This window comes from Pyrus communis, chromosome 15 (genome assembly GCF_963583255.1).
Source record: "Pyrus communis chromosome 15, drPyrComm1.1, whole genome shotgun sequence".
In the NCBI taxonomy this organism is placed as follows: domain Eukaryota; kingdom Viridiplantae; phylum Streptophyta; class Magnoliopsida; order Rosales; family Rosaceae; genus Pyrus; species Pyrus communis.
In genome coordinates this window covers 1,393,356-1,456,831 of record NC_084817.1, presented here as the reverse complement: position 1 = coordinate 1,456,831, position 63,476 = coordinate 1,393,356, and the positions used below count along the sequence as shown (strand labels likewise).

The following is a 63,476-nucleotide window of genomic DNA, read 5'->3' as shown; positions in this document are numbered from 1 at the left end:
TCTAGACTTATAAACGGATCATATTATTATCGGATCAATATCAATCTATTTATAATCGGATTATTGGATTTGGATTTTATTCGGATAATTGGATTGGAAGTCGGGATCCATATCATATTAATTGTATTGTATTCAAATCGGATATGGTTCAAAATCTAATATATTAACAAGTCTAATGCCGTCTCTTAGTACTACGATATAATAATATTGTTTTTCACTTGTAATTCGAATCCGGTAGATTATGAGTTCGATACTAAATTATTTTAATTACTATTATATGCCTTAATCTAATTCTGTTTTATAATATAAATTCAAATTATGCCAAAAGTAAATAATAATGAAAGTAAATAGGGTCATAAACAGAAGTGAAGGGAGTGGCTTGATTAGGTCGACAATAAATTTAACAATGGTGGAATATCTAAAAGAGGAAACGAAAAAAACAAAAAAGGATGATGAAATCATTTGTCACGCCTTTCCAATTTCTAAGTGTTATTTTTCAAATAGAATGTTGTAGAACATTGTAATTAATTAAAGTTTAAACAATGGATTAGGAAGATGATGAAAGCATTTAAAAGCCACGAGTGAGTTCAGAAAATGGAGACTGTCATTTTCCCCATCATATTAGACGACTTTTGGTGTAGTGGGAAGCCAGTAATTTGTATAAATTAATGGCTGATTGAAGGTAATAAATATTTGATTAATCAAATGGAACGAGAAGCATTAGCAATCAAGAATATAATTTCATGAGTACAAATGCAACAAAATCTACGTGCAAGAAAGGGTTTTTAATCGTTGTTTATATTTTATAAAAAATGGTAAATTACAAAAAGAAACAAGTTAAGGCAGAGGATAAACCTGCGGTTGTTATGACATGCATGCAAATTAGAATATTAGGGCCTGTTTGGTATTGTAATAAAAAAAAATAGAATTTTCAAAATAAATCTTAAGAACTTCTTTAATTTTTTTTTTAAGATTAAAAAACTTGTTTGGTATGAGATTCAAAATTTAAATTTTAATAGTTAAAAAGAAAATAATAAAAAATACCCTGCACCAACTCCGCGTAAATTTGAAAATTATTACTAAATTCAATTGGACAGACAAAGAAATCCAAAAAGAGGATCAGAGATGAGAGAGAAAGAGGAGAGGGATATTCGGAAGGGAGGAGAGAGAAAGAAAGGATAGAGCAGATAAAAAGAGGAGAGAAAGATATGGTTGAGATAGAGAGTTAGCAAAAAAAGATCGAAAGTGAGAAGAAAGGAGAGATAAAGTAGTATTTGGAGTTAAAAAAAAAAAAAAAAAAAAAAAAAAAACTCCATTTTTGTGTTTGTTAGAAGTAGGCTATTTTTAAGTTAGTTTTGTGTTTAGTTTTTTTAAAAAAAATCCAACCAAACAAATATTCAAAGTGTAAAACTAAAAAATTGTTTTGGAGTCCAAAAAGTAAAATTCAAATAAAATGCTAAACAGGCTCTAAAACATCCCACATTTCCTCTAAGAACAAAAAAACCTTTAGTAGGATATGACGTATATAAGGAGTTGTTATTAACACTCGAAAAAAAAAATCAACCTTTAGTTCCTTGAATTGAGAGAAGTTAAATTGTAAAAATAAATGACTAAACTTATCATATTTCATAAATGAAAACGCGCTGTTCACGCAATAAGATGATAATAAATGTAAAAGAAAAGGCATGTGCACGACCATTCCACCTTAGAATTAATGCTCTAAGATTTATCTAGTGTAATGTAACCAATATTCAAATCAATTACTAATTTACTAGTGTGTCTATTTTAATTTGAATTTATACAAGTTAGGTTTTACATTACGTGATATAAAATCCAACCATACATTTCCATCCTACCACTTAGGAACTCGCATTCGATTTTTTTAGCCCATTAAACTAATTTCATGAAAATGACGTAGTGGCCACCTCATCCGACGTAAGATTTGGTTTTATTGGGTTTTTCCAATTTGTCTGCTTTTTTTTTTCAAGAGGTATTTACCGTATTTGTCGATTTTTTTTTTATTTTCCAAATTTATAAGGAATTGTTAATTTTCTCTTTAAATTTTAATTTTAACTGATAGCCTCATGAGCTTTAATAATTAGTCAAAATTTCTCCTTTAGATCTTGGAATTTTCAATACAATTTTCAATCTATTTTGATCATATGACAAATGTTTTAGGGCAATAAAGTAACTTTATCCACAATGTGGACAACAATTTTTTTTTCATTTCTTATTCTTCTTTTCCCCTAGCTGATTTTGTAAACTTTATGTTTGAATTAGCCATGAGAGTACAATTAGAAGTTGCAAAGTCTTGGCTTTGTGCTCAATTTATGAAAACAAACTTATCGTTTTGCCCTCATACAGTTACCATGTATTGTTCACGTGATCAAGATGGATGGAAATTGGATAAAAAATTTCAAAATCTAATGCTAGGACAAAAATTATCAGCTCTATACAAGTTCGTATGACAAATCGATAAATAAGTCTTTTTCAAATGGATTGCAACGTTGCAAGCATGAAGGGCAACACAAAAACACTGTGTGTGGTGTGAGACTAAAAATGACATGCCCAACTAATTGGATAAAATATTAAAAATCAGAGCACAAACATTTTATGTTTAATATTATAATTATAATTTTATAATATTTATATTTTATCTTTAGGGACAATGTTAATCTAACCAAAATTTTTATTAGGTTAATGCTTACATCATTGAAGTCATCGACACTGTTCTATCACTTCTATTACAATATGTAATGTTTTCTTTTCTAGAAACGTCATCTTACATCATCACATATATTAATGGTTTTATAATCTACACGATATTGGTTTTTCTAGGAATTGGATTCCATCGTAATTTACTTTGTGAGGATCTTAAAGATCTTTATACCTTAAGCATTTATCGTGTATAGTGGGTTAAAAAATCATTTGATTTTTTTTTATTATTTAAAATTAAACACAAATAGTATCTGATAAAAACTGATTGCACGATGCATGATAAACAATTAAAATGTGAGAATCCCTAGGATCCTCACAAAGTAAATCCGAAAAGGATCCTCTTCCTTGGGTATAGGCAACAATGGACACCTCATCATCCATTTGCAAGCCCTAACCATGAGAAGAAATTTCACGCACATAATTAAGATCTTCTCGTAGTATTTACTGAGGCTGTAGATCGAGTTGGATTTGAATGCCATAGGTAAGTAAAGGCTAGCTAAGACATCAACTCAACTCCAGCCCAACACAAAATGAAATTAAGGTGGGGTTGGGTTCGAGCAGGTTTTAAGTTAATTCTGACTCTCCCATCAAGTTTAAAAATCTAGTTGAGTATAAGGGATTCAGGTTGTCCCGACCCTAGTTGCACCTAGGTGCAAATAAGTTTCTTTGCCTCAACCAAACCACGTAGGTATGAAATTTACAATGAGGCCCGCTCTTTATGTTTTTGGCCGCAGGTAGAGATGTGCAAAATATTTGCAGGTACGGACCCGTCCATTTAAAATTGATAATTATGGCTATGAATAACTGTTTTAAAAAATGCACAGTTATAGATATAACCGTTTATATCGAGCTAACAAGGCTTACAAACCAATCCAATGCCTGTAGACTCCATAACCACAAATGTAGATCTCCACAATCACACGAGACACCATCGTGAGACGAGTTAATCGAATAAAGGTGTCACTTTGTGTATGTTCCAATGACACTGCTTTGTGCTTCACATGAAGCTTAGCTTTTGCTGCAAAAACAGCTAATTTATAATAATACACTATTATGAGCAAATCTCGAAACGAAGCCAAAACAAAATTTTCTTAAATTTTAGCATCACAAGGTCGTTTCAATAGTCAACACACTCACTCACTAATCACTACAGCACAAAATACACACAACATATATCATGTAACATGCTTCATATAAACCAATATCATTCATGTCTTAAAACTAAGAAATTTAGAGTAAAAAATGAAAAACTAAATGAACTACAAGGAAACACAATTGCCGATGTGTGAGACTATATTCTCCAAAACACCCACTCATGAGTGGCACCACACAGTGTCTCATGGAAAACCAATTCCCGCATTGGCAATGGTCAAGTGCTTGATGTCAACTTAGTACTACGGTCTAGTAGTACTCATCTTCACTTGTAAGTAAGAGGTGTTAGGCTCGGCTCTCGCCAAAAGTGAATTTGAACCATATTATTATAGCTAGCTCATTATGAGGTTTAGCCCACTTCCCCACCTCTTTAGTGTAAAATATCGTTTGTTCAGAAAATGGTATAAAATCATTACAAAATTTCAATAATCATCCATTCAAATGAACAAGATTTTGGTGATTGGAATCGGCCTTTTTGTCAGCTGTTTGCTGCTCCAATGCGAACAAGTTGATGGAAAAGAATATACAGTGGGCGATGAGAAAGGATGGAGCCCTGATGCTAACTTAACCCAGTGGACCGAGGGCAAGAAGTTCAAGGCTGGAGATGTTTTGGGTAAAATTACCTACTCTTTGGTTTTCTTTTCAATTTGTGTTCATGCATCCGACTCCTCAAGTTTATATATTACCATATTTGATTGATTAGATGGTTTGTTCACTAATTAATTCAATGTATTTTGATAACAGTTTTCAAATATAAAGAGCCCCTTCGCATTGTAGCTGCTCCACGGGAAAAGTACTTTTTCGACAAGTGTGAGATGTATTCACGCGGCCTCATAAATATATACAATTCAGGAAACGATCATGTAATTTTAAAGAAAGGCACAATCTACTTCGCACCTTTTCCGTCTATCTATTGTGAAAATGGAATGAAACTTACTGTTCATGTGGACAAACTATATAGTTATAAACATGCATGCATGATGCAGTATGTTTACCAAGCTCCACTGTTAATTATATATGTCATACATGAGAGATGCTTATATATAATGAAGAAATAATTGGAGCTGTATTGGTTTTTTTTTTTTTTTTTTTTCTTTCTCTTTTCTAATCTTGGGTAACCCTTTTGCTCTCACACATAGATGCATGAGAATTCTTTGATAAAAAAAAAAAATAATAATAAAGATGCATGATAATTCCTTAAATTGCATGTTTTTAAAACTCCAATATACTTTACACAATACACATAGGTTCTATACAAATGTAAAACATGTTTTGATACATTTTTAATAATACATATAAAATTTATGTATTCTATGACGTGTTTTTTAAATATATTAAAAAAATAATTTAAAAATATATTATAAAAATAAAAAAGAGCCTTTTTTGTCAAGACATTTTCACAATTTTATTAGATAATACACATACGTATTTTTCAGTTATTATACTCATTTTGTAGTTTATTATTTGCACACGTTTATTGTTGAAATGGTCAATTTTCTGAATTTTATAAATATGACGTCAATAATTGATCACTAGCATCGCCAATATATAATAAATATGTCAACCATTTCATTATTTCAACAATAAGAATTTGTTGCAAGTGACCCTTTACCATAATGGTGAAAATGTGTTTAACTCTCGCATTAAGGCATGGGTTCGAACTCTGTCATTGACTAATCTAACATCTAATTTAATAAAATTTATCGTTTGACCAAAAAAAAAAAACACACACACACACAAACACAATCATAATTTGTTCCACATCCCAACCATTGCCCAAGAAAAAATAAAAGTCAGTTTCTAATATTAGAAAGTCAGAAGTGTATTTGGGGTCATAAGGCTTCACCAAAATATTTGGACATAAAATCCCTTGAAACAAAAAAAAAAATCCAAAACCAGCCGAAAAGAATACATAAAAACGTAGGGGTAATTTTGTCAAAAAAAAAAAGAATTTTAAAATTTGTTTCATTAAAAAATATAAAAACCGAGCGGTTGAGCAGGAGTAGAGTTTTAGTCTGTTTAGCTGCTAATGGCATTTTCATAGTTCACCCCTCATCTGTACCCTAAACCCAATATTCAAACCGCGTTGGGATTTTGCCCAGTGTAAGATATAGTAAGGAAACTGCGTACGTATGCCTAAAATGGGATGGTATTTTAAGCCTTAAGTGTTTTTAATTTCTCTCGTGATAGTGCGTGATTGATTTGAGATATTATTATTGTAGCGTCCCAGTGCATGATAGTTATCCTAAAAAAGAGTATCAAAATCATTTTCAATAGAGTTGTTTGACTTAGGTGTTGCTAATGTACCATTCCAGCGCAGGATAGTTATCCTTCGTAAGAAAGTATCGAAAAGATTTTCAGTAGGGTTATCTAACTTAGATAACTCTCATACCGCATGAAAAAAATGTGACGTTGGGTGGAATCAAAATTCAACGAACATATGTTTTTGTAAGAGATGCTTACGAATGACGTGGTGCAGCACCCCTACCCAAACTTTTACCCTCTTTAAGGCAACATTACACATTGATTGATTAAAATGATGCAAACTCTATAGCCAAAAGTGGAGAAAAATAAAATGGCAGAGAAATATTATTCCCTGGGGCAGGTGACACCAGAGATAACAAGTTCGACAATGTGAACAGCTCTATATCCACAGTAGTAGGTGGCAGTGGTTCCATTTCTTCCATTAGTTCACCTCTATAAATTAACTCGTCACCATGCAGTGAGAGTAAACCATACACTCAGAGCCTTGGACTTGAATTATCAATAATGGCAGTCTTCAAAGCAACTTTCTTAGGTCTTGTAGTTGTGACATTGGTCTCAGCCACGCTTTCCGGCGCTCACCTGGAGGATTTCAACTTTGGGTCCGGTGGGTCTCACGGTCTTTTGCCACAATTCTATCAATCGTCGTGCCCTCAGGTTAATGACATTGTCATCTCCGTGCTACAGCGTGCCGTTGAGATGGATCCCCGGGTAGCGGCCTCTTTGCTTAGGCTTCACTTCCATGACTGTTTTGCTCTGGTTTGTTTCTTTGAAATATTGCTACTTGCATATTCATATTCATATAATTATTATATTTACATTCATGGTGAAGTCTAAATATATGATACGATTGAACGACAGGGTTGTGACGCCTCGGTGCTACTAGACAACAATACGACGATACAGAGCGAAAAGGGGGCATCAACAAACGTGAATTCTCTCAGAGGGTTTGAAGTGATTGATGATATCAAGACCAAGCTAGAAGAAGCATATCCCCTGACTGTATCATGCGCTGACATTGTCGCCCTTGCTGCTAGGGGATCCATTGTACTGGTAAGCAAACTAATTACATACTCAAAAGTCGGTTTATAAATAAAACGAACGTCTGCTACATAGCCCTAACTATTACTTGATTATGACTTATATTTTGATTTACTAATAAGTGATTCACTTGGTTGGTATATGTGGTGCAATGGAACAGAGCGGTGGACCTGATTGGGTGTTGCCACTAGGAAGAAGGGACTCTAAAACTGCAAGTGTGAATAGTTCGGAAAGCAACATTCCAGCACCAATACCCGATCTCTCAGCCCTAATAGCCGCCTTCGAACGTCAAGGTCTTGATGAAACTGACCTAGTTGCCCTCTCAATTTTCTCCTTTTGTAATCATATTATTTATATGGGATCCCTTAATTGGTACAATTGTTCTGATTTTTCTTTTAAGTTTCAAGTTAGTTTTAAACTTTCTAATATTTTTGAACGTGCCTCTGTGTCCCATGTTATCAAATGTGTAAAAAAAAATTCGTCAAATTTAGGGTTATTTATGTCCTTTCAAGTGGGCAAGAAATAATAGAAAATTTGATGAATTTGACACTTAGGCACAAATTCAAGACTAAAGAGGGTAGAAAACAAACTGAAAGTTGAGGGTCAAATTGAAAGATGGCTATGAGAAAGTGAAACATTTTGGCTTTTTATTAGGATGTGACACTATTACAAGTAAGGTAAAACTAACTTGTTTCACGAATAACGACCGTCTAAAAGCAACACAAATTCAAGCTGAACATTTATGGGTTTTTATTATATAAACAATATCAATGCAGGAGGGCATAAAATTGGGTTCGCGAAGTGTTCGTTCGTCAGGCAGACTCGGAAATTAGTTTGCCCCAGAAGAGGTGGCGACAACACACCTGCTCCCTTGGACTTTGTTTCCCCTACAAGGTTCGACAACACCTACTTCAAGCTTATAGTTGGGGGACATGGACTTCTCCCTTCAGACCAAGTGCTTCTGACCGGGAATGGAAGGCAGGCAGCTGAGCTGGTGAAAACCTATGCAACTAATGAGAGCTTATTCTTTCAGCAGTTTGCCGAGTCCATGGTTAAGATGGGGAACATTAATCCTCTCACTGGATTAAAGGGACAAGTCCGGAAGAATTGTCGCCACGTTAATTAAGTTATTTACTAGCTAATTCAGTTTATGTATTTTCTTGAACTTTAAACTAGATAAGAGACCTTTTGGTTTTAGCTTTTTAAATGTTTCTGGAAATAAAACATGAACGAATTAAGAACTTTCTTAATTGCCCTTTTTAATTTCCTATGGGATTAACTTTTGGATTTAATGCTGCAAAGGTTCCTGATAAACGTAAAGTAAAACACTTATCTTAATCATTTGTACTTTTCTTTCTTCATGGTTGATTGATGCCTTTCCCAGGAACATATACATGTTCTTGCTTTAGATTTTGGTACTTGCAACTCAATATTTCTAGATAAAACCCATCTATCTTTAAATATCCACTATAAGCCTAAATTTAAAATCTGCAATCACATCGAAATATTATTGACCTATTAATATAATTTATTTACCCTCATACTTTATGGTCCGTTTACCAAATTCCTAAATTTATGCCAAATTAAAAGTACTAGAAAAAGTGAAATAAAAAAATATATATATAAACTGTTTGCATTAATTGTATCCATGTCATACCAGAAACTTACGTTTTTTTGTGATATATTTTGTAGTAATTGCATCCATATTAATTGGTAGGTAAATTAGTTTGTTCCAATTATTAAAAAAAAAAATTAAAACAAAAAATACCACCCCTATATTATATATTTTGAATCAAATAACACTCCTCTAACTCGTACGTAAATTATTTTGTTCCAATTATTAAAAAAAGTTCAAAAAAATACTACACACCTATATTATATATTTACGAAAATGCGTTTTGGGTAAAATTGCTGAAATTTTGGTTTTCTTTGAAGTCATCGACACTGTTCTCTGTTGTATGTAGTGTTTTCTTATCTAGAAACATCGAGTAGGCTAGAACATCGTCTTACATCATCGTATAAATGATTTTTTAATCTCATACTAATATCGTGGACGATGTTTTTTTGCTTGCATTTTTGTTGACCGCTCTCAGGTAATAGTAATGCTCATCACTTTACTTATTACAATTGGATGAGTTTAAATTTTGATATTTGTATCTATCCACTATACAGATCTCGAAATTTAAACTCGTTTAACATTGATAAATAGGGTGGTGAGCATCACAATCACTTGAGGGTGATGAGCAAAACATATTCCCTTTGTTTTTCTGTTGGGGAGAGGCAACAATGGACATGTCATCATCCATTTACAAGCCCTAATAATGAGAAGAAATTTCATGCACACGGGATGTTACGGTGGCATTAACTCAGGCTGTAAATCGAGTAGGCAAATAGTAGCTAAGACATCAACCCAACTCCAACCCAATGCAAAATGAAATTAAAGTCGGATTTAGTTCAAGCGGGTTTTAAGTTAATTCTAACTCCCCTGATTAGGTTTAAAAATCTAGTTGAGTATAGACAAATTCGGGTTGTCCCGACCCAAGTTGTAACCCATACCATTGCATCCGAAGTGCAAATGTTTCTCTGCCTCAACCAACCGCTTGGGATGAAATTTACAATAAGGCCCACTCTTTATGTTTTCTGTCGCAAGAGGTCCATTCGAATAATATCAGAATGCCTATCAGCCCAAACCCAAACCCTCCCCACAGCAAAGAAAATGAACAAAACACATTAATTCTGATCAACAATGAAATAAGCAAACAAGAACAGAAAGAGAATTCTGCTACAGCACAAACCCTGCTGATTAAATTAAAACATTTACACAAATGTCGATTTTCGAAAAACTACTTCGGCTAACAAGTTTTCATGTCGTACAACAAAATCCAAACAATGCGAGGATAACATTCTTTATGAGTTTCTCTCGTGCTTTCGTTCACTCTATTAGTCGTATGGAATTTGAATATATGCAGCATCGCAGACGAAGGGGATATCAGCGTACATGCCAGCAAGAGCACAACGTATGGCCTCCAACACAGTAAAAAGGTAAGCAAATGCAATGGCAGTCCAGAAGTGCATCCCAACCTTACCCCAGTAGACCGCAAGGGGCATCCAACGGCTCACGGTCCCTATCACCTGCAAGGCAATCTCCAGCAACATGCCCATCACCACATGAAATCTGAAGAAATGAGGCCATTCTTTTCTCCTCACAACTCCCAGATATGCAACGAAAAAGTATGCCATCAAGAACCAGCTGGGCAACCTCCCAATGGCTCCAAGGAACGGGTATGTTAAGAATTCAAAGTCCTCCAAGAACGGGTGTAGATGATACGCTGTCTCAGCATACATCCATGTCTCATGTAGAGGCATCAAATAGGGCAGACAGGCTAACGTCCTCCACCACCACTTTGGTTTCTTAGTCATTGGAGGGAACCGAAAGCTGTATGGAACATCCTTAGATGCTTGTGGGGCCATACGAGATTTGCATCTACTTTTCAATGCAGGGATTGTGCGTAACAAGCTACTGTGATCCCCGCTGAAAAATGGGCTCGATGCAGCACAGGGTTTCAAAAGTGGCATGACTACGACAAAAGTAATGTTGAATCAAAACTCGCACTCAAATTAACATATCGGTTGGCAAATAATACATCAAATTCTATTTGAGCGAATATGTATTTTCGTGCGAGTAAATGATAGCCGGTGAAGTGTGTGTCAAGCACATTAACAGATAGGATTGAGAACTACACAGTGACATACTTTTCATACCGGAATTAAACAACCAGGACATTCACAATGAAACATACAACCCATACTTACCTTCCTGCTGAGCTCTAAATGAACTCAAGCATGGAAACCCAGCCGCCTTAGCTCGAAAACGGGAAGCACAAGACAAGACAGGGCCACCAGAAACCGATGGCTTGCACACTCCGAAATTCACAGAACTGCACCCGGCGGGCATGGCGCAGCCATTCGGAATCATAGCCAGGTACCTGAGGAAAATTAATGAAAAATACTTGAAAATTTTGATGTGATTTTTCGTTAACAGTACCGGAAGCATTTCGTTAAACTTCCCTTAAAAACCCAATTTCACAAGTCGAAAACATAATCCAGATAAAGGATTATGATTTTTCTCCAATTTCTCCTCCTACTAATTTACAATGCAGCACAGTAAATGCAAAACATGCACAAATCCCTCAGCTTGAACAAGGAAAAAGATAAATTCCAAAACCCTAAATTTAATTCCAGAAAAAAAACAATTAAATCCCATAAATTAAATATCCTTTTGCCCAAAAGCCCTAATTTCATATGATAAATTACCTAGAACAGAGAAGCTGGGGAACCAGAGCCGCAGCACCCGCTTAAGATTGCGCCACTTCAATCGAATTTTTTAGGGTTTTCCGATTAGTTTCTTGTTGGTAGAGAAGAGATGAGACACCGTATCTTGTTCCGAAGAGAGCTGACTGAATGGAAGCAACGAGCCATATAGAGAGACAAAAGGCTGATGCTTTAATGAAAAGCTCATGTTCATTTTAATAAAATATTATATTTTTACATTGAAAAATTAATTTAAGTACTATTTACTTTAGGCTGATGCTTTAATGAAAAGCTCATGTTCATTTTAATAAAATATTATATTTTTACATTGAAAAATTAATTTAAGTACTATTTACTTTACTTTTTATTTTACTTTTTTATCGTTAGAAATTTAAATTTTCAAATTATTTTTATTAGTTTTCTTTGTTTGAGCTAACCCGGCTGTTTCCTAGATGGTTTGGGTTATCCATAAGCCTTATGTCCACTTGGGCCAGTTAGACTCAGTGTAGCCCAATAACTTCAGCCCAAGTCAGTTCTGCAAGGGGTAATTCTCAGACTTTAAAAAACATAATCATGAAACACGCTTCTTCATGTGTGACGACTTTTGCATGTAACGGCTAAAACGAGCAATGTGAGAGAGCAAATGAGCCGTTTGGCCACCACAAACGACAATGTATGCACATATGTTTTGTTAAGAATTAATCGTGTTTGGATTTAAAGATCTAGCATTTATCAGCAGATTGTCAACAGAAAAAAGGTTGTACGGAAATCATTTTTTCATCTAAAAATGTTTAAAACAAGAGGAAATACAGTTCGATGAATGGAGAGTTCCGCTTCCGCTACTCATGAATTCAATTTGCCATGTTGAAAAGGGCTATCCATTTGATCAATAGTACTCTGCAATCCCGACCTGTAACTTGGATGCAGCAGCCTCACTCCTAGTTCCTCCTTCATACGAGCATTCGAAACTCTCTTCTCTCCCCGTAAACCTCTCTTCTTAACGATAAGTTTCGAAGGCTCTTTTTTCTCTGAAGGCTGTTTAATCCAGCCAGGCCACTTTTTCTCAACCAAGTCTCTTGCATACTCGAATACTTCTTCCCTTGGGGCTGGATCATCGTCAACAATATTGTAAACTCGCCTGCGATTTCAAACCCTATCATTTCAGTCTGCATAAACTATATTTCACACCTTTAGAATAAATGGTTTTGAAAAGGAGCCGAACAAAGTTAAGAAAAAAATGAAACTCAGAGCCAACCTGGATGACGGTGTACATATACTGGCCATAATTGCTTGACAAATATCATCAACAGAAACTCTTGATGTGAATTGCCTATGCCCTCTCATTCTCTGACTCTCCGATAACGCTCCCTGCTTGACTATTGTATCGACAGCACTGCAGAAAATAGTTTGCAAGAAACCCAACTTTTAGCTTGAGAAAGAAGCGAAAAATTTATCAATTAGAGCAGAGAGCTGACACTGCATTGTTATGAAGAAATGTTTTTTCAATTTTGAAACTTCGGAAATGGGGGAGGCTTCCTATTAATTATAGAGTGAAGAGAAAAGACAGGATTTAAACATAATGATTTTGAATTTATCACAACCTTCTACCAGGACCATAGATGCCTCCGAGCCGAAATACTTGTGTTGAGATGCCAAGACTCTGGCCGAAATTGAACCATCCTTCCTCAGCAGCTAACCTTAACCTGCCCAACTCACTTGTGGGGTTGGGGATATTACTGCCAAATTATAGTCAAAGTTTCTGAGACAATTTCTTATATTGAGTAGTAGTTTGCATATCAAAGTCGTTAACTTAGATGCACTCACTTACTCCTCATCTACCCATGCACCGCCAGTGTCTCCGTATACACCTAGCAGAAGCAATTCCATGTTAAAAAACTAACATTGGCAAGCATTTGAGAAAACAAACAATACACAACTATTTTTAAGAAACGGAGAGTGCAACATTGTCACTTGACTCACTTCCCATGAAAGGGGGCAACAAGTGAGATGCATAACAAGACTAGTTCGAGTAAAATCGCAATGTTAGAATTTCACTTTCTGATTAAGCGTAAGATATGAACGCTTGTCGACCATATTTTATCTATATCAGAACGAAAACATACATACTAGTTGATGACAGATAACCAAGCCATTGAAGATTTCCACCCACAAGTTCTCTCCTTAGAATTTGTTCATAATGCAGCATCTACAAAAGCAAGGCCAACATTAGTTGCCCCTAAAGACGGAAACTGTCATATACATTCTAAAAACGTCATTCTGCACTCCTTCACGCACAATCATCTCGTAGTTTTTTTAAGAGAGGTGTGCAAGATTATGTTTTTGGATTGCCAATAACAGCTCCCTATAGAAATTGTCACTAAACTCGATAAAAAGTTCTGATTATCTCATAACCTAACCGGGCAAGAATTTATCATACCGGATCACCGATGCCCGGAACAGGAGGAATGGAGACAACCGTGTGCGTATGGTTCTTTATAGCATCAAGGATGATCACACTGAACAATATCCAGATATTGGTTTCCCAAATTAAGCATATCACCAAAGAAAATTCACAAAAATTATATTAAATTCAAAAAATTGACAATTACTCTGGCTCATTTGCATCAAAAAGGTAAATCTCAAAGCTCCTTTCTTCCTCAAGTTTCTTCTTCTTGTTAATGCTAGTGCAAGTACCAGAGACATCCCTAATGGAAGCAAGATTTAAGCTTAAATTAGAAACCCTAAAATTGAAATTCAGTTCATGAAATGTGAAATTAAGCACCAGAAGTGATTAAGATTTAATTACCATCCTTGGTTCTTGAGCTCGCGCCCCAGGTGCTGGCCGACGAAACCCATTCCGGCGATGAACATCCGGTTCTGTGGTTTGAACTCCGTGCCGGTCATACGGAAGACGGAACGTTTCGGGAGATGGCCGAATTGGAAGGCCGCGGAACCCGATATTTTACACAACTCCATCACGAAATATCGGAGCTCAATACAGAGAAACACTGAACCGGAATCGGATTTCTGCAGATGATGACGTGGACAAAAAGTGATTGGACTCACCTAATAAGGGCTACTAGCCCAGTCAAGGCCCACAACCAATTGATGAACTTTATGAATAACGGGCCCCAACCAACCCAAATCAGAATTTCGATCATTTTATTATAACATTTATTTTATTTTTATTTTGTTTTGGGAGTCAAACATATGATGACGTGCACGTAATTGTGATTGAAAATTATCACATTATTCACTTTACCTTTAATTTTATCTTTATTGTTAAAACTCAAAATTTTCAAATTTTTTTTTATTAATTTTTCTTATATTTTAATCCTAAAAAATCAATCAATTTTAAATGTCACATACAAATGTATATATGTCGAACGCTTAATGCTTCATTAAAATTTTGAAATGTTCCATTAAATTGATTGATTTTTTTAGTACTTTAATTGGGAAAGAATAGTTCCTAGGGTTTCGGTTTTCCAAACCACCCCTGTGAACAATAGAGTGTACCTCCTTGTTTGGAAAACCGAATCCTAGGAACTATTCTTTCCCAATTAAAGTACTAAAAAAATCATTCGTAATATATGTGTTTAATACAATCATTCAAATGTATTCATGTGAATATATATATATATATATATATATTTAACAATCATCATCTGATCATTGATACGGTGATGGTGTAAAATACATCTAAGTATTGAGTATGGGCTTGGATTTTCTGCCCTCCCCATCCCAATCCCTCCTATTTTTGTGATCACGGTTAAACCACGTTAACATTTTATATTCCCATTGTTTTTTGTGACATCCCACATCGTCCAGGGGAGTAATCCTTATATGTATATTCTCATCCCTACCTAGCACGAGGCCTTTTGGGAGCTCACTGGCTTCGGGTTCCGTAGGAACTCCGAAGTTAAGCGAGAAGGGGGCTAGAGCAATCCCATGATGGGTGACCCACTGGGAAGTTGCTCGTGAGTTCCCAAAAACAAAACCGTGAGGGAATGGTAAGCTTAAAGCGGACAATATCGTGCTACGGTGGTGGAGCGGGGCCGGGAAGTGATCTGTCCCGGGCCGGGATGTGACAATTTGGTATCAGAGCCTAACCCTGGCCGTGGTGTGCCGACGAGGACGTCGAGCCCCTAAGGGGGGTGGATTGTGACATCCCGCATCGCCTAGGGGAGTGATCCTTATATGTATATTCTCATCCCTACCTAGCACGATGCCTTTTGGGAGCTCACTGGCTTTGGGTTCCGTAGGAACTCCGAAGTTAAGCGAGAAGGGGGCTAGAGCAATCCCATGATGGGTGACCCACTAGGAAGTTGCTCGTGAGTTCCCAAAAACAAAACTGTGAATGAATGGTAAGCCCAAAGCGGACAATATCGTGCTACGGTGGTGGAGCGGGCCCGGGAAGTGATCGGTCCCTGGCGGGGATGTGACATTTTTGTCTTATTATTTCTATAAAAAAAATTAATATAAAATGTTGACGTGGGTTAACCGTGACCACATAAAATAAAAGAAAATGGGAAGGGTATGGGATGAGAGGGCAAACAATCCAGGTTCATTGAGTATATGTATTTAATACAATCACAATCTAACCGTTTTGATGGTGATTGTATTAAATATATATAAGTATTATACCAAATCTTTTATGTTATAACACTTGATGCATTAATTGTTTATATGAGAAAATTATTCGACCATTGCATCCAACTGTTATTACACTATATTTTATTACTTGTAAGGGGCTTGAAACTCATTTACACTATGTGTTGGATGAAGAAATTTAAAATCATTAAAGAATTTTAATAACGGAAATTGAAATGAAGGGATTTTATTTTTTAGAATTTTCTTGTTTGGTTAATCTAAAAGAACAATGGAATTGGATACAGAATTTGTTATTTTTAAACTCTCAATCATAGAAATTGGGAAATGACACCTATTTATATGGAATTTAAACTTGGAAATTGGAGGTCCCGAATTTTAAGCTTATTTTCAACACGGAAATTCTAAATTTTTATGTTTATGAATCTAAACAAGAGAATTAGTGCATGTCAATTTACAAATTTTAACTTTTATCCAAGTTCCAAATTTATTTTCCTCATCCAAATATAATGTTAGTTCAAGGATTTGTAGTCGAAGTTATGAGTTCGATTCACCTACTAGGTAAAACTTGTATCAAAATAAAATATTTTTTCACTCATTTTATAATTATAGTTAACAAAGTGACTAAACTAAATTAAGCTTTAATTAAGTAGGTAAGTGTGTTCTGTCTATTCCATGTACGTAGAACAATGACTACAAACAATAATATTAAGCAACAAAATTTTCAGTGAACACATTCTATTATATTAAATGTCATAATACAATTGGTTGATATTTTTTTTTACAAATTTCCAACCAATTATATTATAATACTTGATGTATCATGCTGTGTTTTCAACACATTAAAAAATCTCTTAACCACGAGGTAGAGGTACATATATGCAGTGCATGCAATACAATGGATATTCTGAAACAAGAATCATCCAGCTAATAACTCACGATTATTTTACACTAATGATTTTGATCAACTACCAATTAATTAAGAATCAGTCATTTTATAATGTCAGCAAATTTGCATGATTCAAAACGAAAGAACGAACGAACGGAAGCCATAAATAAATTAAATTGTATTCACTTATTTTGTTGTCTTCATATCATATTTAATTTTAATTTAAAGTTTGGTACAAGCGACCTACTTTCCTCCCTTAACCTTCAAATCCAACTACTAAAATAAATGAAGTTCCGACAAATAACAAATTCATAAATTAAATTAAAGGCTTTCCAGAATCAACTTGGTGAACAAGGACGTACACTCTGTTCACAGGGGTGGTTTGGAAAACAGAGGCAGATTGATTGTCCGCCCTTCTCATACGATGCCCTTTTCATGTTTTTCTATTTTGTGCTATCACGGTTAAGTTACGTCAACATTTTATATAGATTTTTTTTGTAAAGATAATAAGACAAAAAGTAATAGGAATATAAAATGTTGACGTAACTTAACTGTGACCGCACAAATAGGAGGGCATGGGAAGGTGGTGTAAATTACATCTAAGCATTGAGTATATGTATTTAATACAATCATAATCTAATCGTCTTGATGGTGATTGTATTAAATATATATAAGTATTGTACCAAATCTTTTATGTTATAACACTTGACACATTAAATGTTTATATGAGAAAATTATTCGACCATTGAATCCAGTTGTTATTACACTATATTTACTTAGTTTTTCTACAATTTTATTACTTGTAAAGGGCTTGAAACTCATTTACACTATGTTTGGATGAATAAATTTAAGATCATCAAAGAATTTTAATGACGGAAATTGAAATGAGTTCGATTCACCTACTAGGCAAAACTTGTATCAAAATAAAATATTTTTTTCACTCATTTTATAATTATAGTTAACAGAGTGACTAAACTAAATTAAGCTTTAATTAAGTTGATGAGTGTGTTCTGTCTATTCCATGAACGTAGAACAATGACTACAAACAATAATATTAAGCGACAAATTTTTCAGTGAACACATTCTATTACATTAAGTGTCACAATACAATTGGTTGAATTTTTTTTTTCATATTTCCAACCAATTATATTATAGTACTTAGTGTACCGTGCTGTATTTTACACCAATGATTTTGATCAACTAACAATTAATTAAGAATCGGTCATTTTATAAAGTCAGCAAATTTACATGATTCAAAACGAACGAACGAACGGGAGCCATAAATAAATTAAATTGTATTTACTTATTTTGTTGTCTTCATATCATATTTAATTTTAATTTTAAAGTTTGGTACAAGCGACCTACCTTCCTCCCTTAACCTTCAAATCCAACTACTAAAATAAATGAAGTTCCGACCAATAATAAATTCATAAATTAAATTAAAAGCTTTCCAGAATCAAACATTTTATGCTTTCATTTGTCAGAAATTGGAAGAAAAAAAAGAGAAAAAAAAGAGAGGGAGGAGGAGGATGGAGGAGCAAATTGCAAGTGTGGTGGTGTTGGGGGTGATTTCATGGACTACGGCGTTTCTGTTCATACGAAAGATGCTTCCGAAGCGATCGTTCGACTTCTGCAACCGCCTTGTATCCACAGTTCATGCAGCCGTGGCTGTGACCTTAGCTTCCCTCTCTGTTCAAGATTGGAACTGCCCTGTGTGCCCTCTGGCTTCAACTTCTTCTCCTCGTCAGGTATTTTGTTTTTGTTTTTTTTTTTCGTGGGAATAATAATCTTTAAGTTTTATAAAATAAAATAAAAAAAGATGCTTCGAGAGAGCTCGATGCGAGTTGCTCGGTTAGAGGCTGTTTGATAACTATTTAGTTTTCAACTTCTAAAAACTTGTTTAATAACTGTTTTCTGCTTTCAAAAAAATAAAAGTTGAAATTGAAAACGAAATGATTATCAAACGGCTACTTAGTGAAATTCAACCTTTCTTCTGTTAAAAACTTGGCATGGTGTATTTTTAAAGAATCTAACTTAAAGTGTTTCTGCTCTAATATATACGCAGTTGAAAGCACAGTCTGTGAGCCTTTCTTATCTCATATACGATCTTGTGTGTTGCCTCTTTGACAAGAAATTCAATCCTGATAATTTCTTCCACCATTTGGTCAGCATTGTTGGCATTGGAGCAGGCCTTTCCTACCAGAAGGTAAACTAGTTTCTTCCTGTCATCCACACATTCTTGGTTAATTTCTATTATTTGACTCTTTTCAATTCATTTGATCCAGTAGTCGGAAATTGAGAAAGGCATGTGAAAGATGTAAAAAGGTGTGTGCATAGCCCACCCTTTTCCTATTATAAACAACTATGTGAGGTGTATTCAATTGAGAATTGAGAGACTTTAATAGATTTATAAATCCATGGATTTTTATGGAGTTTAATTGATTTGTAGAGATTCTATATAAAATTTTAATTCAATTCCCTCGAAATCTCATGGGGAGAGGTGATATTTTTGAATGCTTAAAATACACTACGAAATCTCTCCAATTCCCTTAATTCCTCAACTTTCTCAAATTCTTTAAAATTAATTTTTAATTGAATACACTTGGAATGTTATAAACTTCCTTCAAATCCTAATTGAATACACTCAGATTTCTAAAGATTTTAATAAACTATCTTAAAATTCTAATTGAATACACCTTGAATTTCAGAGAATCGCTTAAAATTCTGATTGAATACCCTTAGATTCATTAAAAAAATTAAAATCCCTCAAAATCCCAATTGAATACAGCCCCCTTAATTTCCTCCCATCATGAGTTTTATAAAGTACGAGAGTCATTGTATTTTGACACTTGATCTCACGTTGATTCCATTTGGTTATGACTGATTAGTAGATGCTAATTACATTTTTCTTGATTTAGAAGTGTTCATAAATTATTTACTTCATATTTTACTGAATTTATCTCTCGATATGTATCAAACCGTGATTTGTAGGAACAATAAACAAGGCAAGCATCGTTCTTTCGAATTAAGATTAGTCATCATAACTCATAACGTTTTCTCGAACTGAATCTGAATTCTAGCAATGATATTCTTATTCGGTGCTAAATTTGTTAGTGTGGGTCGGAGATGGTGGCAGCATTGTGGATAACAGAGTTGTCCAGCCCCTTCCTCCATATAAGGGAGCTTCTCAAAGAGCTTGGTTACAGAGACACCGATCTATACCTAGCAGCCGATGTAAGTTACTTAAAACTCGAACTCTTCATCGTTCCTCATTTCTCCCACACATTTTTCTTATATAATTGCACAAATAATAAAAACTAAAGTTTAAAAACGAAATAGTTATTGAACGAACCCTAGTAAAAATAGCATGTATAGATTTTATTTGCAGTTATATTCACGGTTGCAAGGATGGTAGGCGGGCCTTATCTCACCTACGTAACCCTGTCTGCTAACAACCCATTCATCATCAAGGTATTTTTCCTTTACCTCGAACTGAACTGCTCGTCGAGTAATGTACTCTCACTTTGATTCTAAGTAAGTAAACATGTCATTGAGCTGTTTGTGTTCTTCAGGCGATGGCGGCAGGGTTGCAGCTGGTGAGCACTTTCTGGTTCTACAAGATTGCGAGGATGGTCAAGTACAAATTGACCAAGAGGACGACTACTGCTGCTGCATCTAGGAAACAAGTCGATCCCCACAACCCATAAAACACGTAGCAATTGAAATTTATCTGTTTGAAAGATGTACTACTTTACAATTATTTTTATGAAAGTTACCAAACAATTAATTGGGGTGTATTTATGGAGTTGTATGTCTTAGATGATGATACTAGATAATAAGCCCGCGCGTTGCGACGGGAACCAACTGTCATGAATGAACAGAGGGGACACATGAGTAAATGAGGTCAATAAGATAAGCAGCTTGGCTTTTATATACATTCAACTAAGTATGGCTTATTCAAGTACACCAAGAATCGCCACTATATTTGAAATGAATTTGGTGGATTAGAAACACAATAATCTCACGCAACTAAGATCATCTAATACTTTCAACACTATTTGCAACTCAACTACAATATCTATTACTCAAAAACCTAAATTTCACAAGAAAATGAAGAGAAAAAAATGAGCAAAATTTTTGGTAAAACTCAATAATTGTTTCTAAATATACCTTCTCAGAATTTCAGCACCGCTTTGATGATCTATAAAGAAGGCAGCTTTGGAGAGTTTGGAATCGAAGTAAGGCATAAATTTTGGTCGCGGCGAACTCGTCCCATAACTTCAGAAACCCAAATAAAAAATATGATGATTAAGTAGAGCAGCAAATGATTACACATATGTATAATAATATATATAGAGATAAACACACACACAAATTAATGTTTCAATTTGTATCTTATCAAAAGCTTAAACCTCCAACTAATCATTCTCTCCCAGAGGTCATCAGAAATGTGATTCTTCTGAGAATCGACGTTTAAGGAGAGGATTTGTTCGTCCCCGGGAAACCACAAATACAATCAAATAAGCTGCCTAAAAGAACATTAATAAATGAAAAACACAAAACAAAGAAATAATGAGAAACCAAAATATGCATCTCAAAATCTAATCACTTTTTAGCCTGCTGGCCATTTTTAGTTCTTGAATTTAGACAGTTAAACCATGACTCAGCACATGAATGAAGTGAGAGCGTGAAAGAAAAGTGGGATACGCTAAAGGTCATCCTCGAGTCATGCATTAACTTTCAAACTGTTTCAAAATAGCTAACATCTTTAACAAATGAATAACTTAAATGCTTAAGTTAGCCATAGGAAGCCTGCAGAACAAAGTTAAACACGAAGAATAAATAAAATGACAGACAGATTTAAACAGCATACCAAAAAAGGCGTGCAACGCTGAATTCTTCTCGACTTACCTATTTAGTGAGTTATTGGACCTATTTAGAGAGTTACTGGACTGAAAAGAAGCCAACTCTGCAACAGAGAAACAAATGGAAAAGTCAAAATCCAGAAATCCAAGTTTAACTCAATCAAATATAATAACCAATGAAAGTTGCAAGCTCCAAATACTCAGCAACGTAGACAAAGAAATTTGTTTTTCAAAGACTTAAGTGGTCCTCTATTTTATTAATTATCGTTTGGGAAAGGAAATTTGAGACAACACCTTATCAAAGAGAACCATATATGCATTTAAGTCATGGTACAATGGGCAGCATTTGCTGCTGCAGTGATCTAATGCTTTGGCAATGTTCAGAGCAACTGTTAGTCGTATAGCCCACTCAATGGTCTGATTCTCCCCTGTCAAGGAAGTGTGAGGTGAATTTATACCTGAAGCGCTTTGAAAAGATATAGGCAATAAATTTCAGAGGACACTTGTTAGGAATATGAGAATGGGAAAAGTCACAATTTATAACATCAACCTCATGTGGGGACTTGGCTAAAATTTATAAAAAGCCATTAAACTAAACATAGTTAGTTCTTCGTACCTTTGTATGAAGATCACACAGGAAACGTTAGCATTCCTACATGCTATGTTGGAATTTGAGGGGTTAGATTACAGCCACATTTGAGTTCGACATCGAAAGTAAGGCCTCGCTGGTGTGCTTCCACACCACATACTCTGTAAAAGAGACAATCTCAGAATCAGAAACACATAGATAAGAAACACACACACTATAGATATAGCAAGAGAAACTTAAGACACGAAAAGTTCAATCAAAGTGAGTGAAATCAACCTTTTTATTTTTTAACCCAAAGCATTGAAAGTAGCAGAAACCATTCTTTTGTTCTCTTTCTCCCCTCTTCCAGTGTCATCCCTCACTCTTTTTCACCCTTTGAAACGATAATTGATAAGGAAATCCCATAGATTCAGAAATCTAACCCTGAAAACTGTAATCCAGAACCTTCATGAATCACTTCCACAGAAACACACCGATCATAGTAATTTGCTGATCAATTATACCAGTGCATTCATCAAATAAGCATTTCCAAAATACACACTTAGCAGATAAACATAACCTACGGCACAAATTCACACGGATCCACAACCTACAAAAACAAAGTGGCAACTGAGAGACCGTTTGAGGGATTTGAGACTGAGCTTCTTCAATAAACAACATACCTAGAACTCCCCAAGCTTTCAAATGGAAATTAAACATTTAAATAGCTTATATTAATTTAACAAATTCTTTATTAGTGGAGTAAATTTATAACCACCTATTTCCTGGTAGGAAAAAAAATTCAATTTTAAAAAAGAAATGTACTTTTTAGTTCAATTTCCGCAGCCATAGTAATTTATGTGGACTAAAATTAAGATTAAACAATACATCCAATCAACTGCAACTAAACAATTTATAGTAATTTAATCTGTGTTTGTGGATATATGAGAGAGAGAGAGAGAGAGAGAGAGAGAGTAATCTATTATAAAGCCAACCTTCTTTGAATTCACTTCTTGGTCCTCTTGTGGCTTATTACCAAAACTCTCCACTGCATTTGCCGTAATGCCCTCTGCTTCTCCTCCTGCGATAATTATCATTTTGGTAAGTAACATAAGATGAACCAACATTTGAAAAGTATAAGCAGATGGACCAACACAGATAGAAAACACCTAAATTTACAGCAAGATGAAAGCTTAATGGAAAAAAAAACCTGGGTAAAAAATAGCTAAATTTACAGAGATATGCGAAAATAGGGTGCAAACATAATGTGCCTCTTTTTTAATGTGGGTCAGTGAGGGTAAGAGAAAGAGAGTGTGCCCTCGGTGTTCTCACTCTCAGTGCAACCTTGCCTGACAGAGATATGACCTTACTACCAGAATGGAAAGAAGCCGGTAAAACAGCATTGTCCTTACATTGGATATATGCAACCTGCTCTGGGAGCCATGTATCCAAAGTGGTAGATCTCACCTACAAAAGCATCCAAATCATCAGAATAATGCAGGGAAAAATAGAACCGAAACTCATTAGCATAACACATACAATATGGAATTGAGTACCATACAAATAAAAAGACGAAATTGAAGTTTTTGCATAACCGAAAATTATACCTTTGATATATGTACCCCAAGACTCCTGTGGATCCCTGAACATTGCATGCATACGAAGATACCAAGATTCACGCTAGCCAATCGTGGAGCTCTGCACCAAAAAATGGAAACACTACAACAAATTAGAAAAAAAATGTTTAACATATCTGTTTGAGGTTACCCAGACGACATGCAGTATGAAAATATATAGAATGTTGTTTAAATTGAAAATATATGTACTATTGCTGCAATCACATATCTGAAAGCTAAAATTATATTTAAGACCTAATAGCAATTGGCAACTGTTAATTGACTACTCTCTTTGATGACATGCTTCAACTGAAACAAAGGTTCTAGGTAATTACATCTTTTATATGCACGCCTCTGTTTCTCCAAAGATCAGTGACGAAATGCTTTCATCATCCTTTGTAGATCTACAACAGAAACAAACAATGAGAAACATGTCATTCAATTCTTGATTGTTACTAAGACACTTAATGAGGATGGAATTAGAAGTATGTCATTGCACTTCTCGATTGTCATTCCAATATGGATGTTAATTGGACTCTATTAATATTGAACCTATCAGATGAGAAATTAAACAGAAGAAAAATCAAAAGTTTCTTAAACTGAACATGCTCATGAAGGGGTAATAGGTTGCTGATACAAAGAAAAAAAGACAGATTTTATCTACACATCACCATAAGAAAGAAAACGATCACAAAGTACTTTTTTTCTTGGCAACTTCGTGGAACAGAAAGAAGCAGGATACAAAAGGGGCAAAACAATCTTCTTACTCGTACATCAAAGCAAAAGAACAACCATTATATTAGTATGCCATTATCATCTGGGGAACAAATCCAATTGGCAGCTTTTACATACCTACAATTATAAGCAAAGTTTGGAATTCACAAAAAATACTGGGCAAATACTAAGACTGCCATTTGAAAAAGCTAAACAACAACAAACTTTGACAAATTAAATACAACTAAATTCAGATGAAATTCGATATATGAAGACATTCTGAGAAATCAAAGGCTCTGAAACCAATACCATATTTCATGTGCCTTTTACTGATAGTGAACCCAGCAGCAGAACCAGGTTAAAAATTTGATTTAGAACCTTGCTATCTTTGTCCTTGTAAATATGATATTTTGGCATCGGCAATATATCACAAAAATATATATATATATATATCTGAACTCAAAGAAAATATAGAATGAACATAAAAAAAGGCAAATTATGAACGTTTAGAAGCTAATTTCATTAGCAATTAAAGCAACCAAGCTCTCTCAACATCACGATTCAGAACCCCCCAGAAATTTAATGAAAATTTTTCTAATCATTCAATTGGATAAGACAAAATCACGAATTTTTTTCTAAAGCCCAATTATATTAAATCACAAATTTGAAGCAGATTTTGACATGCAATAAGTCAATAAGATAGGAATCGCTTCAGACTAACCTCGATGGCAGGGCCTCCGGAATCGCCCGATCCGAACCAAGCTCCCAGGTTATAGGGAGATGCCGTTGATGTGAAATTCAACACGCAAACCTTTGACGCAGCTGTGACGCCTTCCTCTCACCAAATCTCTATCTCTCTCCCTCCCTGTCTCTCTTCTCTCTCTGCTCGCTCGCTCTCTCCCGACGCCATGCTCTCACCGAGTCCCACTGCAGCTCACAAAGAAAGGAAATGAAAGTCGCTAACCCACCCAACCGGTTCGAAACCCTACAGACTAAAATGACCATCGCACCCCTGCCTGTCCACGATCATCAACACGAGTCATAAAGATCTGCGGCAGAGATAGTTAGTGGCAGCCTCGTAATGACTGATTTATACGTACAATTCCATTTTCTTTAAGTCACAAAGGCGTTTGGTTGCGAAGAACATTCCGTTTTATGTTCCGATGTATGTACAATAAGTAAAAGGTTCAGAAGATCATATTTGTGTACCAATCGGAATTTGATTGGCGGCCGACGGGGGGTGGCATCCGTTTATTTGATGTTGTGCTTGAGATTTCCGTTCAAAAATTTCGGAATCGAATCACATCACCATCAAAATTTGCGGCATATTTGGAAATTTTGGAATCAGAGAAATTGAGGAACATAATTCAGAAATTCATTTATTTTATAAGCTTTCAAACATTCTCTAATGCTGTACGTTTGATTGCTCCATAATTTGGGTCACGATTTGGCACATTAAATCGACCTTATTATTTTCCCTTTTTTACTAAGATTGGAGGTGGAAGCGAAGCTGCTCGGATTCAATTGACACTGGTTATTCTACAACACATATCACCACCTTTTTCTCATAACTTAAGCTAATTCAAGGGCTTAGCTTTGAAACTTTAGTATTCTAGGCATTTGTTATCAACACTTGCATAACGACATTTTTGTATGTATTGAGCAAAGTGTTCGTTGGCCAGGCAGACAGCAACATTCCAGCACCAAAACCCCATCTCTCATCCCTAATAACCGCCTTCCAGCGTCAGGGTCTTGATGAAACAGACCTGGTTGCCCTCTCAGGGTACCCAATAATTACTCGATTTTCTCCTTTGTAATCATATTATTTACAAGTGATCCCTCAACTTCGTACGTTCTTCTGATTTTCCCTTTGACTTTCAAGTTAGTTTTGAGCTTTCTAATATTTTTTGTTAGTCAAAGGGAAAATCAGAAGAACATACGAAGTTAAGGGATCACTTGTAAATAATATGATTACAAAGGAGAAATTTGAGTAATTATTGGGTACCCTGAGAGGGCAACTAGGTCAGTTTCATCAAGACCTTGACGCTGGAAGGCGGTTAATAGGGATGAGAGATCGGGTTTTGGTGCTGGAATGTTGCTGTCTGACCTCTTTACACTGCAGTTTTGGAGTCCCTTCTTCCTAGTGGCAACACCCAATCAGGTCCACCGCTCTGTTCCATTCCACTACATACACCAACCAAGTTGATCACTTGTTAGTAAATTAAATAAGTCACAATTAAGTAATAGTTCGGGCTATGTAACAGACGTTCGTTCCTTATGTATAAACCGACAGTCGAGGGTGTCATTAGTTTGCTTACTGGTACAATGGATCCCCTAGCAGCAAGAGCGACAATGTCAGTGAATGACACAGTCAGGGGACATGCTTCTTCTAGCTTGGCCTTGATCTCATCGATCACTTCAAATCCTCTCAGAGAATTCATGTTTGGTTTTGCTCCCTTTTCGCTCTGTATATGGTCGTGCTGTTGTCCAGTAGCATCGACGTGTCACAACCCTGTCGTCCAATCATATATTTAGCTTTCGCCATGAATGTAAATATAATAATAATATGAATATGCAAGTAACAGTATTTCAAAGTGATAAAAACTAACCAGAGCAAAAGTCATGGAAGTGAAGCCCAAGCAAGGAGGCAGCCGCCCGGAGATCCATCTCAATGGCCCGCTGTAACACGGAGATGACAACGTTGTTAACCTGACGGCACAACGATTGATAGAATTGTGGGAAAAGATCGTGAGACCCACTCGACCCGAAGTTGAAATCCTCCAGGTGAACGGCGGTAAGCGTGGCTCATGAGACCACCAGAACTACAAGACCTAAGAAAGTTCCTCTGAAGACTGCCGTTGATAATTCAAGTCCAAGGTTTTGAGTGTATGGTTTACTCTCACTGCACGGTGACTAGTTAATTTATAGAGGTGAATTAAAGGAAGAAATCGAACCACTCCCACCTACTACTTTGGATAAAGAGCTGTTCACATTGTTTCTGGTGTCACCTGCTCCAAGGAAGAATATTTCTCTAACATTTTATTTTTCTCCACTTTTGGCTGTAGAGAGTTTGCATCACTTTAATCAATCAATATGTAATATTGCCTAACTGGCTAAAATCCCATTTTAAGCAAACATACGAAGCTTCCTCACAGTTGCTTACACAGCTTCCTCACAGTTTCTTACGCGGTTGGAATATTGGGTTTAGGGTATATAGATGAGGGTGACCTATGAAAATGCCATTAGCAGCAAAACAGACTAAAACTGGAAATAGTTTCAGCTTTGAACCGTATGCCGCTGGAGCTTCAGTTTTGCAGAAGATGAACAACATGACTAGACGACAGCGCAACTCCTCAAAGTGGTTTCATACTTGTCATTTCAGGTAAGTTTGATTGATTCAATCACGATGATTAGCGTTCGACTGCTATATACAGAAAACCTAAGTTTGATTTATTCAATCACGATGATTAGGGTCCAGGAGGAGTAAGAGTAGGCCCTGATGAGTTGAGGATGTTATGGCTTTTAGCTCTGTATTGCAGTGACCACAGTGGCTTTCTGGTTTCAACACTGCCATTTGTTGGGTATAAGTTTACAACGTAAAGCATTTCTACCACAAAACTGAAGCTTCTGTTTACGTGCAACTTTGGAGACGGATTATTTCTGAAATTCGACCCTTGGATGAAATAAGACGCGATACAAGGGAGATTCAGTTTGACAAACCACACCCGAAAGAAAGAAGACGCGCATAGGAAAGGATTTGCTAATCAAAGAAAAGATGTGAGCAGGATCTGAAAAATTCTTACTAGCATTCATCTTAAATTGTTTCGCTTTTCCGAGATTCTGTATTTCGCGACGCTATATGCTCCGAAATCAAAGAGAAATTCTAAGACCTGATTTCCATTTACTCTCACAAAACCAAAACCAACAGTTGCATATGTTAGACTTGAGAAATTGAAAATCTTTACAACTTCAGTCGTTAAACTTCTACTTGAGGTAATAACATTTATTGATTTGATTTGAATATTGTGCAATAATTATTTGTTCATTATAATTAAGGTAAGTAATAACATTTATTCATTATAATTAAGGTGGGTAATAACATTTGTTCATTATAATTAAGGTGAGTAATAACATTTATTGATTTGATTTGAATATTGTGGCACAAGTTGTAAATAGTTAGTAATAATATGTCAATTACTTTTCTACTTGGCAGTCTTTTTCAAATTTAGGTTTTATTTGGATGTTTAGAATTAAGTGACGTTTTATCTAGAGAATAAGAATTGTAAGAATCTATATCTAAAGAACCCTTAAAATTATGGTTCTGCAACTATTTATAAGAATTGAAAGCCCCGACTACGTAAGGTGCATATGATTGATTTGCCAAGAAAATGAACGAAAAACTAAATTTGTTCTTGAAATACAGCATTTGGTAAACTACAAGTTTAAATTGGTATTCAAATGGAGTTTGATTTATTTTGGTGTTTTTAATTTTTAATTTTTAAGTTTGTACTCCTGCCCAAACCCTCCTTTTTCTTATTTTTTAATAAAAAAACTGAGTGTTTTTTTTTTTTCATGGGAAATGGCCGAATGTGAAATTAATAAATTTTGATTGTTGAAATAGTTGAAATGATTGAAATGATTGACATATTTATTAAATATTGGCGACGCAAGCGATCAATCACTGGCTTTGGGAACGAACAAGAACATAAACCCATACATCTAGCTCCAATTATTTCTTCATCATATATAATGTCTTTCTTGTATGACATAATTAACAATGGAGTCTGTTTGATAAACATACTACATCATGTATGTTTATAATTATAATATATAGTTACTCCACATCAATTGTAAGTTTCATTCCATTTTCACAATAGGGAGTCAGATAAGGTGCGAAGTAGGTTGTGCCCTTCTCCAATGCCACATGATCGTTTCCCGAACGGTATATGTTTATCGCACCGGCATATAAGTCACACTTCTCGAACAAATACTTGTCCCGTACAGCAGCTACCATGAGAAAGGGATCTTTATTATATTTGAAAACTGTTTTCAAAATAAAATACATTGAATTAGTAAACAAACCAGCTGCTAATCAAATATAGTAATATATAAACTTGAGGAATCGGATGCATGAACAGGAATTGAAAAGAAAACTAAATTTCAGTAATTTTACCCAAAACATCTCCAGCCTTGAACTTCTTGCCCTCAGTCCACTGGGTTAAGTTAGCATCAGGGCTCCATCTTTTCTCATCCCCCACTACATATTCTTTTGCATCAACTTGTTCGCATTGGAGCAGCAAACAGCTGACAAAAATGCCGATTCCAATCACCAAAATTTTGTGCATTCCAACTGCCATCTTTGATCGTTCCACAAACAAAGTATGTATGTAACCTTAGCCTTTCACGATCAACTCCAAAATACAAAACCACATTATATATACAACATTGAGCCTATTACGCAATTAATGCGTACGTTTTGATTTGCTTCTCCAAATGCCATTATGACATTTACTGAATAATTATTATTGTAAATATTCCTTATTCTTCTATGCCTGTGTATTTCAACTCATACTCGGGGTCAATTTATGAAATCGCATTAATTTATGATGATTTTGTACCATATTAGAGATATCACTGAACGGTTGGATGATCCATTGAAAATTTTGTAATGATTTTATACCATTTTGACGTCAAATACTTGACCGTCGCCAATGCGAGAATTGGTTTCCCATACGAGACATCATGCGGTGCCACTCGGGAGTGGGCGTTTTGGAGAATAAAGTCTCACGTATCAACAATTGTGTTTCCTTGTAGTAGTTCATTTTTCAGTTTTTAAGACATGAATGTTACTTTGGATTGCTTGAATGAGGTTGGTTTATATGCATGAAGCATGCGTGTTACATTATATTGTGTGTATCTTATGCTAAAAATTTAAAAAGAATTTATTTTGGCTTCGTTTCGAGATTTACTTATAGTAGTGTATTATTATTAACTGTTCTTTGCGGCAAAAGCTAGCCTCATACGAAACACGAAACATTTTCATTGGAAAGTTCAGATACAAACGACAATCCTTGCTGAAAATTGTAAATAGAGAAAAGCTGAACGCAAATACAAGAAACTGTTTTTCATAGGCGCAGTGCAATGGTGGGAAAGTTATCTCATGTATTTTCGGAGAATAAAACACAAAGTTATAAAGCATTTTCAAAAGTTATCTCATGTATCATATTTAACTATTTCTACAAAATAACGCATGAAAGGGCAAGCAATTAGACATGGCGTCTTCATATTTCTAAGAACCTATTTGTACGGAGCTTATGCTTGTTTGACCGCTCCATAATTTGAGTCACTAGCTGCTCTACATCATATATCGCCACCTTTCCTCATCACTTAAGCTAATTCCAAATGCTTATCGTTGAAACTTTAGTATTCTAGGCAATTGTTATCAACACTTGCAAAACCACATTTTTGAAATGTCAATAACAATTTTATAACAAAAGTCATATTTCATATTACGTGACAGTAAATGCATATTTTCGAAATTTTGAAACGTTGATGTATAATTTTTTCTTTCTTAATTCAATGTTTTTAAGTCAATTGATTTAACTTGTTTCTCAGCACAGCATGCACAAAATCAACACCGGGTAGAAACTAAAAACCACCACCAAATAAATGTGAATTCGACAATGTCAACGTATTTACTTACCAATGATACTACAGGGACAGGTTAAATATGCAGGGTTCCTGTATTCTTCATTTTGATGGTACATTAAACGGAAACCCTGGAATAGCTGGTGCTGGAGCTGTGTTGAGAGCAGACGATGGACGCTTGGTATACATTTTACGTCTGGGTGGTCTTTTCTTATAGTTACTCGTCTTTCGAAGACTCTAACCATGCTTTTCCTCATGTAGATCGGTGAAATACGTTAGGTCTGGGTGTTGTAACCAACAATGTTGCTGAGTACCGAGCTGTTATTTTAGGGTTAAATTGTGCTCATAAAAAAGGTTTTACAAGGATTTCTGTCCAAGGCGACTCCAAACTCGTGTGTATGCAGGCTGGTTAGTACTGTGATTACATTCTTCTGCTTAAGGTGGTTTACGTTGTCTTTGGTTGTTTGATACTTTAGCAGTTTTGCGGTTTTCCTTTTCCTTTTACTCCTTGTTCTGTGTTAATAGAGAAAGATAACTGGACAGGTTCAGGGTTTATGGAAGGTGAAAAACCAGAACATGTCGGATTTGATGAAGAGGTGAAGAAACTGAAGGATAAATTGCTCTCCTTCAAGATCAGCCATGCCCTGAGGGTGAGCAAAGTCGAGTCTATTTATCTTTTGTGCTGTATTGCTTTCTGTGGGTTTGTATTATACCGCCTCACGAAGGCTGCTTATAATATTCTGACATGTTCGTGTGTACCTTCAAGGGAACGAAACTCCAAGGCAGATGCTCAAGCAAACTTGGAAATCACTCTTGCTGGTGAGAGACTCGAGAGATGATTTTGCATTAATTTAGTGGATTCTGCATATGGTCAATTGAGCTGATTTAACGATGTCATTTGGACATGTTCACTTTGCAGATGGTCAGGTCCAGGAGGAGTCTGCGAAGTAGTTTTTGATGAAATTGAGGTTCCACCATAAAACCAATTGGCAATATGGGGAGTAGCCCAAGACCATATAAGCACATAGCAAACCTTGTCCCTCACCAATGTGGGACAACTCTCAACACGCCCCCGCACGTGTGGCGGATTTTCAAGCCTACACGTGGACAACAACTGGGTGACGTGGAGCGCGTGTGGCCGTTTGGCTTCACACGAGGACAACCCGCTCTGATACCATGATGAAATTGAGGTTCCACCATAAAACCAATTGGCAATATGGGGAGTAGCCCAAGACCATATAAGCACATAGCAAACCTTGTCCCTCACCAATGTGGGACAACTCTCAACAAATGTTGAGAGTTGTCCCACATTGGTGAGGGACAAGGTTTGTAGGGAACAAGATTCCACGTCCCAGAACGCTGTAAGGCATTAAATTCTGTGACCATAGCATTTCGCCATTCCTGTTGTTTCACGGCTTGACTAAAGGACGTAGGTTCAACAGGTGTATCAGTGGTGACGACATGCAAAGCATATTTGGGATTAGGTTTCTGGATGCCAGCTTTGGAGCGTGTTTGCATGTGATGTACGGGATTAGGTGCACAACCAAGGTCCGATTGCTGTTCAGGTTCACTGATAATTTCTTGCTCATTTGGCATTTCTAAAGGTACAATATCAGGGTTGAGAACAGGAGGAGTGTTAGGGATTGCAGGCACACTAGGGTTTGCTATGGAATCCACAGAAGAAGTTATATTTGTTGGGGGAGGGTCATGGGAAAGAAGTTGGGCAGTGCTAGGAGAGGTGATGACTGGGGAGTGTGATGGAGATAAGGAAGGGAAAACAAATAAGAGATCAGATGAAGGAGAAATACCTGTGGCATGGACGCTTTCCTTTCGAAGTGTGATATCCTTGAATGGAAAAGAGTCCTCATCAAAGAGGACATGGCGAGACAAGTAAACTCGTCCTGTAGATACATCCAAACATTTGTACCCCTGATGGTCTAGCGAATAACCTAAGAAAACACAGGATTTGGACTTAGCCTCAAGTTTGTGTTGTGTGTAGGGTCTCAGCCACGGGAAACACCTACACCCAAAGACTTTAAAAAAATCATATTTTGGTGTTCTTGTAAACAATTTTTCATAAGGTGACTTATTCGACAGAACACGAGTAGGCAACCTATTGATGATATAGGTGGCTGTTTGACACGCATCAGGCCAAAAGTTTGAGGGAACACCAGCATGAGACAACATGACTATGGCAGTTTCGACAAAATGACGATGTTTCCTTTCTGCAAGACCATTTTGTTCTGGGTGTTTGGGACAAGAAAACCTTTGTGAGATGCCATGTTTATCTAAAAAATCTCGAAAAACATTACTCTTATACTCTCCTCCTTCATCACATTGGAGAAGCTTGATAGAACGCTGAAACATGTTTTCAACCTTGGTTTTGAATTTAAGAAATATTTGGAACACCTCAGACTTATTTTTCATAGGAAAAATCCAAGAATATTTGGAAAAATCATCAACAAACAATAAGTAATAACGATATCCTTCATTTGAAATAACGGGTGAACACCAAACATCCGAATGTAAAAGATCTAAAGGGAATTGCGAAACAGATTCTGAAACTTGAAACGGCAATTTGGTACTCTTACCTAATGGACACGAATGACAGAAACGTACAGCAGAGGTGCCACTAATTGGCACTTGATTATTGGAAATTAAAATTTTGATTATTTTAGACGCAGAATGGCCCAAACGATCATGCCATTTCTGTGCAGACACTCGGACTCCTAAACACGCTAGAACGGGATGATTGGATGATCCACCGCCATTAGGAAATGGGTATAACCCATTCTCACACTTCCCTCGGAAAAGCGTCCTCCGGGTCTTGAGATCCTTAACAAGAAAGAAATGTGGAAAGATTAGTATATAACAGCTATTGTCAAGTGTAAAACGATGGGCAGAAATTATACTGGTGGAGGCCGAAGGACAATGTAATATGTTGTTAAGTTTAAATGAGCAAGAGTCAGTCATGATTTGATTTGAACCAGAATGTGCAATAGAAAGACCAGTATCATTACCTACTCCACCAATGTTTTCATTACCATTATACTCCTTGGGATTGACAAGGTTCTGTAGCTCAGGAGTAATATGGGCGTTTGCCCCAGTATCAAGTAACCAGGAGCCATTTTGCTGACGATTCAGTGTGGTTGGAGATGAAGCCATAGCTGTTAGACGGTTGGTTGGAATACGACCTTCGTAGGCTGCATTCATGCGATGATAGCAATCAAGGGCGGGATGCCCTTCTCTTCCACAGATTTGACAGGTTATACGACCACCATAGGAAACAGACCTTGCAGCGGATTGGGACGTGGAATCTTGTTCCCTACAAACCTTGTCCCTCACCAATGTGGGACAACTCTCAACAGTTTTGACGCTGATGCAGACGACCTATTTTTTGAAGAGTAGGCCCTGATGAGTTGAGGATGTTATGGCTTCCAGCTCTGTGTTACAGTGACCAGAGTGGCTTTCTGGTTTCAACACTGCCATTTGTTGGGTGTAAGTTTACAACGTAAAGCATTTCGACCACAAAACTGAAGCTTCTGTTTACGTGCAACATTGGAGACAGATTATTTCTGAAATTCGAGCCTTGGATGAAATAAGACGTGATACAAGGGAGATTCAGTTTGACAAACCACACCCGAAAGAAAGAAGACGCGCATAGGAAAGGATTTGCTAATCAAAGAAAAGATGTGAGCAGGATGTGAAAAATTCTTACTAGCATTCATCTTAAATCGTTTCGCTTTTCCGAGATTCTGTATTTCGCGATGCTATATGCTCCGAAATCAAAGAGAAATTCTAAGACCTGATTTCCATTTACTCTCACAAAACCAAAACCAACAGTTGCATATGTTAGACTTGAGAAATTGAGAATCTTTACAACTTCAGTCGTTAAACTTCTACCGGCAATTTTTACCATCAAACTCAAAAGAATTGAAATGCCTTCTACTGCAAGCGATTAATCCTCTGTCTGATCTGTGTTGCCTTCGCCGGTCATGGAACCGGCGGCTAAAGAGTTAGAGTCCTCTGAAGACTCCCCAAACTCTTCCTTGTACATTTCTTCAATCATAGGTTTCCACAGCCGGACACGTGCGTTTATGAACCAATTCGCAACCTGAAACAGAGACAACATGGATCATCAGAAAATCGGACCGTTACATATGACCTACAGCATATGAAACTAATTAGGACATAATCAAGTTGTTGGAACTTACTTGGTTCTTGGACAGCCCTGTTTGTGATGCCAACAGCAGCTTTTCATTGTCATTCGGGTAACTGTATGATCAAAACCAAGTTAGACACAATTAATTCGGATTAATCCCAATGAAGGGTTGATTAGTTCTTGGATTGCTTACGGGTGGAGGAAGTGTTCGAAAAGCCAAGTGCGAAGAATCGCAACAGAGGTCTCTGGCAATCCACGAATTGGTCTGAAAGCTTGGCGTTGGCTCTGGAAAATGCCGAGCTGTTGAAGGGACATTCTTTTGTGCCTGCACTCTTTATCAAACAAGTTCAGTTGCGATAACCCGCTGCTGATTTTCGGAACATCTTGCAGCAGCTTTCGCTTCTCAGTGTAGATATGTGAAACTATGGCATCTCTCAAGCTGCAAAAATGCCTTGACATGGCCTTGAGTGCCAGAGCTGTGTAGGACTTGGCTGCTCCTTCCCCTACCACCATCTCAAATGATGATATCACTTGTTCCATTTGATGGTAGTACTTCCCACATCTGTCCTCAACCTTAAAAACATCAAACAAATTAAGTCTTTAAAAAACAAAATTTGTTCCCTAAACCCTAAGGCAGTGTGTCCGACGCCTTATACCTATGTTCTAATCCCCCCATTCCCGTAGATTAAACTAGTTTAGAATACCGTCTTGTTTAAAAACTTAAACTAAGCATCAAGATTGTACCTGTTCCAACAATGTGATGAGGTTTGCAAGTCTAGCTTGCAATTCGTGTTTGTCGGCGTTCATGAGCCCGGCATTGCAAGACAGCTCTGCTCTTAGCTCAGAGGAGAGCCCCATACCGCCTCGCCGCCCTTCTCCGTACAATTTCCCAACATGTTTCTCATTGCTAATGTCAATCAATTTTCCGCCAATATTAACAATCTCATCCAAGAGGGACTGAGCCGGTTTAAGATATTTCGAATTCGCAATGACAGCGGCTACAGATTCTGCTCCATAAGAAGTGGAGCAGGATCTATTCAGCGCCCTTGAATGCGAAGCAAGTGCGCCGCCCATGAAGCAGTACTCATCGCCTACGTGCTCAACTCCCGGGTTGCAAGCCTCCCCTGATTCTTCCCCAATGAGGAAGTTGTTGTACCGGTACTGGACAGAAGGAACAAGCATGCGGGAACCGAGGGAGAGCGAAAGCCGCTGTGCTTGGTTCTCCACTGATGCGCCAGTAGGAGCTTGAACAAGGTCTACTGAGCGGGACATCCTTTCGCCGAGGGCGTGAATGCCGGGGAGGACTCCGAGAGCTTGTGGAACTGCGGTACTAGTTTGAAACGAAGGCGGATAAGCGTCAAGGTGCTGGGTTTCCAGATGATGGTTTTGAGCAGAAATGGAGTCTGAGATTATGAACTGGTGGAAAATGCTTGAGGAGGGATTTGGGGGTGAGTCTTGTGACACCATTGCAAACAAGAAGTTGAAAATCTCAAAACTTTCAAAGGGAGAAAACCAAACTGAAAAATCTAATTCATGATCATAGGAGGGAGAGAGAGGGGGAGAGAGAGGGAGAGAGAGATGGGGAGATGGGTATGTCAAGGAAAAAAGCAATGCAAGTATAGCTTGATCAGCCCAGATATAAATAGGACTTGGCTATTGAGGCAGAAGGCCATCTCAGAATCTTTGGTGAATTTGTTGTCATAAAATGGCTTAAAAGAAAAGCACTTTTGACAAGAGGAAGAAAAACCCAATTTGGTGAATGTAAACCTGAGAATTTGAGCTATGATGACCCCTTGAAATGGCAAAACAAAGAGCAAGAACCAATCCGTGGTTTGGGTTTCAAATCCTACCTTTAATGAAGAAATGGTTCTCTCTCTCCTCTCTCTTCTCTCTCTCTCTCCTCCGTGTGTTACAGAGGGAACAGGCCTTATCTAAATGTAAGCAGCAGCGGAAGGGTAATGCTAGGTACCATTTATTTAAACTATATTTTGTAAATTATATAACAATTTATAAATACGATCTAAAAAGTTAATCTATCTAGTATTACTCGGAACAGAAAGCTAGAACCATAGACTTGTGCTGGATCCTTAACGAAGGCAGGTTAATTGGGCAAGTAAACACAGAGAAAATGACAAGAGAAAAGATGGTCCCAATTTTCCCTGACTTTAAAAAAACCAACAGCCAAAAAGCATCCAAGCCTCCAGCTTTAGTGTCTGCAGTCACATTTCTTTTGGACTATCAAATCTACTTTCTTTCCTTTCTCTCTCTCTCTCTCTCTAAACAGTGTGTATGTCGCTGTCTCTTTCTCTCTCCTCACTTTCTCTCTCTTGTTGTGAAAGGCAGAAGGACAGCAGCTGGTCTCAGCTAGTTCAGCACGTTAAATTGTTCTATTCGTATGCAGTGCTGCTGGGTTTGCTGTGGAGGACTGTAATAAAAGGAGGGAGAGGAGAGGAGGAGGGAAAAAGTGGGGTGTCTTTTGCACACTCCCAGTTCTAAGATTGTCAGCTTCTGAGCCTCTAAGCATATGGGAATATCTCACCTTTTCATGTTAGGTATCGTATTCATGCTTCATGCATATGGAGATTGATGGATCTGGATTCTCTCTGCTTCCATTTTTTCCTCCCCTCCCTCTCCTCTTATTCGAAGCCACATCATTATCTTGTTTTAACCTTCTCAGTAGAGAGAGAGAAAAAAAAGAGGAAAAAGAAAGGAGAGAAGGGAAAAATGACGGAAGAGAATCCAACTCTGCGATTGAGAGATATAGAGAGAGAGAGAAAGAGAGGGAGAGATGTTGAAAGGACACTGATTTCACAATCTTTCAAGTATTGAATAGAAAATGTAAACGGGTTCATCGTTCATGTGATTTTGATGAGGATAATACGAGATGTCATTTTGGTAATAATCATAGTTAATTTTGAACTCTCATTCAAATCAGCAGCATTTTCGATGCAAATAAGTTTCTCATTGTATTAAGAAAGAAAAATTTGTGTAGGGTCGACTAATTTGGGCAAAACTCCCACTAAGCACATAAGCTTGTGGTCAGACGAGTAAAAATGCATTGAGTCCCATGTTTTCTAATAGATGACCAACAAATGAAGCGGTATCGATGCCAATATACCAAGTTTTCTAGAGCGCTAAGAAAAATTTGTGTAGCGCTAATTAATTGGGGCGATTCTCACATTTAATAGAACTAACGTGAAGTCGAATGAGACTAAATACAAGTAGGCTATGTTTTTATGAAATAATCTACATACGACGCGACCTGAATGCTCTTACTACACAAGGTTTTTGAGAAAGAGGTAGTCAATATTAATTGAGGGTGAAAAAAAATTTCAGTATGCCAGAATCACAGCTTGATATACGAAGTATCATTATATAAATGGTTTAAATTTTTTTTTTTAAATATCCAACTATTTATATAATTACACTTAGTATACCGATATATTTCCGGCACACTGCAAATTTTATCTTGAGGTTGAAAACTTGAAGTAGGGCGTTGGTTTGCTGGGTATTTTGGGGTGGTCTGATCGGATGCTTTAGTAATGATTGCCAACTTTGTTCCTTTGGCCTCCTCCACTTGTCACTCTCTTACACTCGTTTCTAACTTTTGTAACTTTATAAAATAATAGGACACACCCCTCCCCTCTAAAGTCTAGGGCCCACAACCCTATAGATTAAAGTTGTCTCTGCCCTATCTGCAAAACCTGAACAGTGAAAACCCATCCCACTCCTTCCCCTCCCAGTAATTTTCAAATGCCAACAATTTCTGCCAGAAAAAATTGTTCCCGTGATCATTTTGCTTTGGGATATCCACCCTCCAATCCGATCTCCTTCCAAGACCATCAGAAAAATCGAATGCTTGGATAAGTATATGCTTCTTCATAGTCCCATGAGAGAGACTATCATACAAGCCAATATACATCTCTTTAGATTTGTTTCTTATCGAACATCACGTGACAAGAGACACAAATTTTATTATATCTTACTCTCTTTTGAAATATCACGCATATGAATGTGTTATTGTGTACGACCAGCTATATGCAACATTCTTTTACGGATACACATGGTTGATATAAAAAAACAAACAGTCTCACTTTTGTATGTGTAGTTGCACAGACACGTGATACACTGATTATACACTACATTTTCATCTTATAAAAAAAACACTCTCTTGACACGTCACATGAGAATATAAACAAATACTTTGGATTATACACCCGATTTCATGTAAATCTTGTATCAGACTAATTTCCCAAATGAGATTATTTTGATGTCACACTTATAGAGTTTCCAGGTTCCTTATTCAATGAATGCACAAGATATTCCTTCACCTTTTATCTTTACAAAACTAGTTTACAAATATGCCTAAGGCTTCTTCTTCTTCTTCTTCTTCTTCTTCTTCTTCTTCCACCAATCTCTGTTATATTACAAGTTGGTATCAGTATCATACACACATCTACATCTACACCCCCTTTGCTACAGCATCAAAACAAGCATTCTGTTTCTCGACGATCATTGCCTGAGACCGCTTACCACCCAAAACTTGGAGGCTATAATCCTCTCGGACTACAAAATCAAGTAACGCGTGGGTATTGCCAAACCTGAATCAAATGTTGCTGCTCCGGATCCTCATAGTGACAATCCAAAGAAGCTGCCGCATCGCTAACTGTTACATGGGATCCGGTTGATGGAGGAAATCCATCGTGCTCTTCGCAATGCCGCAACTCCAATGCAAGTGACACGTCGTTGCCAACTGCGAAATGATCCAACCCTGGCATGTCATATGTGGAACTGTGACCCGACTTCGAGTCATGCATTTGCCCTGGTTCGATGCTGTCAGCAGTTGTGGATATCAGGCTTTCGTGCAACTCCTCTTTCCTGTCCTCAGATGCTGAGAGATCAACTCTTGCTGCTTCTTTGAGTGCATTTTCTGGTGAAGATTTCGCATCCGTGTCCAAATCACCGAATTCTTCTTTGTACATTTCCTCAATCATGGGCTTCCAAAGCCGTACCCTTGCATTGATAAACCAGTTGGCAACCTGATAACGAACAATGTTAGTTACGACACTATGCAAACAAAACAAGGGTCCATATGGCCTTGGTGATGTAATATTTCAAGGTAAGCTACGAGATTCAAATGATGACGAAGAAATTACAACATTGAGTAGTCATGTTGATGGCATTGAAAAGAAAGGACCAAGTATTAACGTTCATATTTTGAACTGACTGAGAGTTGAATCCCAATTCAAAACCGTGCACGTTAAGAAACCATAACGGAAAAAATAAACGGCGATGCAACAGGAAGAAGACTATAAGTCATCTTACCTGGTTTCTGGTTAATCCTGTCTGCCTTGCAAGCATAATCTTTTCTGAATCCTTTGGGTAGCTGGAGGGACACCAAAAACCACAAAAGAATCAGTGAATTCACAAAAGATTGGCAAGTATGATTTTCAATTAAGGCAAAAAGGTGCTCAAGTACATACGGAAGAAGGAAATGTTCGAACAGCCAAGCACGAAGGATTGAAACAGAGCTTTCCGGAAGTCCTCTTTGAGGCCTCCAAGCATGCTGCAATCCACCAAGCTGCTGAAATGCCCTCTGTTGTCTGAGTTGCTGGTCCACGTAGCGGAGGCGGGGTATTACTGATCCTTGACCATCCGATGAATTATCTTGCTCTCCCAGTCTTTTCCGCGTCACTTGAATTTGGCCCTTGATTGCATCACGCAAACTGCGAAAGTGACGGGAAATTGCTTGGAGAGCAAGTGCAGTGTACGGTCCAGCAGCCCCGTTCCCAGCCACCTTGTCAAAAAATGACACCACAGCTTGCATTTGATGGTAATATTGTTTGTATCTTCTATCTACCTGCAATAACGGCATATCCATTGATGACGTTGCAAAATAAGTAACATAAAAAGGACCTCCGACTAAATCATTAACAAAAGTTTCTACGAATTGCGCTTATTTACCTCATCCAACATGGTTAAAAGTTTGGTCTTCTTGTTCTGCAAATCCTGCCGTTCTGCTGCTGATAACTCGACAGAAGAAATGGTGCTCGATTCACCAGGATCTGATGACCTCGGTAAATGTTGATCGTTCCCATCAGTCTCTTTGGAACCATCTGATCCACTACGCTTAAAGCTTTGGTTCTTGTCCAATCGAGATTGCTTCAAAGCCTTTTTTACATTGACCACTTCATCAAGCAACTGTTGTGCGGCCTTGAGGTACTTAGAGCTTAACATAGCGTTCGTGGAACCTAGCGAGTCATACACATATTCCGAATGCATTTCTTTGGATCCCGATGAACACATCGGATTGTAGAAAGCCTGTGTTTTGACAGCCTCATGGCCGCCTCCATATAACCCCGATGCCAAGCTTTCGAAGTTTCTAAACTCCTCGCTCTGATTGTACTCCTCACCCTTCCCTATCATTGGAGCATTGCTCAAAACCGAAGAGAGACTTGAATTCGGATATTGGTACTGAAACGAAGGCAGAGAAACTGGTTGCGGAATTTGGGTGGAAAGGCTAAGAGACAATCCATGATCCTGCATACTATGTTTCCCAATCAAGGACTCGCCGCCAACGTTACAGTCCCTGACTGGATCACTCGTTGGCGGAATAAACATCATTTCACTCCTGCCCCCATCAGAGTCAGCATATTTCTGAGGGGAGAAGTTGCCACCGGACAAGACCTCGGAGTAGGATCCGGCGGCATAGGAAGTCTGATTCAGATACATCATCATGTTTCCGGGTGGTTCGGGGTACGAGGGAAGTTTCTCGTCCCCTTGATAAGGGTTCAGTAAGTTTTGATTACTCAAATTTTGGAAATACGTAGCCATGGCTTAATAGCCTAGTATCTTCTTCTTCCTCTGTCTCTCCAAATCTTTGAGTAAATATTGAGGGACGGAAACCAAAATTTACCAAAAACCAATCGAATTGGTGACACCCATTTAACCAAATTACCGACTCCTACCAAGAAAAACAAGAAATTCATCAAATTTACCAAACAAAAATTACCAAAAGCAAAAACCCAATTCAGAAAGTATGCAAGCAGAGTGGTCATACCAGAACACAAGCAAAGTCCAACTCAAAAATCAAGTAGTCATACCAGAACACAAGCAAAATCCAACCCAAAAATCAAGTAATCCAAGGTTAATTAAACCAGTGGAGATTAATGCTAAAAACCCGAAACTAATACTGATTTCATAGCCAAAATACTAACGTAATCAACATAATTAATTAAAATCGAAAACAGAGAAAAGGGTCAGAACTGAAGCAGCAGGGGAAGTAAGAAACTGAAATTACCAGAAAAAAAAATGGAGAAACTTTGAAGAATTGAAGGGAGTTGCAGAAAAGGGAGGAAGAAGAAAAGTCGAGCTATCTTCTTCGACTCTCCGGAATCGAAGACGGACACGAATCCCGAGAGATATGTTTCCCGAAGAAGACCAACCTCCTTATCATTGGAACAAAGGCACCTACTTCGGCCGAGTATATTTATATTTTAATGCCCAATTGAATAATCGAAGAATTCGAATATCAACACCAACTTGAATTTTTTAATCCCCGGAAGAAATTTAAAATTCAAATGCTCTGTTTTTGTGTATTATTTTAATGGGGATATTGGTTTGGCAATATGTATACGCTAACCAAGAGAAAACAGAGGCAGAAAGTTCTTGGAGAGAGAGAGAGAGAGCGATGGAGAGAGAGAGAGAGAGAGAGAGAGAGAGAGAGAGAGCAGGGGAGCGGAATGTGGGTGGTGGTGATGGGTGAAGGGTGACGGGTGGTGGTGGTGGTTGTTTGCTTAAGAGAGTTCAATCAAACGTTATTACGCTAACGGCCAACTAACCACCAGTTGGTGAGTTAAGTAAATGTCGTCCAATTTTCTTTCTTCATTTATTTTTATTTTTATTTTTTTGAAAATTGCAAGTTTATGACTTAAGACTTTTCTACGTTTGTGAAAATTTCAACTGGTATAGATTTTTTTTAATTTTACAATTAATCATCTAAACTGTAGGTTGTGTGACAGTGTAGTGTTGTAAGTATGTGAGAATTCAACGTCGGAAACTTGACGAAACAAAATACAATGTATAATGAGATGGTTAAACTACTAATTGTATCGAGGTGTTTTTTATTTATTTATTTATAAAACACACAAATGTTGTTCATATAGGTAGTTAAATGCGACTTATTAACAATATCAATGTGATGAGTAGTAAGCCAATAATGAAATGCACCGCCTCAAGGTAAATTGTGACCGTTTCTTGTCTTTCGACTCCAGCCATGTGACTTTTTAAGTTTTGTCTTTACTTAGTTGCGTGGGAGGTTTGCTTCACACTATTCACGTATCAGTCGAGTTCTTTGAAACGATCAAGTTTGCACATCGCTTCTCGGCCAATTTATTCGGCCTTGATTGGAATTGGTATCAACATTTTCCAACATGCACTAAAATGGGGGCAATTTGTGTGCTAATGAGGTTGTTTTCTCTTCACAAATTTAAATTCTTAGAGTATCACCTATACGTGTGGGATCGATTAGTTTTTTCCTCCAATGGTAGGATACTCATCATTTGAGCCCACAACTTTATAATGCGCCACACTAGATCATGGCCCTCAGGTACTCGATATTTTGGATACGAAGAGGAGTAAGGATGGACTCGTAAAACTAACCCAGACCAGGAAGGGAACTATATGCTTAATCCGGGTCAAACTATCACACACGAGACTCGCCTAGGCCGAGACCAACGCACCAATAGATTTTTAGTGAGCATGCGACAAATCTTGATTTCCATGGTTGGATTACAAAGGTAATATAATCCATACCGTTGAACCGTCACATTGTTGTAATACACAATGCACTAAATCACAGTAGATGCAACGGCTAGCACGAGGCGCATCTAACATGTTTCCATTACATATTTCTTCACCAGGGTCAATCCCAGCTCAAAAACCCTCCACTAAACTCAAAATCTAACTTTTTAGCCCCCTAAACTACATGTATTAGAGAAAGTTTAGGGGCAAGCTTTTAAGGTTTTGAGATTTTAAACTCCCATTGGAGATATAGGCTTAGTTATCCTCGTACCTTACACGCGCGCAAGGATGTTCTTGAAAAAGGTCTTCTTGAATGCCACATGATCATTATTTGATAAAAATATGAGTGATACCGGACGAAGGTACCAAATTGTCAAAATGCATGAAGTACAAGTGGTTGATTGTGAATTATTTAGAGCAAATGTCAATTGCACAAAAATAGAAAATACAAGGGGGTATTATGCAATAAAAGGTTGTGGGTGGAAAACGTGGAAGTGGCAAACTCCCGTGTGTGGTGTAGATGTAGTCGAAGGCCTTGTAGTCGGTTGCTTGGCTCTCGTGTCGGACGAATAGTACGGTGCGTTTAGGTCCAAACATTAACGACCGAAGGTACAGTTTTACCTGTTTTGGCGGTCCCGCCATAACGCGCATATGAAGGTACAGTTTTACCTGTTTTGGCAACTACTTAGGGATTTTGCAAACCTAAAAAAGCTTATATTAGGCTTTTTATGAAAAATAATTCTGAAATTGGTATAACTTCTTATTTTGGTTCTTGAAATTTAAAATTGTGGTCTTAAGATTGTTTAATGTCAATTATTTTGATCATTCCGTGAGAAATCTCTGTTAAGTTAAGGGTATTTTCATCAAATCATTTTCTTTCATAGAATTAGAGGTTTCTTCAATTTAACACAAATTTTTCATAGAATGACCAAAATAATTGACGGTGAACAATCTCAAAAACTAATTATATCGATCTTAAATATCATGAACCAAAATGAGGAGTCATAATAATTTTATAGACTATTTTGGCTAAAAAAAAAAACCCTTAAAGTATAAAGCGTTTTTGCTTACCCCTAATTCAAGGTAACCATCATAAATGCCATAACATAAATTTGGGACCTTTTACTTCTTCTTTTTTTTAAAGGACCTTATACTTAAGAAATGAGAAAATTAATTTTGAATTCAGTTTGAGCAATTAAGTTGTTTATAAATGCTTTCTAAGTTTAATTAAATTGTCTTGACAAAAAAGTTTGAAAAATTCAACTCTAAAAAAAGATACATGCTCACCATTCACCAACAAATGGCGAATTTAATAAGAGATTAGAAAAATAATCTAGAAAGTCTTTTCGGAGACGCTATAATAGTCTGGTACGAGGCCTATCGGCACCAACTAACTGTTAGATGAAGGAATTAGGTTGCTTGGTGGTTCAATGACCAAACTTTGGGGTCTTGATTTTCACCATTTGTGCCGGTGGAAGGAGGGTAAGGCTACTTTAATAGGCCAATGATCAAGTCTTTATTTGTAGTTCGTCTCGTCTAATCATTTTATTATAACTGTTTTTAAAATTCCACTCTTATCATCAATATATTTATTTCTCTTCAAAACCTCGTCTCAAAATTGCCAACCAAACTGTTTCCACCAGAAATATAATCCAAATATATTACTCCACCAAATGGACCTAATTATAATTTAGATTAATGACCCAATTGTTCATATCCAAACATTTGAAAACCAGTAATCATATTTCTTAAAACAAGAAACTAATTAATGATTATAGTAAAAGAAAATTAATAAAAATGGTTTGAAAACTTTGAGTTTTAATGATAAGGACAAAATAAAAGATAAAATGAATAATATTAGAATTGACTTTTTAATGTAAAAATATGATTTTTGATTAAAGTGAACAACACCTAAAACTTTTCGTTAAACTTCCCACCGAAACAAAAGAAACTATTAATTCTATAATTATATGCTTAGATTAGACGACCACGTGTTCGATTTGGTGCGACTTTTCTATATCGAAATTATATTAGAAGAATATCTTTTGGTTCCATAGAAATTAAAATTAAATAAAGGTAACGACCTGCACCAACACAAAAAAAAAAAATATAAATATATATATATATATATATATATATATATATATATATAAACGACCACGCGGATTACGCAATCAAATATTATCAGCGTGGCAAAACCAAACCTCAAAAACTTCCAGTAATCAGTGGGTCCTGCCGAAGAAGAAATTTTTTTGTGTAACGGAACTATAATTCGAAATATAAATATTATATACAAGTAGTCGACTAAAATTCTGGAAGGAGATATTCTTCGGTTCCTTTCCATCAAATTCATTAAGTTCAAAGTTCGGATAATTGAAATTTGATCTAACGGTTACAGTTATTATAATTTTTAACAGAGCTTCTGTTTGTAACCGTTGAATCAAATTTCAACGATTCGGATCCCAAACTTGGTGGAATTAATGAAAAGAGATCATCTTCGAATCTCTTTCCTAAAATTCTAATGATATAGGCACATTAAAAAATTGTTTTCACCAGAGATAGTTCTGTTGCAACGGTTAGATCAAATTTCAACGATTTAGATTTCAAATTTGATGGATTTAGTGGAAAGAGATCATCTCCGGATCCCTTTCCTAAAATTCTAATGATACTTGTTATATCTATTGTCGTGTTTTTGATACATTCAAAAATTGTTTCCGCCGGAGATAGTTCTGTTGAGAGTGGCGGTTGCTCGCACGCGTGACCACCTTTTTGATAAAATATAGTTTAATTTTTATTTTTTTGGAAATTTTGTGATCCCGAATTTGACCAGTCATATAAAGTAAAATACTTTTTCTGAATTTTTTTCAGAGAAAATTGAGAGCAAATGCTAGCTGAGGAAGGAGAGTAGGGAGGAGAACTCGAATCAGCCGTCGTCGTCCGCCTCTGTGTCCACTTTCTCCGGAAACGATGACTAGCTCCTCCTCCACTTCACGCAAGGTTTACTTCTCTCTCTCTACAATTTAAATATTTATTTATTTATTTTTAATGGAATTTTTTGGGTGCGTAGGCTTTAAGCAAGATCGCCTGCAATCGTCTGCAGAAAGAGCTGGTGGAGTGGCAGGTGAATGCTCCGGCAGGTTTTAGTCACAAAGTCACTGATAATCTTCAGAGGTTCCATTTCCAATTTCTTTAAATTTAAAGTGTTAATCTCCTTTGTTTTGAGATTAATCATGTGATTAGTGTTTATTTCCTTGAAATTTTGTGTTAAGATGGGTAATCGAAGTCACCGGAGCTCCGGGAACTCTATACGCTAACGAATTGTATCAGCTCCAAGTTGATTTCCCCGAGCATTACCCCATGGAAGCACCACAGGTCCATAAGATTCAGACTTTAATGTTTGCTTTTCTCTTAATGCTGTTTGGCTGCCAAGAAAATTATTTCGAAACCGAAGATTGACTATTAGGTTTAAGTTGTTTAAGTACTTATACATATCGTTTGGTGGTTGTGTAGTTATCAGGGTTTCAAAAAATTGGCGAATACAGAACGATTAGCAACTTAGTAGCGCACAATGTTCGATTTATATTTGAAACTTTTCGCTTAAATGACTGGTTTGTAGTTTCTATATTGTTTGTTTCGGTGTTCAGGTGATTTTTGTCTCTCCGGCTCCTCTGCATCCTCACATTTATAGCAATGGCCATATTTGTTTAGGTACCGTTCTTGTCTTTTAACTTTGTTTTAGTATTTTCCACTATCCTTAGTTTTCAGTATTGGGCCGGTATGGAACTAAAGTCTTGGCATGAATTCGTACTTTGTTCTTACGGAAGTAGACAATTAGATGGTTGTTATATTATTCGAGTCATTGCTTTGACCTGTGCGATCGTTAGTTTCATTCTATCAAAATGATGACTAGTTGTTAAGTTGGTCAAACGTTACATCGCAATGTTTGCTTGCAAGTTAGGCAACTTCATAATAAGTTTAATTGAATTCTATTGAATTTTCAGACCGTTAGAATTTGGCCTTGCCTTGGAGAGTATCCTTCTCTATGCAACTATGCTTGAGGCAAACGTCACCTAACGTTTTGATCATAGCACTAGCCCTTTGGAACGTTTCATTTTGCGTTCTGTGATAGGAATCTAATGTCTCATGACATGCAATTTTTTCATTAGCATCAAATGTTGGAGAGTACAGTCCAATGCCGGTCAACCATAACCTGAAAAAACAGATCAGGATTCGAGTTAAAAGAAGTAGAGTAATATATTTTGTTGATCCACACCCACAAGCCTCTGGTGCTTACTGTAGTGAGTACACTTGATCTTGGGACGTGCCTGGTTGGAGGTTGTGATATTCTGAATTGGCTTGATATGAAGATTGACAAGAAAATACACTAGAAATGAATTTATAAAGAAAGGACCAGGGCTAGGATAGCTCGTAGTTGGAGCTCAAATTCCAGTTTCAACTCCTATTCTGGTTACTGTAAGCGACAATAATGAGTCCAGAGGCATGGTCGCGTGAGGTACTGCCAAGCTCACAGCTGAAGTTGTGAGGCTTTGGTCACCGGATAGAATCTTCTAGGTGCTGCCTGCTGGGAGTCATTTGGCATCCCTGATGTTTGCATCTATTCTTGTTATTGCTGTTTTGAGCTTTTAAAGCTTTGGTTTTTGATTCACTGTGAAATGCACGGCTAAGGTGATCACAGTTTGATCAGTTCGATCAATTCGAGACATTATTTTGAATTTATTGTTGATGAAATACAAAACTGTTACGTACCTGATGGTTCTGATTATTAGGATGAAATGAGCACCAGCTAACTCATTTTTCGGTAACGGATTGTGTTTTTCTTTGCAGACATTCTATATGATTCATGGTCCCCAGCCATGACGGTTAGTTCAATCTGTATCAGCATTCTGTCCATGTTATCGAGTTCCACGGAGAAGGTATGGTGGTTGAATTCATAGATTTTGATGATCTTACTTCACCCTACATTAATTCGGTAAAGCAAACTCACAACCCTCATTCGTGCAATTTACCATTGTGCAGCAATGCCCGGCGGATAACGATCGATACGTGAAGAACTGCAGGAACGGCAGATCTCCCAAGGAGACGAGATGGTGGTTCCATGATGACAAAGTGTAATATAATGACCTAACAAATGTTTATTAACTATTTATATAAAAAAGGGGGTTTGATTTGGAGTACTATTTAATCAATGTTGTTATTGAGAGGGAGAGGGAGAGGGAGGGAAGGGAGGAGGCGGCCGGCTGGCAGGGAACATGTTCCCCAACTCTTTAAACATATTTGTTTGCCATTGCTTAGAATAATACAGGGTGGTGTTGTCGGCATATTTTTTTTTACCTTTCGCATACATTTTCAATTTTCGACCGTCGAAAGGGAATTAAATGATAAAAATTAACAGAGTGTGTATGTATATCAAGTGAGGTGAAATATGAATTAGATTGTGTACCTGCAACTATGAATACTATCGGAATTCAATGACGTAGCCACCCACAAGGCTAAGGTGGGTTGTAGTCCAATGAGGTTTTCTGTAAGGGTAGTGTTATCTATGCATTTATTTTTACTTCTCACACGCCTCTCTCAATTTTTCAATTGTTTGGATCGAATGAATTGAAGATGATCACTAACAAAAAATTAATAAGGCTATGTTGGAGGTAAAAATAGGTTTGTGAATAGAACTATTCTTTTGTAAACTCATGCTTATAACCTACTCAATTTTAATACAGATTATTATTTAATGTATATTTAGTAAAGGGTAGGTAGTAAATAATACGTTTTATGCTAAAAATGATAAATTAGTTCTATCTCTAGTCCCCTTTTATCTTATTATTTAGAGAAAAGGACCATTTATCCTATGTAATTTAGCTTTTGTGCTTCTTACTTAGGAAAAGAAAAATAATTTTTTATCCACAATTAAATCCCCATCTCCGCAATTCCTTACTTTTAGTTGCAATTTTCTAATGAATGTCACATTTGGTACGTTCTTAATCTCTTTATTTACTTATTCTTGATTTAATTAGTACGTTGATTATTTATGTGGTCCTTGAATTTATCGGTTAGGGTTTTGATTTTGAGAATAGTTTATATTATATTGTTGTTCTTTTATATTGATTGTTATATAATTTTATATAAGCAAAAAAATAAACATATGATTTTATGATACTATTTTCAACTAGTCCACTCAAGAAAAAAATTCTAACTCTGGCCTTGTGTCAAATATCATGTCTCCATCCTTGCTTATACAAATAGCGAGCTCCGTTTGGTTGATCAATTAGACTTGTGTCGTTTTGGTCCTAATAAGATTACAAAGCAATCGTTTGATAATCATTTTGTTTTCAGTTTTCAAAGCGAAAAGAAAAATTAAAAACTAAAAATGAAATGGTTATCAAACGACCCCTAAGTTTTTATGGTAGATGGTTTCAAAAGGGCTTTTGACTGTGCAATGCAAGACAAAGACTCAGAGTGACGTTTCATTATTGACTATTGAAATTACACAAAAGCCCTCAATAATGGGTGTTAACGAGTTTCGCGGGTTCACCCAAAATGACCAGTTAACCATCCGACCGGTTAAACACTCACCCGAATACTCATTTTAACGGGACGGGTCGGGTCGAGTTTGAAATGTCAGGTCTACTTTTGATTATTCTAAAAAAATTTCAAATATGTTATCAGTATCGAGTCAATTGTTTTAATACACCGGGATGGCGGCAATCGCACTGAGTTAACTATTTTTTTATACAAGGTAGCGGCATTTTACTACTGTTAATCAATTGAGCTACAAATTCTTTAAAACTTGAAAACTTTTTGCATCGACCTTAATTAAGTAGATTAGTGTTGAATATCGTTTCTTATTCTCTTATTCGTTCTTTGAATCAGCGTCTTTGTTCACTTGTCGTTTCTAAAAATATCCCAAAACGGTTCGCTTCAGCTGTGTTTTCCCTCCGCTAAGAAAGACGAGCGAGAGGTTTAGTTTGGGGAACAAATGCTATCGCGACGACTTCCTTTCACGGCGGTTTCCTTCTCATGGCGGCGCCCCGGACTCTCGAACTTCTTCCCTACCCAGATGGCTCCGATGGCGCAGCCGTCTCACCACTCGCTCTCCGTTTGCCCTAATAAAGTTAGCATAATGCCCTTCTGTTCTTCCAGCCCTCAAATCTCCGCCGAACTCACCGACTCAATCCCCCAACCGCCGTCGAAACAAGTAACCGTCCTTCCCCTTCAATTTAATTTTCAATTTCTTGGCTTTTGCAGAATTCAATCAGTTATTTTTCGTTTTTGGTTGATGAAAATGCATGATTTTGCTTCTTTTCCGTGAAGTTTCTGTTTTTTGAATGCTGTTTCGGTTGCAGGGTCCTCTTGAACCCGGTCTGTATCTAGTCGAAACTCCGATCGGAAACCTCGAAGATATCACTCTACGGTGCTCCCTCAATTTCTACATACAAAGTTACAAAACAATGTTTTCCTTTTCTCTTCACTTTTTAATTTGATATCGAATTGAATTTCGACAATGCAGGGCTCTCCGGGTGTTAAAATCAGCTCATGTAATACTTTCTGAAGACACTCGGCATTCGGGGAAGCTGCTCCACCATTACAGTATCAAAACTCCCCTTGTAAGTGAATTGGGAGTTTTTGGGGGTAATTTTGGTTGGCTTTTAGATTTAGTGGTTTTAATTTATGCTTTTAGATTACAGCTGAGCTATCACAAATTCAATGAAGCTCAAAGGGGACAAACAGTGTTGAAGCGGTTGAAGGAAGGCGAAATTGTCGCGCTCATAAGCGATGCTGGGATGCCGGGCATCAGTGATCCTGGTACGGAATTGGTGAGGTGCTTCCCCATCTTCATTAGTTTTCTTTACTTTTACAGCAAGCAATTCATCATGTATCAGCTTGAATTGATTTTGTCAATTGTTTAGTCATTCGGGACAATATGAATTTGGAGTAATGTAGTGTACAGTGTTGAAGCGGTTGAAGGAAGGCGAAATTGTGGCGCTCATAAGCGATGCTGGGATGCCGGGCATCAGTGATCCTGCTACGGAATTGGTGAGGTGCTTCCCCGTCTTCTTTAGTTTTCTTTACTTTTACACCAAGCAATTCATCATGTATCAGCTTGAATTGATTTTGTCAATTGTTTAGTCATTCGGGACAATATGAATTTGGAGTAATGTAGTGTATATTATTGCGGATATGGTTTAGATATATATCTATCATGTAGCGGTGCAATTGATATCAAGTTTTGCTGCAGGCGAAGCTGTGCGTGGATGAAAACATCCCTGTTATTCCTATACCTGGGCCGTCCGCTTTTGTGGCTGCTCTCTCTGCTCTGGCCTGTCCACGGATGAGTTTACGTTTGGTAAGTTTTCCATGGAAATGATGTTGCAGATATTCTTCTTGGTGGATGTGGCTTGAGGGACAAGATGTATATAGAACTCTGAACTGATTATACTTCTGCAGTTGGATTTCTCTCTAAACATGCTGGATCTAGAAGAGAGAGGTTGACGGTTTCAGCAAATGAGGGGACGACCCAAATATTCTATGTGCCTCCCCACAAACTTCAGCAGTTTCTTGAAGAGACTTCTTCAGTTTTTGGTGTTTCAAGGTAAATACTTTGAGGCTTCTGATTAAAAATCAATTTTAATAAAGGTTTTAAGAAAAAAATACCAACTTCAATAAAAACTTCCAATCCCTTCCCATTCTATTTGGATTAAACCACAAATTGTGAGAAAATACACCTATAAGCATTTCTCCCCATTATGTTTTGATGTTTGAGTTTATTGTTTTTTTCACATGTATACAAACAATAAAGTTAGAGAACTTATGAGAAAATTCATTATTTAACATGTTTTTTTGAAGGTCACTGTTGGACAGTGACAATGAGACCGGAAAATTTGATCGGTCAGTTGCCAGAAAATTTGATTAACCGGTTATAGGAAAAGGTTGGCCGGTCAAAAAAACATGGTAGGATTGAGTGGCACTCATGTAATTATTTTGAGTTATAGTATTATTTACAGAATTGTTTTGGTCAACTTTTCTATTGGTACCTAAACTGAAAACATGGTATTTTAGCCAAAAGTTTTTTGTAGAATTAGTATTTAAACTAAAAGGTCCTATACTCCATACTTTTATCCCTCACTAACTCATTGATATGATTGTTTATTAGTTTTTGTCATGATGAGTTACAAATTGAACTTTTAGTTTTTGTTATGGTGAGTTACAAATTGAACTTCCATTTATAGATTTATGCACTTTTACTGATTTAGTGGTTTTACAAAAAAACTGATTTGGTGATTTTGTGATTGTGTTTCAGAAAATGTGTCATAGCTCGTGAAATTACAAAAATTCATGAAGAGGTAGGTTTATGGTGATGTCTCTTATTTATATCTGTTATACATTATTTTCCTCATTTCATTTGTGAAGAATCTCATGCGATTAACTATTTTAAAATCCCACTACGTAATTTATCAAGAAACGAAAATTGAACTAATTTATGAGTAGTATTTAAGTCTTCTTTCTGATGATATAACTTCTTAAATTTTTGCATACCGAAGACTAGTAACTGATCATATGGACAATGTCTCTGTAAAAAATTGCATGACTGGCCAATGCCAGTAGAAACTTGTTGCTCAAGATTGTCTTTAGGCTAAGTTTCAGACTCTACACATTTGGCTTTCTTTATGTGTTAGACTACAGCCTCAGTTTCTTTTGCTCTGCCCAAGCAGACTGTTTCTGTAATTTCTTTTGGGCTCTGCATTGCTCGTCCGACATTTTAGGCACAGGACGATCGCACTTGACTAATGTTTTGGCAATGTGATTTGAACCTCTCGGAACCCAGATCCCATTGGGGAATAACTCAACAAGTCAGTTGGACAACTTGTATGAATGTACTTAATTCGATATGCGTATATTATTTGCCGTCTTCCTATTAAGTTCAAATTCAGTGATAAAGTTGCTATTCTGTTGATATTTTTGTTTTTAATTTTTCAAATGCTAGCATGTTCTTTCACAAATAATTGCTATTCTGTTGATTTCGTCTTGTGATCTTGACTTATTTTACGATGTGCGTCGAATTTTGATGCCTTGTCAGTTTTGGCGGGGTACATTGGGGGAAGCTGCAGAAGCGTATTCCACTCACCAGCCAAAAGGTGAAATTACAGTATGAATTGAAGGAAAGGAAAATTCTCCAGTTGTAGCTCCTTCAGAGTCCCAGCTTGAAGATGAGTTAAGAGATTTGATCTCAAGTGGGCATGGTCTTTCTACGGTAATGACTCCTATTTCCGTCATCGGATATTAGTCTATTTCACAGAAGTGTGTATGCCTTTTCCAAGTTTTGAAAGATTACGAAGAATTTATCTTTTCTTCCGTTTGTTGATCATGAACTGTTGAGCGGTTGAGGGTTTTGACAACTCTTATGTACATATGTAGGCTGTCAAATTAGTGGCCGACGGGACATCAGTTCGGAGGAAAACAATATATTCAATCGCATTGAAACAATTCGGGAAGCAACCTGGTTCACAGAGTGATGCAGATCCATGCAAGCCACAGCTAGAGGAGTGAAACCTTATATGTTAATGGCAGACCGCCGGACCACGTATTTTGCGAGTAGATTTCACTTAACGTGTACTGCATTCACATTTCTGTATACTGAAATTTAATTTATACTAAATTTGATTTTCTCTAATTGCAAGGCTGTACTTCATGTTTTCTTCTACTTCTGCATAGAGACCTCTCTAAGAAGGGTATAACTGTAATTTTACAAACCATGAAGGATGATGGAGCCATGGAACAGGAACGAGCTTATGTGGAAGAGGTTGAGGACAAAGACTTCCAAGTCCTTGAACAAAACCGGACTGGGCTGTCGCGATCACGGGCGCTGCATGCAACACATGACAAGCAGATTGTGGTCCTGGACCCCGCCCGGGCCCACTATTCGCTTCTCGCCCTCGATGAACAACCGTAAAAGACGAGAAATTCTTAAGTACGGATGGTGGTGCCACCTCACCTCTACAACCAAAGACACAAAAACATTTCATTCAGTCCCACCACTATATTCCAGCCCCATCCACCCTCTCTAGTCCCTCCTCGGTCAGAAAATCACGTGATCCGGGCATCTAGACTAAACAACTCCAAAAAATTCCTCTCGTTTTCTTTCTAACGACAAGTACCCATTTGATCATAAAAAAGTAGAAAAATTAACGAAAAGTTCAAAAAAAAATTTAGTTTTAATGAGAAATGACAATAAAGATGTTGATAGATAAAAATATGATTTTTCGTTAAAAATAAACAATACCGGAAGTTCAACGTTAAAACTCCCTAAAAAAAAATTCATCCAAAAGTATTTACATGTACAAGACTAACCCTAAAAGCTGTGCGTTTCGTTCATCAATAAACTGACAATTTATCACCACCAACCCCAAGACTAGAAGAACCCGATAAAGGGCTAAAAATACGTTGGCCGGTGGCTAAAATGCGCCGGGGGTCGAACTCCATCTTCCTCTGGTAAAACCGGTCCCACTTATCTCCAAAGTGGTCCATCCACTCCTCCGGCGTAGTGTAGTGCGGGAGGTACTGTTTCACCTCGATCCCGGCATCATCGCAGAATCTGAGGATCTGACGGTTCTGATTGGTCAAGTGCTCCAAGGTGCGGGTCTCGTCCCCGGTATCCAAGGCCGACCTTAGCAGCGCCACAAGGTAAAAAACGTCCTCATCGGGAGTCACCACCGAGCTACTCTGGTCCCACCTACACAGAATCAAAACCATACAAACGACAATTAGCGAAACATGTTTTGGGAATTAACGGCTGTGTTAATATTGTACTTTGATAACTAACGTCAAAGTTTCTCGAACTGAGCTTCTAAAACGACAATGGACATCCCATCAGTAAAACTCCCAACATGGGAATCTTTACGTTTGGAGAGGAATTCTCGTCGGATTCTTTTTTGGGGATCGTATGGATCATATGATCGTAATCGTTCATCGTATAAAAGTATTTTAAAATTTAAAATTTAAAAATAAATATAAATAGTATCTAATGAAAACTGACAGCACAATCTACGATGAACCGTCACGATTATAGGATCCTCAAGATCCCTTCTATCTAATCCTACTCATCAAACAATCCGGACTCTTAAGATTTGATTCAACGGCTAAAACTATTATAACTTTTAGAGTGAGTCCCTGTTTATAACCGTTTGATCAAATTTTAAATGTCAAGATTATTTAATAAGAAGAATTAGGTAAAATGAATCCGAGAGAACTCTTTCCATAAAACAAAACCAGCACTATGTTTTTTTGGTCAGAAACCAGCCCTGTGATCCTGGACCAAGTCCAACTGTAATCTATAGGTAATTATATACGTTTTCATGTCCAAAATTGCACTCAACTCAAGCAAAAAGACATGGAGATTAAATGCTAAATTATCCAAATCTTGTAAGAGAAAATAGTCAGTAGAGCAACTCGATCAGCTAGTTTGTCACGTCACTCTCAAAAAAGTGTGTGCATCGGCAGCAGTACCTACACAAGAAGATGACATCCAAATACAGCGGGACATGTATCTTTGAAAAAGTGCACGACGATCCAGCCAAATTGCTCTGCCTAAATTTTCCTCCACATATAGATAATGGCATCTCTACCAACCTACCTAACAGCAACCCTAATAACCTTTACGATCTGGAGGATTTTATCCTCAAGACTATGGTATCATCTACATAGTCTCCGGTCATTCTTTCTCAATTATTGAGGAGGTGCGCAGCTGCTGTCACAAGAGATTCTACTTGCCTTTATAGTATAATTACCACTGTTTAGAGCTAGGCTCAATAAATGCAACAACCTAGATTCACACTTTAGTATTGTTTATTAGGAAGATTAACAATGTCTTAAAAGCATCTTCTTTTTTACTTAAACAATAGCATTAGTAGATTAAATAGTTAAATATTGAAAGACAGGAAGATCGGTGAAGATTAAATCCGCAACAGAATGCTAGCATGTTGCATGAAACAGCTATGTCGTTATATTTAGAGGCATGCATGCATGATGCATGCAGCGGAAAGAACATTGTATAATTATAATAGTTTTTTGTGTGTGCGCGCGCGTGTGCATATATGTACGCATATGAGGCTGTGGAACTCACTTGTCTTTGTTCATGGGGTAAATCAGAATGGGTCCGCTTGTCTTATTTCCCAAAATGCCCTTGAACACTCCTTCGTCGAAGTCAGAAATCCTTGATTTGGGGACAAAAAGGTTAAGCCATGGATGGGGGACGTCCCACAAACCCTTGGATCGGAGCTTCAACTCGGCCTTGTGAACCCGGTCCAGAAAATCCATGTATGGAAGATCAGTCGTGAAGACTGACATCGGTACAAAATCCAGTTTTTCCAACAAATCCTCTATTTCCTGCGATAAGAAAAATATTCCCAACGCACAGTTTTTAATTATTTGTTGTTTTAAATGCACGTATTATTATTAAAAAAAAATCACAGTCTGCTTAAAAGAAAGCTGCTACCGAACTGTTACTTTTGTCAGGATAAGTTCCATTATTCTGTTTAAATCTCTAATTAACAAGAGGAATATTTGGTGGGTGCGTGGCTTAGATTTAGTAATATACAATTAGTAACAAATTAGAAAAATAAAGGTGTATTCGATCTTATGTTTGAATAGGATAATAGATAACAGATCTTCCATGTTTTCTTGCGAATGTCTGGTTATATTTTATAGCAGCTTTAATTATTATGTACACTTAGACACTTAGACACTAATCATCTCAATCATATAATCTATGGTTTAGTGGAACACCCTTGTAAATTAATCAATCTAGCAGAGCATAACTCTAATTGGTTTTAAATTTTAGTATGTGCAATATGATAGGGTTGGAATTTGGAAGCTACTCTAAACAAGCACTTTAAACAACCACATAAACGATTTTAATTAGTCTCTAAAGTCCGAGTGTGCCAACCAATTATCGCTCTTACTGTTTATTCTAATGTAATATATATTTACTAGAAGTTGGTGTGTTGCTTTAGCATATTACATACTCCATACACGGAGAGATCTTTGTGTGCCCGAATCACGGGGCTGAACACCACCTCTTACAATTGGAGGAAAGTTTTCTTTTTCAAGTATCCTCTAACTGTATAAGACATGGCGTTTTGCCTTGTGTTCAGGCATATTAAAAAATCTCTCACATGCACGACACAATGGCCTGACGCATTACTTTTATATATTTCATATTTGTTACTCCATATTAATTTTTCTTATCAACGGCAGACGACTCATTACTAACTACTTAGATAATCTGTATTTTACCACTTACACAACATGAATAAGTATATAAGTAGAACTATTTAATATATATTGTATTTTACTTCTTCAAATTTTCGATATATGACTCTTGTATTTTCAACACTCTTAAGTTATGTATTCTATAGGTCTTTCTTTTCTTTCTTTCTTTCTTTCCATTTCAATTAGTTAGGCTTGCATGCCTAAACTTTACGACTATATTGGACTTGCAACTTTTTAATAACCCAGATTAATTAATACATCACCGACCGCCTAATAAAACCATATTAGAGTGTAAATACGAGTATAATTATACCTGGTCAATTGTAACGGAGGTCGATTCGTCGTAGTTTTTCGTAATCTCCAAGCAATATAAAACACCACCCTCAGAATTAATGGAGGTGATCTTGACAGGGTTGCTCGGGGAGAAGAAGGATGACCTCCAGTTGTTGATGAGGCCTTCATCGACAATAACGAAACCCTCAACATAGTCGAATTTCTGGCTGGTGGGTTGCCCATGCAGAGAGATGAGGAATTCCTGGTCTTTGGTAAAAGACGAAAAATTGGAATACAGTACTCGGATCCACCTCACCTATTGACAAGAACGACAATAATTTTTTATTTTCTTTAATAAAGTAGCAACAAAAAGATATAGGAAAGAGACCACGTTAAAGAAGCAAAAGGACACGTCAACAACATTGCCAGCTATAGAACAGCCGTTTGAATGTGGTTAAAAAAGCTCCAATTCATGGACTTAAAACCCTTAATTAGGTCATGCATGATAGATGATACCTTGCTTTTTTAGGTTTTGTCATTAACAAATACTAGGAAAGTTTTGCAAGGTATGTGCCCCCACTCCCATTTTGGAGAGATTTTTCAATGTATTGAGAACAACCCGAAACCAAGTGTAATCATACAATTAATTAGTTTAAAACCTGAAAAAAAAATTTCAACCAATTGTATATTATGACAATTGTTGTACCTGACTGTATTCCTGGCACTGAAATAGTTCCTCACTTTGGAAGGTGGAAACCGACCAAAGCAGTTGAGAGTAACATTATTTGGACATTCAAAACTAGCATATTTGATAATGATTTTTAATACAAGTCTTTCCTCCACTCACACAGTGTAAGGTGAAACCAACCAAAACTTTCAAACCCATTAAGCAGAAACGATTAATGCTATTTAGACACATAGAACAAACATACTTGCTGAAACACAAGTGTCTAAACATCATTATTGACTTGATGTGAAAGGGAGATATATACCCTTTGGGGGGATGGTTCAAGAGCAATTCTAGCCCTAGTGATGATTCCAAATTGGCCTAGCCCACCAAGAACAGCGTGGAACAGCTCTGAGTTTTGCTCTTCTGAACATGTCAATAGCTCGCCTTTGCCTGTTGTTAAACCAGACATATATTGATCACTTCAATACATCAATTATATATGTACTCGAAGATTTACCATATATTGATCATGCATGATGAGATCATATAAGACAAGCAGTTTCATTGGCAACAACGACAACAACCTAATAATGTGAGAATATTGTTAGATCGTCACTACAACAGACATAACAAAAGAGGCCATGTGAACGGCGTAAAATTATATAATAATTAAGTTTAATATGCTAAATAAGGAGACTAACTTATAACTAATTAAACTACCTTTCTAACCATTTCGAGTCTTCTATGGGAATCGTTTGTTAGTGCTTTTAGAATGATCAAAAACGTTTTTTATGCTAATTTTTTTGGAACAATTCTTAGTAAAAATACAAGTAAATCCTAAAAAAACACTTGAAGTGCTTCATGCAAGAAGCACTTTTAAGTGTTTTTGGAGTCCAAAAATATTTTCCTAAAAAACGCTTATAGTCATTTTAAAAGTGCTTTTAAATGAACCCATATGAAAACAAACATTTGATGAAATAGTGGTATAATTTATTTGCACAAAATAACTAATGAACAAAATAAAATACCACAATTTCTGCGTGATGCTGATGAAACAATATAAAAACAACCATTTTAAAGAGATATTCATGTGGTCATGTGTACAGTTTAAACTGAAACTGAAAACATCCTTCATGACATAAGAAGATGACCAGAAGTGTAAAATGGGCAATCTTAGAATTCAATAAAATCTGCAAACACCAATTAGGAAAATGATTAAGAACTATAAATAAATACTGAGCTACCTATATTACTTACTAAAACAATGTTCTGCTCAACTGTTCATATAAACAAATTATCTTAAAACAAGTGATGCTACGATAAAAAATACAAGTGATGCTATTTGAATCATATTTATTAAATATAGTGTTCGACAATTTCTGTTATACGAGACAGTCGAATTTCGTATATATAGATAGAGTCCACTTTAGAGTCCTAAATGTGGTAGGAACTAACTTTATTCTACTAATAAACCTTTGCATATTCAATTGGATATTGGTAAGAAGGAAAATTAAACGCACCATGAGAAATAAAATACCAGAAATGAGTGATAAATATATAATCCAAACCTGTAACAACGTCGAGCTCATGAACATTACTAATCTGAGGTCCATAATTGAAAGCTTGGCCACTGATTCCGGCGTTGGAAAGGGTTCCGCCAACTGATAAGTACAAATAATCAGTCCACGACTTCGGTGCGAGTCCATACTCAAGCGTGCTCCTTAGCACATCTATCCACAACTCCCCACCCCACGCATCCACATACATACCCTTCTCCGACACCCGAGCCGCCTGACCCGGCGTCCCCGATCTTGACGATCCCCCGCTCATCTGAATCACGACACCGTTATTGGTCTGCGCCTGCCCGTTGATGGAGTGCCCGTGGCCTCTGGCCGAGACCGTGAACCCAAGCGGTGAAGAGTAGGCGGCCCGCACCAGTCCCACGACGTCTTGGGCGGAGGCTGGGTGTAAAACTGCCAAGGGCTCCGCTCTGCTCATCAGGCCGAAATCTTTCGAAGCGGTATCCACGTCGGACGGGTCTAAGCTCAGCTGTCCTTCGACGACGAGGCGGAGAAGCTCCGTTGGGTCCACGGTTAAACCAACCGTGACAATAAGTCGACAGATTGCGAATGTTAATAAAACAAGCTTGGTAGTGGCCATATATTCGAGTACGTTACTATTCTTGTTCTTGATCTTGATTTTCTTTGTTTGGTTTAAAATGATGAATTAGGTATAGGGCTACATAATGGAGGAGGAGGCGGCGGCTAGAAGGATGAAGGATTAGAAAACTGAGGACAACGGCGGAGAGAAGTTGGTGGCGGTGGTGGCAGCTAGCTATACGTACCCTAGCTATATATATAGTGAGGGACAGAGCGAGAGGAAATAATTAACGAAAATTGTGGGAAATTATTAAGCAAAAGATGAGAAGGAACAAAATCTTTGTGGCAGAGGGAAGGAGGGGGATGTGGGTAGTCCTGGAGATAACGTAAGGCTGATTTCGCTTTAAAGATTTTGTACGCAACATGAACAGATTCGCTCAGCTTCCCTTTCTTTCGTTCTTTTCCAGAACTCGATTTCTTCACGTTACAAGACCGCAAGTACACTCACATACATATATTTATACTGCATAATATTTTAGCAGATAACTGCAGGTAATATATGTATGCTAATATTTCTTCTCTCACTCTACAATTTTCCGAGGCAACAAACAACAAATTATATAGAGTTTCTGACTGTATCTCTTTCTTTTGTGTCTAGGATATAACATGCAGGTCCTCAATTTAAAGGACAAGGGACTCTATGAGAGAGTGGAGCGGGGTGTGGGGTCCGAGGACACGTGTCTGTTCAAGTGAGAGAGTTCAGAACACGTGTACGTAATAATTTTTTTTGTTTGGTAAAAAAGTATAACCCTAGCCAAGATTTTTTCTCATGACCCATTACCATATTACCCAATGCACTGCCCAGGGATCCTGCTTTGATGAGGAAGAAAGGAAGGGAAGGGAAGGGAAGGGAAGGGAAGGGAAGGGAAGGGAAGGGAAGGGATGGTGGGGGCCCACATGTGGATACGGAGGATCTGTGTGGGGACACGAGGGAGGGAACCTTCACATGGGTGCAGCACCACTGCGACGGTGTTCGATTCAGCTTAATGCAGCAACCAATAAAGATTTGAAGATTCTCTCTCCCTTCCCTTCCCTTCCCTTCCCTTTCTTTTTAGCTGCTAGGGTTTCTTTAGGCCTTTGTGAAAGCCTCCCTCCCTCCCTCTCAATCCATATCAAACCAACACTACACAACACAACCAGATGTTTAATCAATTAAATTAATTCTAGGAAAATCGCAGAATCTAAAGCTTAGATTACAAATGACTAATTATGGACTTAATTATGGTTTTTCATGCCTTCCAAACTAAAAACATTCATAAAACAACAAGTGGGTGTTTGGAAATTAGTCAGTCTTCTAGGTTAATTTATAAGTGATGACATAGCTAGATCGATGTCAATTTCCCAAGTGGGTATTGTTGGCACCCACTTCTGGATTTTTCTTAGATTGGTATCAAGTCTTCGCAAATAATTAGTTGGTTATAAATATAAGAATTTAATGGATGTGGCCCTTATATTAGTCAAGTCTTTGCAGTTTAGGAACACCTACCCAGCTTCTTGGATAAGAATACGATTCTCATACCAAGATTGTAGTTTCTATTTTTCTTTTATTTTTTAATACCAAATGATATTCAATACTAAGTTTTATTTAAACTATGTGAAGGAAGATTCAACTTTGAAAGTAGTGGAGAGTGCATACTGTTTTAGCTAATTGGTTGAAACCCAAATCTGAATATATATATATATATATATATATATATATATGTTCAAGTATTCAAGTTACGCTATTAACAACCTA

At 37.0% G+C, this 63,476-nt stretch overlaps 9 protein-coding genes, 1 long non-coding RNA gene and 3 pseudogenes across 11 annotated transcripts; 5 read left to right on the top strand and 8 right to left on the bottom strand.

The window, feature by feature from the left end:
• Positions 1–6,639: 6,639 nt before the first annotated feature.
• LOC137716734 (peroxidase 9-like) lies at positions 6,640–8,299 on the top strand. The gene is made up of 4 exons (XM_068456112.1): positions 6,640–6,891; positions 6,994–7,185; positions 7,334–7,496; positions 7,947–8,299. The coding sequence occupies exons 1-4, from the start codon at positions 6,640–6,642 to the stop codon at positions 8,297–8,299; spliced, it is 960 nt and encodes a 319-aa protein (XP_068312213.1).
• A 1,680-nt stretch (positions 8,300–9,979) lies between these two features.
• Positions 9,980–11,642, bottom strand: LOC137718414 (protein TIC 20-I, chloroplastic-like). Its single transcript, XM_068457956.1, has 3 exons — positions 11,488–11,642; positions 10,987–11,159; positions 9,980–10,751 (listed from the first exon to the last, which is right to left on the bottom strand). Exons 2-3 carry the CDS (start codon positions 11,147–11,149, stop codon positions 10,114–10,116), a joined length of 801 nt encoding a protein of 266 aa, XP_068314057.1. The 5' UTR covers positions 11,150–11,159; positions 11,488–11,642; the 3' UTR covers positions 9,980–10,113.
• Positions 11,643–12,201: 559 nt separating this feature from the next.
• Positions 12,202–14,526, bottom strand: LOC137718690 (uncharacterized). The gene is made up of 8 exons (XM_068458237.1): positions 14,291–14,526; positions 14,094–14,189; positions 13,922–14,000; positions 13,612–13,690; positions 13,313–13,352; positions 13,086–13,220; positions 12,740–12,877; positions 12,202–12,622 (listed from the first exon to the last, which is right to left on the bottom strand). Exons 1-8 carry the CDS (start codon positions 14,458–14,460, stop codon positions 12,328–12,330), a joined length of 1,032 nt encoding a protein of 343 aa, XP_068314338.1. The 5' UTR covers positions 14,461–14,526; the 3' UTR covers positions 12,202–12,327.
• A 3,873-nt stretch (positions 14,527–18,399) lies between these two features.
• LOC137717987 (uncharacterized) lies at positions 18,400–20,881 on the top strand. 2 transcript variants are annotated; one of them, XR_011065843.1, is made up of 5 exons: positions 18,400–18,729; positions 19,047–19,187; positions 20,096–20,215; positions 20,370–20,452; positions 20,554–20,691. XR_011065843.1 is itself a non-coding variant. In XM_068457517.1 (5 exons), the coding sequence occupies exons 1-5, from the start codon at positions 18,511–18,513 to the stop codon at positions 20,686–20,688; spliced, it is 711 nt and encodes a 236-aa protein (XP_068313618.1). In that variant the 5' UTR covers positions 18,400–18,510; the 3' UTR covers positions 20,689–20,881. The 2 variants fall into 2 exon arrangements, 1 of the variants encoding a protein (XP_068313618.1); XM_068457517.1 differs by having other exon boundaries at positions 20,357–20,452; positions 20,554–20,881.
• A 186-nt stretch (positions 20,882–21,067) lies between these two features.
• On the bottom strand, positions 21,068–25,932 carry LOC137717988 (uncharacterized). Its single transcript, XR_011065844.1, has 9 exons — positions 25,466–25,932; positions 24,366–24,434; positions 24,022–24,112; positions 23,827–23,881; positions 23,410–23,495; positions 22,463–22,865; positions 22,141–22,274; positions 21,893–21,950; positions 21,068–21,259 (listed from the first exon to the last, which is right to left on the bottom strand). It is a non-coding gene; the product is annotated as an uncharacterized lncRNA (long non-coding RNA).
• A 783-nt stretch (positions 25,933–26,715) lies between these two features.
• On the bottom strand, positions 26,716–28,075 carry LOC137718048 (peroxidase 9-like; annotated as a pseudogene).
• A 1,503-nt stretch (positions 28,076–29,578) lies between these two features.
• On the bottom strand, positions 29,579–30,101 carry LOC137717372 (basic blue protein-like). Its single transcript, XM_068456726.1, has 2 exons — positions 29,918–30,101; positions 29,579–29,787 (listed from the first exon to the last, which is right to left on the bottom strand). Exons 1-2 carry the CDS (start codon positions 30,099–30,101, stop codon positions 29,579–29,581), a joined length of 393 nt encoding a protein of 130 aa, XP_068312827.1.
• A 1,373-nt stretch (positions 30,102–31,474) lies between these two features.
• LOC137718047 (uncharacterized) lies at positions 31,475–32,343 on the top strand (annotated as a pseudogene).
• Positions 32,344–35,195: 2,852 nt separating this feature from the next.
• LOC137718010 (BEL1-like homeodomain protein 11) lies at positions 35,196–37,127 on the bottom strand. The gene is made up of 4 exons (XM_068457536.1): positions 36,299–37,127; positions 35,748–36,127; positions 35,607–35,667; positions 35,196–35,506 (listed from the first exon to the last, which is right to left on the bottom strand). The coding sequence occupies exons 1-4, from the start codon at positions 37,019–37,021 to the stop codon at positions 35,351–35,353; spliced, it is 1,320 nt and encodes a 439-aa protein (XP_068313637.1). The 5' UTR covers positions 37,022–37,127; the 3' UTR covers positions 35,196–35,350.
• Positions 37,128–39,593: 2,466 nt separating this feature from the next.
• On the bottom strand, positions 39,594–43,217 carry LOC137718009 (BEL1-like homeodomain protein 3). Its single transcript, XM_068457535.1, has 5 exons — positions 42,855–43,217; positions 41,519–42,518; positions 41,038–41,414; positions 40,880–40,940; positions 39,594–40,593 (listed from the first exon to the last, which is right to left on the bottom strand). The coding sequence occupies exons 2-5, from the start codon at positions 42,386–42,388 to the stop codon at positions 40,129–40,131; spliced, it is 1,773 nt and encodes a 590-aa protein (XP_068313636.1). The 5' UTR covers positions 42,389–42,518; positions 42,855–43,217; the 3' UTR covers positions 39,594–40,128.
• Positions 43,218–47,198: 3,981 nt separating this feature from the next.
• Positions 47,199–49,559, top strand: LOC137718340 (probable ubiquitin-conjugating enzyme E2 18). The gene is made up of 6 exons (XM_068457870.1): positions 47,199–47,353; positions 47,424–47,527; positions 47,626–47,728; positions 48,001–48,064; positions 49,202–49,290; positions 49,394–49,559. Exons 1-6 carry the CDS (start codon positions 47,324–47,326, stop codon positions 49,487–49,489), a joined length of 486 nt encoding a protein of 161 aa, XP_068313971.1. The 5' UTR covers positions 47,199–47,323; the 3' UTR covers positions 49,490–49,559.
• A 2,337-nt stretch (positions 49,560–51,896) lies between these two features.
• LOC137718743 (uncharacterized) lies at positions 51,897–55,442 on the top strand (annotated as a pseudogene).
• A 148-nt stretch (positions 55,443–55,590) lies between these two features.
• LOC137718349 (cytokinin dehydrogenase 5-like) lies at positions 55,591–62,309 on the bottom strand. Its single transcript, XM_068457878.1, has 5 exons — positions 61,151–62,309; positions 59,905–60,032; positions 58,953–59,228; positions 57,492–57,754; positions 55,591–56,102 (listed from the first exon to the last, which is right to left on the bottom strand). Exons 1-5 carry the CDS (start codon positions 61,740–61,742, stop codon positions 55,745–55,747), a joined length of 1,617 nt encoding a protein of 538 aa, XP_068313979.1. The 5' UTR covers positions 61,743–62,309; the 3' UTR covers positions 55,591–55,744.
• Positions 62,310–63,476: the final 1,167 nt, after the last annotated feature.

Coding starts and splice junctions, on each gene's coding strand:
- LOC137718009 (XM_068457535.1), bottom strand. CDS start 42,388: ATGGCTACGTATTTCCAAAATTTGAGTAATCAAAACTTACTGAACCCT. Junction 40,941..41,037: donor TTCGAACATTTCCTTCTTCC/GTATGTACTTGA, acceptor GTGTCCCTCCAG/CTACCCAAAGGATTCAGAAA. Junction 40,594..40,879: donor CAGGATTAACCAGAAACCAG/GTAAGATGACTT, acceptor GTTCGTTATCAG/GTTGCCAACTGGTTTATCAA.
- LOC137717372 (XM_068456726.1), bottom strand. CDS start 30,101: ATGGCAGTTGGAATGCACAAAATTTTGGTGATTGGAATCGGCATTTTT. Junction 29,788..29,917: donor CAAGGCTGGAGATGTTTTGG/GTAAAATTACTG, acceptor TTTTGAAAACAG/TTTTCAAATATAATAAAGAT.
- LOC137718340 (XM_068457870.1), top strand. CDS start 47,324: ATGACTAGCTCCTCCTCCACTTCACGCAAG. Junction 47,729..48,000: donor ACCCCATGGAAGCACCACAG/GTCCATAAGATT, acceptor TTCGGTGTTCAG/GTGATTTTTGTCTCTCCGGC. Junction 48,065..49,201: donor CAATGGCCATATTTGTTTAG/GTACCGTTCTTG, acceptor TTTTCTTTGCAG/ACATTCTATATGATTCATGG.
- LOC137717987 (XM_068457517.1), top strand. CDS start 18,511: ATGGAGGAGCAAATTGCAAGTGTGGTGGTGTTGGGGGTGATTTCATGG. Junction 19,188..20,095: donor CAGGCCTTTCCTACCAGAAG/GTAAACTAGTTT, acceptor TAAATTTGTTAG/TGTGGGTCGGAGATGGTGGC. Junction 20,453..20,553: donor ACAACCCATTCATCATCAAG/GTATTTTTCCTT, acceptor TGTGTTCTTCAG/GCGATGGCGGCAGGGTTGCA.
- LOC137716734 (XM_068456112.1), top strand. CDS start 6,640: ATGGCAGTCTTCAAAGCAACTTTCTTAGGTCTTGTAGTTGTGACATTG. Junction 7,186..7,333: donor CTAGGGGATCCATTGTACTG/GTAAGCAAACTA, acceptor GCAATGGAACAG/AGCGGTGGACCTGATTGGGT. Junction 7,497..7,946: donor AACTGACCTAGTTGCCCTCT/CAATTTTCTCCT, acceptor ACAATATCAATG/CAGGAGGGCATAAAATTGGG.
- LOC137718690 (XM_068458237.1), bottom strand. CDS start 14,460: ATGGAGTTGTGTAAAATATCGGGTTCCGCGGCCTTCCAATTCGGCCAT. Junction 14,001..14,093: donor TTTGATGCAAATGAGCCAGA/GTAATTGTCAAT, acceptor GATATTGTTCAG/TGTGATCATCCTTGATGCTA. Junction 13,691..13,921: donor TTCCGGGCATCGGTGATCCG/GTATGATAAATT, acceptor TTGCTTTTGTAG/ATGCTGCATTATGAACAAAT.
- LOC137718010 (XM_068457536.1), bottom strand. CDS start 37,021: ATGGTGTCACAAGACTCACCCCCAAATCCCTCCTCAAGCATTTTCCAC. Junction 36,128..36,298: donor TCATCACATTGTTGGAACAG/GTACAATCTTGA, acceptor GATGTTTTTAAG/GTTGAGGACAGATGTGGGAA. Junction 35,507..35,606: donor CAGGGCTGTCCAAGAACCAA/GTAAGTTCCAAC, acceptor TCTCTGTTTCAG/GTTGCGAATTGGTTCATAAA.
- LOC137718414 (XM_068457956.1), bottom strand. CDS start 11,149: ATGATTCCGAATGGCTGCGCCATGCCCGCCGGGTGCAGTTCTGTGAAT. Junction 10,752..10,986: donor ATTTAGAGCTCAGCAGGAAG/GTAAGTATGGGT, acceptor CTTTTGTCGTAG/TCATGCCACTTTTGAAACCC.
- LOC137718349 (XM_068457878.1), bottom strand. CDS start 61,742: ATGGCCACTACCAAGCTTGTTTTATTAACATTCGCAATCTGTCGACTT. Junction 60,033..61,150: donor TGAGCTCGACGTTGTTACAG/GTTTGGATTATA, acceptor GTTTAACAACAG/GCAAAGGCGAGCTATTGACA. Junction 57,755..58,952: donor CCTCCGTTACAATTGACCAG/GTATAATTATAC, acceptor TTCTTATCGCAG/GAAATAGAGGATTTGTTGGA.